At 33.9% G+C, this 72089-nt stretch overlaps 4 protein-coding genes across 8 annotated transcripts; all 4 read right to left on the reverse strand.

Moving 5' to 3' along the window:
* Positions 1-17743: 17743 nt before the first annotated feature.
* LOC105773637 (protein tesmin/TSO1-like CXC 5) lies at positions 17744-24856 on the reverse strand. Its single transcript, XM_012595679.2, has 8 exons — positions 24113-24856; positions 23672-23776; positions 22292-22469; positions 21530-21889; positions 21186-21280; positions 21015-21109; positions 19275-19691; positions 17744-18698 (listed from the first exon to the last, which is right to left on the reverse strand). Exons 1-8 carry the CDS (start codon positions 24418-24420, stop codon positions 18439-18441), a joined length of 1818 nt encoding a protein of 605 aa, XP_012451133.1. The 5' UTR covers positions 24421-24856; the 3' UTR covers positions 17744-18438.
* A 7846-nt stretch (positions 24857-32702) lies between these two features.
* Positions 32703-35079, reverse strand: LOC105774445 (rac-like GTP-binding protein ARAC7). The gene is made up of 8 exons (XM_012596943.2): positions 34733-35079; positions 34539-34626; positions 34305-34414; positions 34050-34113; positions 33877-33941; positions 33682-33747; positions 33495-33601; positions 32703-33009 (listed from the first exon to the last, which is right to left on the reverse strand). The coding sequence occupies exons 1-8, from the start codon at positions 34829-34831 to the stop codon at positions 32979-32981; spliced, it is 630 nt and encodes a 209-aa protein (XP_012452397.1). The 5' UTR covers positions 34832-35079; the 3' UTR covers positions 32703-32978.
* Positions 35080-41236: 6157 nt separating this feature from the next.
* Positions 41237-45926, reverse strand: LOC105773805 (uncharacterized). Of its 4 annotated transcripts, none has more exons than XM_012595936.2 (4): positions 45732-45926; positions 45164-45634; positions 44219-44906; positions 41237-44010 (listed from the first exon to the last, which is right to left on the reverse strand). In XM_012595936.2, the coding sequence occupies exons 1-3, from the start codon at positions 45819-45821 to the stop codon at positions 44238-44240; spliced, it is 1230 nt and encodes a 409-aa protein (XP_012451390.1). In that variant the 5' UTR covers positions 45822-45926; the 3' UTR covers positions 41237-44010; positions 44219-44237. The 4 variants fall into 4 exon arrangements, with proteins under 4 accessions (XP_012451390.1, XP_012451391.1, XP_012451394.1 ...); XM_012595937.2 differs by having other exon boundaries at positions 41242-43183; XM_012595940.2 differs by lacking the exon at positions 41237-44010 and having other exon boundaries at positions 44072-44906; positions 45164-45610.
* A 15481-nt stretch (positions 45927-61407) lies between these two features.
* Positions 61408-64679, reverse strand: LOC105773806 (transcription factor bHLH68). Of its 2 annotated transcripts, none has more exons than XM_012595943.2 (9): positions 64087-64679; positions 63618-63954; positions 63397-63471; positions 62970-63035; positions 62742-62807; positions 62528-62584; positions 62364-62408; positions 62054-62101; positions 61408-61942 (listed from the first exon to the last, which is right to left on the reverse strand). In XM_012595943.2, exons 1-9 carry the CDS (start codon positions 64329-64331, stop codon positions 61823-61825), a joined length of 1059 nt encoding a protein of 352 aa, XP_012451397.1. In that variant the 5' UTR covers positions 64332-64679; the 3' UTR covers positions 61408-61822. The 2 variants fall into 2 exon arrangements, with proteins under 2 accessions (XP_012451397.1, XP_012451395.1); XM_012595941.2 differs by having other exon boundaries at positions 61408-61945; positions 64087-64678.
* Between the last annotated feature and the right edge of the window lie 7410 nt (positions 64680-72089).

The following is a 72089-nucleotide window of genomic DNA, read 5'->3' on the forward strand; positions in this document are numbered from 1 at the left end:
CGCAAGGCTGCCGGAGTTCTAAATCACGAACGTTTCGTGGTTGTTCGATCGATAAGGGTTAGTTATTGGATGTTCCATAACTAATTTACTCAAGGAAGAGTTGGTGTCCGAGGCGTCCTTGGTAGCTATAACTAGCTTATTGGAAAAGAGGAGTTCATCTAATTTCGAGGATTGGTTCAAAGACGAGGAAAAATCCGTGCCTGAAGCTGAGCTTATTCTAATTAATTTTTCTTCATATTTATTTAACTGTTTTTATTATTTTGTTTTCAACTTTTTCTTTTCACGCATTTTATTTATTTATTTCAGGTCTTCAAATTTTATCCCCCCGAACTTCTTGGGCACGACAACTGCCCCGACATAAATCTGGTCAAAAGAGGAACAATTTGCAGTAAACCCAATCTCTGAGGGATTGACCCTACTTCCTATACTGCTTAAATTGCAAATTAGGCGTAGGTTTATATTGGTGGAATCGACACCCATCAGGAAAATTTTATTTATTATTTATATATTACAATAGTTAAACATAAAATAAAAATAGTTAATATAAATTTAAACTTGAAATTAGAAAGATAAATAATAACTCTAGTAAAAAGTAAGACCTCTTCAAAATAAGCGAATTTTTTCTTTCTCTTTGCTAAAAATAAGTCATGGGAGTGGCTAAATATTACCAATTAAATTAGTTTATTGCTAAAAGACATATTAAAACATGTGTAAAAATAATAATCCTACCAAACGTAACATAAGAGTTTTTGAAAAGTATGACCACCAACATACTTTGTTCTTTTAAGACAGACTAATGGCAAAGTATTAATCATAAGTTTGTATGTTGATCTTATTTTTACTAGAAATGATGAACTAATGTTTGCAGAGTTCAAAGATTTCATAAACCATGAGTTTAACACGAGAGATTTCGGAAAGATATATTTCCTTAGTTTGGAAGTGTTGCAAAGATTAGAAGCTTGGGACAGATAAAATCTCATTGCCTATAATCTAATTGTTTCAAGCTTTAAGCTTACGAAGGATGAGGGTGAAGTTAAAGGTGGACAAGACTTACTATAAACAAGTTGTGGGTAATCTCATGCATCCCATAGCAACTCTACCAGTTATGAGGTTCATGGTTAGTCTTATTAGTAGGTATATGGAGAATCCTATGGAGCTTCATTTACGAGCATCATAAAATAAAGTGTGTTGAGATACTTGGAATAAACTTAGTTTAGAATTTTTTATAAGGGAGGCGATGATGAGCTCGTTTCTTACACAAATCACTTGCTGGAGATTTGGAAGATAGAAAGAGTACACGAGGCTATGTGTTTTTATTGAGCTTAGTAGCAGTGTCTTAGTCTTTAAACAAAACTAGAAAATCCATCACTACGGAGGCAAAATTTACAGTTGTTGATGCTTCTTATGCATGTCAAGTAGTTTAGTTGAAACAGGTCTTACAAAAGCTAGATTCGAAATAATGCAAGACAACTATTATCCATTATGATAATAGTTCTACAATCAAACTTTACAAAGAATCCAACTATGCACTGAATTGCTCAAGAAAGCTAGTACTGTGAAATCGGTGCATTGTGCAATACAAGAGCAATTGGCTAATGTAATGACCGTGAGAACTTTTAGAGTTTGTTCAAAGTCAGATATAAACCGTACGTACTTGGTTTAAGGGGAGAATTCTTAGGTTTTTGTTTTTTAGTCAATAAAAATCCCTATTTTATTGGGATTCATAATTGTCACGGGAATTATGGGTAATTAATCCCATTATATCTGGTATGTTTGACTTAGGCTATGTATATAATTTTAACTTAGATTGTAATGTAAGGCTATGTAATTATCGGTCGTTGATCTCATCATATCTGGTATGCTTGACTTAGGTTATGTAATTTTAACTTAGATTGTATGTAAGGCGATATATATAGCCAAGGGTTGTTTCAATTTCTATGAATAAAATTTCTCCTGTACTTTACTTTATATAAGCTTTGCCGAAACCATTTTTTATTTTTGGAAAAAAAAACATTAATTGTCGACGAAAATTGGAGTCGCCACACTACACCAAATGAGGCTTTTAGAGGCACCTTTTGTGGCGTTTTGACGACAAACGCCGCTAATAATCTCGCATTAGCGGCGCAAAAAATAAAACGCCGCTAAATATCAGGCATTAGCGCTTCGCAAAACGCCAGTAAAGAACATCATTAGCGGCATTTACCATCACGCGCCGCAAGATCTGAAGATCAAAACGCATCGTTTTGGTCTTGATGTATACTAGAATTAGTGGCGTTTATGGAAAAACGTCGCTAAAGGAAGTATTAGCGGAGCATTGCAGAAAGCGCCGTAAAAATCTTAACGAAAACGCATCGTTTTATCTCGCTGTATATTAGCATTAGTGGCGCTTACGAAAACCCGCTGCTAAAGGAAGTATTAGCGGCGCTTACCAAAAGCGCCGTAACATATGTTAACCAAAACGCAAAGTTTGGTCTAGAGGTATGTTAGAATTTATGGCGCTTATGGAAAAACGCCGCAAACAATCCTAACCAAAGTGCACCGTTTTGGTCTTGGTGTATGTTACAGTTAGTGGTGTTTAAGGGAAAACGCCGCTAAAGCATAATATTAGCGGCGTTTTGAGGAAAGCGCCGCAAAATATCTTAACCAAAACGCAGAGTTTGGTCTTGAGGTATACTAGAATTAGTGGCGCAAAGGGTACACGCCGCTAAGGCATACTATTAGCGGCGTTTTCAGAGAAGCACCGCAACATTTGGTAACCAAAACGCAACGTTTTTGTCTTGATGTATACAGTTATTAGTGGCGCATATCAAAAAATGCCGCTAAATCATAGTATTAGTGGCGCTTATGGGGGAACGCCACTAAAGCATATTATTTGCGGCGCTTTCTGAAAAGCGCCGCAAAAATATTAACAAAAACGCAGCGTTTAAGTCTTGATGTATATTGGAATTAGTGGCGTCCACGAGAAATTGCCGCTAAAGCATCGTATTAGCGGCGCTTTTTGAGAAGCGCCAGAAAATATCTTAACCAAAACGCAAAGTTTTGGTCTTAACCATGCATTATATAATGTAGGTTATTATATATGTTTAGTTTATCGTATTTGGTCTATGGTTTATGGTTTAAAGGTTGGGGTTTAAGGTTTAAGGTTATGTGTTAAGGGTTTATGATTTTAGGGTTTATGGTTTACAGTTTAGATTAACTAGTGTTTTCTAATTTATATATTAATTAATTTCTTATATAATTGTAAAAGAGATAATATTAATTTGGATCTTTAAAATTGTGTGAAGAATTGGTTATTCAAAATCGATATAAGCTATATCCAGAAGGATATCCCCATCTTATCCCATCTCGGTTCAGTATTTTTAGTGCTCTGTTCAGTATAATATATTTATATGATTATTAATTTAAGATTTTAGCTAGGTCATATTTAGGGCCGGGTTACTATTTTAAGGTTATTGTAATTGATCAGGAGTATTGTATATATATATGATGTAAGAGCTGATCAGATTTAATGTTTAGGGGTTAGGAGCTGGGTTAGACGTTATGGGTTAGGAGTTAGGGATTTATGGTTTAGCCAGGGATTTAGGCGGGTCGGGTTAGGGTATTAGGTTTAGATCTTACATATGTAAATGGAATAACAAAGCTTGGTAGACACTTGTATGAATTTAGGGTTACGGTTATAGGATTAGGGGTTAGAAGTTAACAGTTAGGGACTTAGGGTTTAGATCTTATTTAGTTTTTTTAATTTATATTTTAAATTTGTTCTTACATTTTTTAACATAAATAAAAATCATTAACCAACCAAATCTGAAATAATTAATAAAACACCACATTAAAGCATGATAAAACAATAATTCTTAGAGAAATAACAAAAAAAATCAATTGGCTATAGAATAAAAATCAGATTAATTAATTGTATTTAAACTTACATATGTTAATGGGATAGCAATGCTTGGTGGACACTTGTATGGATTTAGGGTTTGGGATTTAAGGTTTAGGGATTTTGGGTTCAGATCAGGGTTTTGGGTTTAGAGTAATTAGATTTTTAAAATATATTTTAAAAATTTAATCTAAACCAATTGATGTATTTAACTAATATTAGTTTAAATAGAATTAATAAATAAGTTAAAAAAATCATTGATATATATATATGGATGGATATATATATAGGTATAATTAATTATTTTGGATATATATGAGGTATATATATATATAGGACCAAATTATAAGAAATTGAATAAAAATACAAACAAAAAAAACAAGAAAACCTAAACTTTATAATTTTATATAATTCTTATAAATATTACTTAAAAAGTTTAGAATTAATTATTTAAAACGTTACCGTTTGGTTTAAGTAAAATAATTACTTTGTGGCGTTTTTTAAAAAAGTCAGAACTCTGCATTGAAGCTTAATAAAACGGCGTAGTTTTCGATTACAACTTTAACAATTAGCGGCGATTTTACTAAAAACGCGGCTAAAAATTAAGCAATAGCGGCGTTTGTACAAGACACGCTGCAAAAGTGACTTAAAATTTTTGCTAAGCACGCGGTTTACATCACGATTTTTAAATTAGGATTTTCTCTATATTAACTAAAGCGGCGCCGTTTATGTTAATTTTTATGGCGTTGTGTTTGAAAGCGCGGAAAGGTGACTTGATATATTGGCTAAACGTCGACGTCTAACTTAAGGAAATTAATTTTTAGTGGCGCTTTAAAGGAAAGCGCCAGAAATGTGCATTAAATCCGAGCAAAACGGCGTTGTTTCGGATTAGAACCTTCATTCTTTGTGGTGCTTGTCAAGAAACGCCGCAAATACACAAGCTATAGCGGCGTTTTTTCAATAAACGCCGTGAAAGTGTCTTCAAATTTTTGCTAAACGGCGTCGTCTCTGTACACGCTTTTATACTTAGCATTTTCTCTATATTAATTCAACGGCGCCGTTTCTATTAATTTTTTGTGGCGTTTATTCAGAAAACGCCAGAAATGTGCATTACAGCTTAATAAAACGGCGCCGTTTCTGTTTTAACTTTAAATTTTAGTGGCGTTTTTGTGAAACACGCCGCAAATGTTTCTTAAACTTTCGGTGAAACGTCGTCGTTTCTGTACCATGTTTTAACTTATAATTTTCCCTATATCTTAGTAGGCAGAAATACATTTCGGAAACAAATTTGGGGGAAAAACGAAAGGGGTAAAATCGATAGAGAAAAAACGAAGGAAGAAAGGGAGAGGAGAACTCAGAAATCTTTTTGAAGGGACGAAGCCTTCAGAGGATACTATCAAAGCTGCAGAATTTGTGGTTAAAAGGTAAGCTTTTTTTCTGTAGAAACAGTGTATCTTGATTTAGGGTTTAGGTTCAGTGTAATTTAGGAATTTGGGGTTTAGGGTCCTAGTTCAGTCACGAAGCTTGTACCAATTTGGTTGGGAATTTGGGGAATTTGGGAATTTTTGCGTGTCTAGGGTTTGGGAAGAAGTTCGATCCGTCGAGCTTTTTTTTTCTAGTTTGTTCTTCTACTTTTGAAGGCGCCCAAAAATATTTATCTTGTTCTATGTTCATGTTTTGTTCCCAGGAGTAACACGCATTTGCCCAATGTTAAAGAAAGGAGAAGCGAAAATTGTGTATTTAGGTAAGTTTCTTGATTTGGTCATTTATCAACAGTTGAATGGCTTGGAATTTTGGTGCATTTCTTCTTGCTTTCGTATTTATGGTCTTGCTTTTAATTCGTTATTTTTGGAATTTTGGTGCATTCCTTTTGCTTTCGTATTTAGGTAAGTTTCTTGATTTGTTGAAATATGTTTACAATATGGTTCATTGTTTGAAAATTAGAAGCATTTTAGTAAAGAAAAACTATAATTAGAAATGTATATTCAATATTTGATGTGAAATTGTATTTTAGAACTAAATCCAAAATTATTTCTTTGTTAAAAGTACTCATACTTGAAAATAATTGTATCCAAATATATTACATGTCTTTGGTCTTTGGATGTAAAAAATTAATTGGTCTAATTTACAAAATCCATTTCTTGCTTATAAAATTTAGAGTATTAAGCCTTCACCTTTAAATTTTATTTTAAAAAGTAAAATAAAATATACATATTTGTTTAATAAATTATTTTTGTTGTCTAGGTGTAATTCCACAATAAATTGGTAATCTACCACAGTTGAGATATCTTTATTTATCTGGTTATTCTCTACATGTGTATTATATTACATTTCTTCTCTATATATGCTCAGTTTCATGATTCTTATTTTTACTTTTATTCTCTTCCTTAAATTAAATTTATGTTCAATTTATACAAATACATTAAATATTTTATACTCCTGCAAATTTGCTTTTGAATCATGTTATTGCATAATTTCCTTTTCGATGAGATCATTCATTGGAATTTTGGCTTTACAGAATTGCACAGAAAGTTTCCTATTTATTTCCCCTTTACAATCACAGAGGAGAAATGGTTTCATGTTGAATTTTGTGAATAAAGTTTTTGTTACCAAAAGTTGTAAAATTTGGTAAAATTTTATATGTTTTTAAATCAAATCAGCCCATGCCCTGAGCTCACAACTTACATATTTAGGAGGAAAATGATTTCTATCTAAATTTTTTCTTTTGGTCCAAAATGTTTAGATTTGGGTTTTCATCCTTTTGAATACTTAGAAGTACTCAAATTTCAAAATAATTGTATCCAAATATATTATATGCCTTTGGTGCTAGGCGTAAAAATTAATTGGTCTAAATTAATTGTATCCAAATGTATTATATGTCTTTGGTCCAAAATGTTATTGCATAATTTTTGTTTTGCTAAGGAAACCATGAAACAAAGGATCATCTATTTGTTGTTTGTAGGCTTGCTATATCCGTTAGATTTTAAAAGCATTAATATTTTTTCGTTAAATTTTATGGGATAGTTTTTGTTTTGGTTTTGGTAATCACGTAATTAAAAACAATAACGGCATAATAAATTTAAATTTAATAAAATAATTAAACTTGAAGTTCAAGGATTACAAGGATTTATAGCATTTATTAAATTTTATTTTGTTGGTGAAGTTAGATAAAATCTATCAAAATTAAAATATTTTAGTTGATATATAAATTTTCATGCAAAATCATGAAACTAAATGTTCGCTATAAGCATCATATATCAATTTGATTTTTATTAAGGTTTTTCTATCGATTAAATTGATTTTTGCTTAATGATATATTTTATGTCGAATCTCGGATCAAATTATTTATTAAATTTCAATTGAGTCCCTCAATCTAATTGAATTTTTGCCCTAACCATTCGATGGATGAATGTAGTTCGGTTTTTAATAACAATTCAATCTAGGTTTCATTAACAATGGCATTATAGAGCTATAAGACTACAGTTTCATTAGTTCTAACTTTTTATTGATCTAATACATATCTCTAATCTCTAACAATGATAACAAATTTAACCCTCTTAAATTTCTACAAAATTGGGACAACAATCTCTTACATTAAAAATTTTAAGGCATGCTTCAATTCTAAGCGCATAGAGTAAGACTGCAGAACTTTTAATATTTCAATATATGAAAATTCAATCTCGATTAAAAGGTACATATCTCTAATCGATATTATTGTATTCAAAATTTCGCATGTTTTCGTATATTTTGAATGATAAATTAGGTTTGAATAATGATGTAGTTTAATATTCGATATAATTAACGAAGATGTTCCTAACATAGTTATATGGTAGGAATTATATAATTATTTACCTTAAATTTTATTAATTTTTAAAATTAATATCCACATTTTAGATTGTAGATAAGATGCATTGATAGTAATAAAGATAATATGGGAAAAATAATAATGATTGATAAGATAATAAAAGACATATATATAATTTATATATAATTAAAATGTCACATTACAATATGTGATTATTAAAATAGCCAACAATTTTTTAAACCTGTTATAACATTTAGACTAAAATCATAATTGAATAATAGTTTAGGGTTCACAAATTAAATAACTTACATTAATTACATAACTTACAAAAATTAAATAACTTACATAACTTACATAAATTAAGTAACTTACATAACTTACAAAATTAAATATCTTACATAACTTACATAAATTAAGTAACTTACATAACTTACATAACTTACATAACTTACATAAATTAAATAACTTACATAAATTAAATATCTTACATAACTTACATAAATTAAGTAACTTACATAACTTACAAAAATTAAATATCTTACATAACTTACATAAATTAAGTAACTTACATAACTTACATAACTTACATAAATTAAATAACTTACATAACTTACATAAATTAAATATCTTACATAACTTACAATAATTGAATAACTTACATAACTTACATAACTTACATAAATTAAATAACTTACATAACTTACATAAATTAAATATCTTACATAACTTACATAAATTAAATATCTTACATAACTTACATAAATGTAGTAACTTACATAACTTCCATAACTTACATAAATTAAATATCTTACATAACTTACATAAATGTAGTAACTTACATAACTTACATAACTTACATAAATTAAATAACTTACATAACTTACAGTACTTACATAATACATAATACATAACTGGCGTTTTAACTTACCCGTGCAAATTATTGTCAACGTCAGACTTCAAGAATTAAGAAATGGACCGGTCTTGGATGAATTTGTCAAGGGTTAGCAACGGTTATCGAAATGGAGTACAGTATTTTCTAAATTTTGCATTTCAATATGCAAGCCAAGAGAACATGATTCTTTGCCCGTGTAAGAAGTGTGTCAACATAAACTGGCATTATCGTGAGGTTGTATACGAGCATCTAATTGTTGATGGGTTTGTTTGGGGTTATAAACAATGGTTATTTCATGGAGAATGCCCGCCTAGTACTTCCTTTTCAACGATGGATGTATCTTACTCTGGTACTGCTTACCATCAATCTGATAGAGGGGATGACATGGAAGGTATGTTGCGGGATGCATTTAATATGCATAATCATGGTGTCCAGTCGTTCCCAGCGGACTTTGTGGCTTCTGATGATTGTAATATTGGGAGAAATGATTTTACCGAACGGGGAAGTAGTGTACCTCATGAAGAGCCGAATGAAGAAGCGGCAAAGTTCTACGCGCTACTTAATGACATGAACGAAGGACTGTATGAGGGATCAAAATTTTCAAAAATGTCTTTCTGTATTCGTCTTTTTCAATTAAAATGTTTGGGAGGGTAGACGGGAAACTCTTTGACAATGCTGTTAGAGTTCTTGAAAGAAATGTTTCCTTTTGCAAAAATCCCTCAGTCATGCAAAGATATGAAGAAAATGATAAAAGATTTAGGCCTTGGGTACAACAAAATCCATAGTTGTCCAAATGATTGCATGTTGTATTGGGACGATTGGAGAAATCAACAGTGTTGTCATGTATGCGGCCACTCCCGTTAGATAAGTAAAACCGCAGAAGGTGGGAACGACGATGAAAATGATGCACAGTCAAGAAAGAAGCCAGTCAAGATTTTGCGGTATTTTCCGCTGATACCTAGGCTTCAAAGGCTTTTCATGTCGTCGAAAACAGCAGAGTCTATGACGTGGCACCATGATGGACGAACCGATGATGGATTATTAAGGCATCCGACAGATTCTTTAGCTTGGAAATCATTTGACAATAAATTTCCAGGCTTTGCAAGCGATCTTAGGAGTGTGAGGCTTGGGCTAGAATCTGATGGATTTAATCCTTTCAAGATCATGAGCACTGCGTACAGTAATTGGCCAGTAGTGTTTGTTCCTTACAATCTGCCTCCGTGGATTTGCATGAAGCAATCTTCCCTTATCTTATCTATGATTATCCCTGGTGAGAAAGGGCCCGGGAATGATATCGACATTTATTTACAGCCACTTATTGAGGAGTTAAAACAATTATGGGCCGGTGTCGAGACATACGATGTGCTGAGAAATGAGAACTTTAATTTACGTGCAGCTTTGATGTGGACCATTAATGACTTTCCCGCTTATGCCAATTTATCCGGTTGGAGTACCAAGGGTCGTTACGCGTGTCCTTGTTGTGCTGCACAAACATGTTCGCAATGGTTGTACAATGGGAAAAAGTTCTCTTACATGGGGCATCGTCGGTGGTTACTGGAAAATCATAGTTTAGATTTGAATTCAGATTTGACTAAGACCTTTGAAGAGTTCAGAGAAGCTCCTTCGCAGACCAGTGGCTCTGAAATCTTGTTCATGTTGGAAGATATGAATTTCATTTATGGGAAGATGAACCAACCGCCAAACATGCAAAGAAACAGAAGATCAAATGATGAAGTTGATGATGACTTCGACGAAGAGGACGATCCTAATGAGGCGGACTTGTGGAAAAAAAGAAGTATTTTTTTTCAGTTGTCTTATTGGAGCATCACCTTTTACGACACAATCTTGATGTTATGCACATTGAGAAAAATGTCTGCGAGAACATTGTAGGTACAATTTTGAATGTCGACGGAAAATCAAAAGACAATCTTCAGAGTCGACTTGATTTAGTCCAAATGGCAATTCGGCCTGATCTTCATCCCAATCCACTTCCGAATGGGAAATATCGGTTGTCGCCTTCTATTTTCTCAATGTCCAATATGGAGAAAGAACTGTTTTGCATGGTGCTGAAGGATATAAAGGTTCCAGATGCGTATGCATCAAATATATCTCGATGTGTTAGTGTTAAAGATCGAAGATTATATTCGCTGAAATCACATGACTATCACATCTTAATGCAAGATTTACTGTCAGTTGCTCTACGATGTTGTATGTCTAAGAAGGTGACGTCTTGTATAATTGAACTATCTAATATAATGAAAGTCATTTGTGGCAAAGTTTTGGATGTTCAAGAACTTCAGAAGGTACAGGATCGAGCCGTTTTGACTTTATGCAACATGGAGAAAATCTTCCCACCTTCCTTCTTCACCATTATGGTTCACTTGATAATCCATCTCCCGCACGAAGCAATTCTTGGCAGACCCGTTTTCTATCGATGGATGTATCCCATAGAAAGGTGTTAATTAAATTTTTTAAAATTTTCCTTCATTCACCTCTATGCCTTTAGTTACTACTTTTGATAATTTTGTATATTATGTTTAGGTTCCTATCCAAATTAAAGTCTTACTGCCACAACAAGCGATATCCAGAAGGATCGATTGCTGAAGGCTACTTGGCAGAGGAATGTATGACCTTCTGCTCAAGATATTTGGAAGATGTTGAAACAAGGTTGAACAGACCAAATAAGAATGCTGGACTCGCGGACCATAACTTAGCCGATACTTATTTGTTCCAAAGTTTTGGAGAACCAATCGGCAAAGTTGAAATTGCAAAATTAGATCATTTATCGTGGGTACAAGCACATCGATATGTTCTGTTTCACCACGAATCATTGGAACCTTTACGGAAGTAAGTTCTACAAATTTGATAAATATTCATCAAACTAATAATTATTTATCTTCTAACGAAGTGAACATTTTTTTAACACAGTGAGTACAAACAAATATTGAGATCTCGTTCGCGCTCCCGAAGAACACAACATTGAGATATCAATAAGTTGTTTACGTAATCTTTTATGAATGGTTAAGCCAAGCGGTATGCGCTTGGAGCTTCCGCACAAATAATAAAGTTTTTCATAACATTTTAATTACTCGGTTTACTTTCCATTCAATAGGTTTGGAGTGGGAAGAACGAGACTACGGTTAAATGGCTCTCCCAAGGTCCAAATTGAGTGGTTAAAAGATATAGTGCGTTCCTCATCAGCGGATTGATTTCATACAAAATATCGCGAGAGGTTGAGGAGAACGCAAAATTGTGGAATAGTTGTTAATTCGCAATTACAAGTTATGCTAGTGCTAGGGACAATAATCTGTAGAGGGAAATGTGGAATATTTCGGACATCTTCTTGACATAATTGAGTTGGATTACTACGGCAAATGGAAAGTTGTCTTATTTCGAGGTGATTGGGCGATGTTAATACGACTCGTGGAATCAAGAAAGATCAATTTGGTTTTACAATGGTGAACTTTGACCGATTGATTCACGGGACAACAAGCGATAGATGAGCCGTATGTATTCTCATCTCAAGTCAAACAAGTTTTTACTCAAAAGATCCAAGCGATGAGGGTTGGTACGTTGTACTCGTAACATCCCTAGAGACTTGTTTGACATGGGCGGTGGAAGTAGAGATAACATCGACGACGGATCGAAACTTTGCCATTTCGAACAAAACTTAAACGATAATATCCCTAGTACTAGTGCACAATTTCAATGGGTTCGTCGGGATACGGATGAAGATATTTACGAATAATGATGTAGTAAGATTTTACGATTGTTTAATTATATGTAACTTAGATTAGTATTAAATCTTGGTCTTATTATATATTTCAACTATTTTATATGTGTTGTTATTGTTGTAAGTAGTTATTAAGTTTAATTACATTTTATGTGTATTGCGGATAAAATGCCTAGAAGAAAAATTATAAGGGAAAGCATTGTTCAAAATGATCCAAACTCGTGAAACAAATAGTCTTGAACAACGACATGACAATTGGATCTTCGAATGTTCCGATTACACCTGAGGATCATACGAAAGTTCAAAGTAATTTTACATTTAATTTACATGCGTGTTGACTTATAATTGATTTATTTTTCAAATTCTTATATTATAATATACCATTTGTAGCTGAAAATGGTGGGACACGCAGAGGTCGAGGACGTACGCTACTTAGAGAGTTATACGAGTTAGATCCAGTCGAGCGTGTCAAGGTATGCAGAAACAGTTTTGGTCAGCCTGTTGGATCAGAAGCTCGACTTTTAGCAGGATACATGGGCATTTTAGAACGAAATGCGAATATGTTGCCTATCAACTACGAGTCGTGGCGTCAAATGCCCGATAGCAACAAAAACCAAGCCCTCGATAATATTAAGGTAACAAAATGTTAATGTCATCTGTAATGCTTGGGAAATAGTTTCATTTATATTTACTTTATTAACTTGTGTTTTTTGTAGGCGAGGTTTGCTTTAGAGGTCTCGGATGCTTATGTAAAGAAGGCATTGGGAAAAAGATGGAGAGACAATAAAAGTACTTTGAAGAAAAATTATTATAAGACAAAAACAACCTCGATGAGAAATTACAAAATGTCTCACGGGTATGTTGAGGTACCAATGGGAAGATGCGGTTAGATTTTGGCATTCTCGGAAAGGCGAGGTCTGACGTACTTCCAAACTATTGTAATTATTTTGGTTTATAGTATTTACTATTTACGTACTAAAAATTTTATAACGTAGGATCGTGAACGAGTTGGAAAAAGCGTTCGTGACAACAAAAATTCACTCACACAGTAGGATTAGAAGTTTTGCATGTGTAGTGAGGCGGAGGTATTTTTAATTTTTTAATATTCTCAAATATGTATAACTTTCTATTAAATAATATTTTTACTATTATATTGTAGGAACGGCCGTCCGGTCAAAAAGTTGGACGCCTTTAACTTTTTGAAATTACACATAAGAAGAAAAATGGATCTGCTATGACTCCTGAAGCTGGTGAAATTATGGTACGTTTACTTAATCTGATTTGACTTGTTTTAGTTATTTATAGTGTTTATTTTTAATGGTTTAATTCATTGCTTGTAATCGACTATTGTTATATTGCATTTGTTTTTTTTAATATATATTGCGTTCCTAACTATGTGATTTATTTATTAGGAAAAACTAAAGGAACAAAAGACGGAGTACGAAGCGATTGCTTCTAATGATAGTTCTGTTCATCTTGAAGACATTGATAACCGGATTATTACTGAAGTTTTGGGTCCTAAAAAGTATGGTGGGTTCGATTTCAAGGATCTTTATCGCCCAACCCAATATTTTGGATCCATTTCGCACCAATACATGGCTTCGGGAGTCAATCTCAAGTGAAGTTCAGAGGTTAAAAGACCAGATGGCTCAGATGCAAGCGACCACATTTGAGGTTCAAAGGAAATATGAAGAACTTCAGCAACAACTTAAAGCAGAGGCGGCAGCGAGGGAAGCAGAGGCTATAGCGAGAGAAGCAGAGGCCACAGCGAGAGAAGCAGCGATAGAAGCAGAGGTTCAAAAGAAATATGAAGAACTACAGCTACGACTTCAAAAAGATGCGACATCGAGAGAAGCAGAGCAGAGCAAAAAGTACAACGAACTTCAATAGCAGCTTCAGATTATGATGAAGATGTTTCAGCAGTCGCAACTTTCGCCGTCATAGTATATTGCACAAATATTTTTATCATTTTAACTTTTAACGTTTTTGTAAAGAAAAGTATGAATTCACTTTTATTTATATCAATTAATATTATTTTAGTCATTTAATTTGAAATATTATATAAATTTATTGTTTTTGGTTAGTTTAGATCTGGTTGCTTTTGATTTGTTGTTGCAGGAGGGTTGAAAAAAACAGAAAATTTTATTTTAAAAAAATCCCAAAATTAGTGGCGTTTTTTAAAAAAACGCCGCTAAAAGTCATATCAAATAGTGGCGTTTGTGAAATAAGCGCCGCTAAAGAATACTACTTTTAGCGGCATTTTTGACCAAGCGCCGCTATAGAACATTACTTTTAGCGGCGTTTTATTTCAAAGCGCCGCTAAAGAACATGATCTTTAGCGGCGTTTTTTCCCAAGCGCCGCTATAGAACATTACTTTTAGCGGCGTTTTTTTCTAAGCGCCGCTAAAGAACTTGATCTTTAGCGGCGTTTATTTCCTTAGCGCCGCTAAAGAAAATGATCTTTAGCGGCGTTTTTTTCTGTAAGCGCCGCAAAAGTTAGCGACGTTGTCGTTAGCGGCATTTTTTGTGGCGCTTCTTAAAGCGCCGCAAATACCTTTAGTGGCGTTAAAAAGCACCACTAAAGGCCTAAAAAAACGCCGCTAAAAACCTGTTCTGGTGTAGTGTCACCAATCTTTTATTAAGGTATGATTGGACCACCTAAAAACGACTTTGGCCTACGAGTTTTAGAAAAATGGGTTTGGGAGTCAATTACGTACGAGAAAGGATTAGCACCCCCGTACGCCCAAAAATTGGTATCAAGTTGATTAATAAATGTCTTAATGTCGAGAGTTTTAAAAAAAATATGATCCTTAATTAAATTAATTATTAAGATGCCCTCATTTTGAAACAGAAAACATCACACCCAATACGTTAGGGCACGATATTTTATTTCTTCAAGATGATTTTATCAAAAAAACTTGTGTAATAAAATTTAAGAAAATACTTAATTGTTTAAAATTTATGAAGAAAACGCAACCCAATACGTTAGGGCACGATTTTTAAAATCCCAAACATTCAATATTTCCTTTATTATTATATATATATTTTAAAAATCTTTATCTCAAGAAATCAATACATCACATCCAATGCGTTAGGATACACATTAAATTCCCAACAACAAGCTTTTCATTTTATTTTTGATCAAAGAGCAATTCTCGATTGTTAGATTTAACAAAGAAAATCGGAACCCAATACGTTAGGGCTCAATTTTCTTGAAAATCCTAAATACGAGTATTATCTCTATTTTGAAAAGTTCTATTTTTAAATTCGAGTAAAAAGATGACGTAATGTTATATTGAATGTATGTACAAATGTCATAATAACAAATACAACAATAGCATAGAAATAATATAAACAAATAAATATATAACAAAAAACAATATTCCATGATATGCAAAATATTAAATAAAAATATAAATGTAAACACAACTAAATAGCGAATGAAGAAAGTAAGCAAAATAAATAAATAAAGAAGGTATATAATATACACATAGAAATTTAAAAAAATACATATGATTTACAAATAAATTTTGGATTATAAAACTTATATATACAAAAGTCATAACGTATTTAAAAATAAATAATAATAAATATGTATATATAATTTATAAAATACGTGTTAAAGACATAAACATGTATTTAAGCATTTTCAATAAAAACATATGTATTATAAAATGTAAATATATATATATAAATTAGGAAATAAAAATAAAAGCGTATATACAGGTATTTATAAAAGTTTAAAATATATACATATACTATAAAAATGTGGAAAATATATTTACAATAATTTAAAATAGTGTATGAATATATATATATATATATATATATATATATATATATTCGTTTGTAGAAAATATGAAGAATAATATACATGTAATATATATATATAAATATACATATATACACATTATAAAAGCAAAAAAAAAGGTTTTTGAAATTAAGATATAAAAAGTATATATATGTTTTATAAATAATTTAAAAATAAAAATCTTAAACTAAACTAGTAAGGATTAAAATGAACCTAAAACGAAATTAGAGGACCAAACGTAAATAAAATAAATAAAGGACCCAATTTTAAGGCGTGGATAACTCAGAGGGACCGAATGGGAAAATATCCCTACCCTCTTAAACGCACCGCTTTATTGGGATCAAATTGGAAGCCAGCCAAAATTTTAAGGCTCAATTTAAAAAAATAAAAAAATAAATTAAAATGATTGAAAACTCGGAGGGACCATATGCGAAAATTTCCCATTCAAGCAAGAACGCGCAGACCCTGCTTGCGGGTCGGGTCAACGCGCGCAAGTCTGGCTTCAGCAAAACGACACCGTTCCGATGTCCTTATTTAAACTCCTTTTTTTTTTTTTTGCAGAAAGTGTCATTTGCGGCAAAAAATAATAAAAACAAAAACAAAATCCCTTTGTTTGTCTGCTAGGGTTTCATACCCTGTCTCAGCCGCCGCCGTCATCAAAGGCCCTCCATGGCTTCCATCGATGTTCGGTCTCCGATCGAGACGGAGGAGGGTACACCACGACAGCACCAGGTATGATTTTCTCTCTTTTTTATATTTTAAGAGAAAAATAAATAAAAACAAAAGGGAAAAAAGAAAAAAAATCGAATCTAACAATGATGAACACCCGAAAATAAAACGAAAAATTCACCTTGAGTATTCAAAAGCCTTTTTTTATTTTTCCTCCCCCTTTTACAGTATTCGTATTTGCTTTTTATAGCCGGAATTACAGAAAAAATCAAAATAAAATGCCTCCAAAATCCAATCTGTTATCCCCCTTTTCTCGTATTTTTGTTGCCTTTTTCTGTTGTTGCTGTTTGTTTGCAGATTTGGAGGCCAGCCTGGAGCAACAGACAGAGGTGCACACGCGCGTGAAGGCGCAACTCGCACGGAGGAAACTCTGGCCGCTGCGGCGCTAGGGGTCGTGTGCTGCTACTAGGGTTTCGAAGGCTTGTTTTGGGTCACATTGTATTTGGGCTAGGGTGTAATATTTGGGCTGATGTAATTTGGGTCTTTTGGACAAATGTAAATGGACTTTGGAATTGTTGGCCTTCTTTTGGTTTATGCATGTGGGCCCGGGCAAATTGGGCCTGCTACAAGCTTTATTTAATATACAATAGTTTCATGTTCAGAAAAGAAATTGGTTTAACAAACCCATTTGCATGGGAAGGGCTTTCAATTCTTCTTCGTGATTTCTTCATAATGTAGAAAATGCATGAATATATTGATCTTCCAAGTGGTATGTTGATATGTAATTAAACCAGACGAGTCCCTGTAAGGGTTTTAGATTTTTCTTCTTTTTCTTAATAAATGTTGAACAAATTGAAATAAGTCGATTCTTTAAAACAATCACATGGTTCTAGATCTAATTATTGGTAAAATGATAATGAAAACCGGGTGTATGCCATTGAGATGAAGAGCCATAGTACTAACAAAGTCGAGAATTTTCATTTCAGAAGAATAATATACATATAAACAATGAGACACATGAACTCGGGGTTTATCTTGGTTCATGCAGCATTCTTAAAAACTGGCATTCAACGGGTTTGGATTTAAATCCCACCCAACGTCTAAACCCTTTCCTTATTCTTAAACTATGACCTAAAACGTAACAAAAAAGAGAACGTTAATGGTTGAGGCAAATCCTGGCTATAAAAAGAATCCCTGTAAAAATAGGGGCAAATAGCACCCAATACAAGAAATAATTCCCACAGGTGTTTTTCGATCATGATTCACCAATTAACCATTAATCGAACTTCTCTTGGAAAGGACTCTAAGCTACATGCTCCAAAAAGAATTATAAAACCGTTCTTCGTTTTTGCTAAATATAGGGATAGATTAATGAAACTCCTAGCATCTACGAATAGAAGCTATTGACAACCACTGGCATGTAGTGTATACAATACCATGCAATTTATACTGTTACGAGTTGTGAAGTGATGGTTGTGGCAGAAAACCAATAAATTTATCAGTACCGGCATATATTGATCAGAGCACTGGTCAGTTCCAAGAATGAAGCCCAGTCACCTTGATATCGCATCAAAGCTGAAGGTGGAGTGGGTGGTATAGTGAAGATAACTATGGTATCATACCTTGTGCCAATTGTCAGCATCTAGGATCTTTACATCTGTTTTTCGTTTTTCAGTTTAGCATCCCCATTTTCAGGAAGGGATGGAGGCCGCTGAAGATCATTGTTAGAAGTGGTGATGACCACAGCAGCCGTCTGAGATGTCTTTATTGGAGGTGGACTGGCATTTTTCGGAACTCCATTGGTAAAGGATCCTTGTCGATTCCCACTCTCGGTTCTCACAACTTCAGTTCCATTGCCGAGGCTTCTTTGACTACCTATCTCTATTCTAGCCAATGATGAACATTGTGTTTCTGAAAGTGAAATAGAGCAGTTGTCAATTCCCAATAGTTCATGCATGAAAAAGATAACACACTGTAAAATAGATAACATACATACATTTAAAATATGCACTCTCTGCCACTCTACAGAAAGCAATTTACCTAAGCAGTCCAGAATGTTTGCACAAATCCTAGAGAAGTATAGCAATTAGATACATGATACCACATGGAATATGTAGCTGATTGCACCAATGAAAACTTTCTCATTGTAGAGAACCATTCAATTGTGAACCATGTTTTACATATGCCATCATATCATCATATACCTACTATTCCAAAGAAGTAAATAAACTTATTTCAAATATCTGTGAAACAAAATGATCCAAATCTCTAAATTCCAGTATATGGACTTTATTTATTTTCATATCCCCCTTCTCTAGACATCCATTCATTGAATATCGATCAGTGTCTTTGAAAATTTTGCTAAACTGGTTCTCTCCTAGTTACTGATAAAGTCAAGGACAGTTTCATCATTTGAAACTTTCTTCCCTTTTGATGTGCAAAATATAATTAGATGTGAATTTTCAGTAAATGGAGATGGGAGCTTGCCTTTTATTTCTCCAAAAGTGATAAGCCTATTGAGACAATCCCGGAACTTTGTCAAAACAATTCTTTCCTGCTCTGCATAGATCTCCGTCATGCCCTGTCCGTAAGGTAATTGAGAAGATGTGCTACAGCCATGCTCCGTGAGCCCATTAGAGGGAGCTTTCATGAACATTGTATCTTGTTCATCACACATCAATGCCAAAGTTCCCGGAGACATAGGGCTTTCCTTTGGTGTATCAGCACCATCTGAGCTGGAATCTTCAGGGACAACTTTATCAGCCTGGTTTGCACTTGAACAATCATCAGCCACTGTTTTCTCAGCATCAAAATCTTTTTGGCTTTGTAGCGTGTCTTGAGTGGATGACACAAGGGAAGTTTCTGTCTGATCTTCAGCCTGCTTTTCAGTCAAACTTCTCTGATCTGAATGCATACAGAAATTGAGGGAAGACCCATTAGCTGAAAAAATAGGCACATTGTAACTTCTATTAACTGACTAAAAGTTGGTTGTTAAAGCAATTCAAAACTAACAAATGTGAGATTCTTCTACTGGAATCAAGTGTCAAATAATATTTCTTACTTCACTAGGACAAAACTGATCTGAAGTAACAGAAAATATTTTGGGAAACAACATTAATATTCAGAACAGTTTAACACAATATTTGTTGACAATCACAAAGAGTCTTAAACTATAAATGCTAATATTATGTCTTAAATTGAAAGAAAAAGTTGTAGCATTATTTTATTCATGAAGCAGAAGATTCAAATAAACAGCATTACACAAATTTGTTTCTATTAGAAAATATTAAAAAGTACGCAGAAAATGACACATGCAAATTCACACTGTTTTCCAATATATAAGCATTGGTGAAAATAAGCATACTCATGCAAACACAAAAATTAACTAATGTGAGGGAAAGGAAACTCTTATCAGGTAAGGATTGTAAGCTCCCCCTTTCATTCAAAACTCTCATTTTTACTTGCCCCAAATTAGGGAACGGAGAGGAAAGGAAAGGCGTACTTTAATAATATTTTATTACACCTTATTATATTTTACCTCTTATTACTTGCAGCGCCCTTATTATATTTTATTTTCTATAGAATTATTTTAATAATTTAACTTAATTAACAACCAGTGCCTTTAAATTGTATACAACTAAATGAAAATTTATTTTCTCTATTAATAAATAAATTTCTATTATTTTTTAAATTTATGCTAAAAGCTTAATATTTTATTTTGTAAATTTATAAACAATTTAAAAAATAAAAGAGAAAAATGAAGAAAATGAAGAAACACATATAACTACAGGAAAATGCAAACACTTATTCCAATTTACTTTTAATTATATGCTTCAATTATAAATTAATATTTTTCGTTAAATTTTTTCTTTTAATTTTCAAAATCATTCATGAGATACATAAAAAACTAATTTTATTTTGAAAAGAGTACAATTGAAATAATATAATATAATATAATATAATATATTTTCCTTTCCTTTCCACCACTTAACCAAACAGAGGTAGCTACTATCCTTTCCTTTCCTTTCCCTTACTCATTTTAGCTAGCCAAACAAAAGAATACAATAATATCATTTCCTTTCCTTTCCTTCGAAAACCTCTACCCTTTTTTCCCTTTCCTTTACTAATTTGAATCCAATCAAAGATTAAAGTAAAAAGTATGTCAGGAATTAGACACTGCAAGTTTAAACCAATAATTTGAATTGTTTTACACGTATGCCCATTTACCTGCAAGTGTCTTTGCAGCTTCTCCAGATAGAACTACCAAAACAGAACAAAGCTCCTTCAAGTCCTGCTTCTGAATGATGTCTGCTAAGAGAGACCTTCCACCAAAATGAATAAGTTAGTTTCCTGAACAAGCAGTTCTTAGATATCTTTTCATCAAGACACTCCATTTACCTATATGTGAATTTTGACGTGCCCACTGCAGCAGTTGTAGTTGCACAGGATACTGGCATAGAAGGAGAGGGTGCAGAAGTTCTGATATGAGTTGCCTGATTCACAAATAAAATAAGCTGACAATATAAGTTCAAGAAGCATAAACTAAAAGTAATGATGAGAAAGATTCTATAGCAAACTAATCAAATGTTAAGCAGCAGCTGAAGAATGAGAATGAAGATAGAGCAAACATCTGTTCCTTGTTAGAACAAAATATGATTAGCTAGATTCAAGTGTAACTAAAATATGATTCGGGAAGTTTCTCCAAAGACAAATGTCAATAAATAAGAATGGACGGTGTTTACCTGTGGAAAGTGTCCAAGCCTGAGAACAGATGGATCCTTGGCAGTTGACCCAAAGAACAGTTCCTGTCCTTTTCTCTTCTTAGATACTGGAATGGATGCAAAACCAGAGGACCCAACAGCTCCTGTTATGGCAGCATTTGCTGCCTGCTGAATATATGCCATATTGTTGGCATGGTCGCCATGGAATAGAGCCTGTCTCTCTTCACTACCCTCAAAATTTTTGCAATCCATGCATTTGCAGTTTTCAGAGCAAAGAATATTGGCTTGGAAACACTCACAGTACTTTTTAAGGCACCCAGATTTCTTACAGTGGCATCCTTTGTTGTGCTTTCCCAGTACTAAAACTTCTCCGGCTTCTTCCTAAAAATATTTCAAAACTTGTACATATGAGAATGTCAAGGGTAGCAAGCTCTATCTATTTGCTATCAAATACCCTGCCTGGATCTTTTTCCATAAGATAATCTTTTAGCAGTCTAACCATATACTATTAAGAAAAGAGGATACAATCTATGTGCTAAAATCAAAAGTGAGGTCACACAATCAACAGAAGAATTTCATTCTAAATATTCTAGAAGGCCATCAATGAGTCAAGGCAAGAAAAATGTGGCCCTAGCTAGACATGTAAATGGAGCAATATTAACATTAGAATCCCAATGGTAAAATTTAAATAATTTTTTGGCTTTTTTCTGAATCAATACGGTGAAACAGGGGAAGTCCGCATTTCATAAATGTAAATTAAATGAAAAAATATGGCCAGCATACCCTGCTATCCCGTACACCATGTGGGCTGCTAGCAATTTTTGGCCTGAATGCATTTGGATTACGCTCCAAAGTTGCTTCAATAGCATCTCTTCTCGCAGCTTCATTCTCAACATTGTTATAACAATTAACACAGTTGCACCCATCACAATATACGCCAGATGCAAAGCACTCACAGTACCTGATCAAAGCATTACATTATTAACTTTCTATATCTTACACCATCAAACATGTGGGTTATACTTAACATTAAAAAATGGCTTAATTACTCGTATTTACAGAAAAATCATACACAAGAATGAATAATTGGAAAAAAAAAAGATGTACTATCTAAAATGCCAAGACAAGCTGCCTAAATGCTACCTATAAAAGTCATAACTCATAACCCTATTTCTATCAATTCTTTCTCATGAATGCTTCTCAACAATTAGAACATACATGAACTCTGAATCTAATCAGTGTGTTGGAAACATCTATACATTTGTCATAGAGCTAAAAAATAGATTTAGATGCATATGGTGAAGAGGATCAATGTAAGTAGGAAGAAAGGCTAGCTTAAAGGAATTTTTCACCAGAACCATCCATTACTGAAGTATGGCACAGTTGGACAGAGAATGAAGTGTATTTTTAAACAGTGAAGGCAAGCTCCTCCTATTTCTGCAATTACAACAGTTCCTCTTATTTTTGATCTGCAATTAGTTCAGATGGAAATATTGCTACACCTTGCACTATTTGCGTTTTGAGGATGCTCAAGGCAAACCAACCTAAATTGAAAGGGTTTGGAAACGGATGCAGAACAAACTTATAAGCTAGGAAGTACAATTTCTCAGCCTGGAAAAATAGATTACGTTGATTCAGCTTGGACCTTCGGGCTATGATATAAAAATAATGTTGTACAACCTGCTTCTAAGAGCTATTCATTAATTAATATTGGTAAAAGTGAAAAAAGGGTATTTACTTGATAGTTTCTGTTGCAGTATTCTTTCCATTAAAATAGATAGAAACAAAACTACACCACATAGGAAATACTAAACTTCCCTATTTATGGCAATGTTTCCGTCTATTATCCAACTCAACTTTGCAAGAATTTTTTTTCTCATAATGGCCTCCAAACTCATTTGACATTTCATTCTGTAAATGATTTGAAAGAAGAAAAAAATGATTAAAAAACTTTGAGACTAATCAGATAAGCGACATTCTTAAAGTAGCACAAAAATATAGGCACAAAAACATTCTTAAGATTATGGTCACAAGATAAGGTCCAAACCTAATCATTTCTAACCAACTAAAGCTCCTCTAGCTGCATAGAATTCCACACAAAGCATCACTAAATCATGGAAGAGATCATACACACCCAAAGAGTATATTAGTCAATGTACTTACAATTTCAGACACCGAGAATGTTTACAGTTGCACTGCTTCTGCTTCTTTGGAGTACCATCTTTTAGTTCAGTAGGTCTTGGTTTTACTTTTGGGGATTCGGGTTTTCTGAAGCAAGAAAGAAATATGATAAAGAATAAAGTTCGAGTACAGCTAACTACCTTCCACTAATTTCTTAAAACAATGACATACAAAAACCCAAGAAAATTTACCAGAGTTCGATTCAAAAGATAACTGAAACTAAAGAGCTAATTTTGAAGCATGTAAAAATAAAACGTGAGGGGAAATCGTTACGAGACGTCCTTATTATACTTATCTCCAAAAAGGAAAAGAAGTAAAAAGAGAGTTAATTTTATTAAAAGAATTAATCCACAAAGCAAACACCAAAAGAATATAACAGACTAAAAGAAAAAAAAATCACAAATTTTGATTGCAAAAACTCACATAACCCTCGACGATGCTGTAGTAAGAGGAGGAGGTTGCGCAGCGGCTACAGGGGAGGTCGCCACCATCTGCGGCTTTATCTGTTGCTGCTGCTGTTGCTGAGTAACTGCAGCCGCCACAGCCGAAGACGAAGCCACAGCCATCTCTTGTGTGGACTGCGGGTGTTCTGGCAGAACTACACCACCAGAAGAACCCCCGCCAAAACCGGCCGTGAAATCCAGCTGCCTCGCAAGCTTCTTGGCCGGAAGACCTGCCGTATCCGATTGCACCTTTTTTGGCGGGAACTCACCTCCTTCTCCTTCCCCCATCCAATTCCAGCTCCCACAAAATTCAAAAATAAAATAAAAAATTATTCAAATTCCAATCTTTTTCCAATATCCACAGCTGAAAATCCACCAAATAATCTCACAAATTGCCTTAAATAAACTCGAATTGAACCACTTTAAGATCCAAATTCCAATCTACAATCTCCAAAACCTAAAATTCCAAGAAAAAGCACTTCGATTCCACCAAGCTCGAGATTTCCACCAAGAAGTTCCAAAAAACCAAGAGGATTTTGATTCCGATCGATGCATAGAGAGAGAAAGAGAAAAGCTAGAGTTTTTTAAGCATTGATATTGTAAAACAAAGAAGGAAAAGAGAAACAAAAGTTGAAGCACCTCTTATTTTTAACTTCTGTTGGTGTTCTTCTTCCTCCTCTTCCTCCCCTTCGGTTCTCCTCCCTCTCTCTTGCTAAGTTTTGAAATTTCAATTTTCTTTTTTGGTGTTTATTGAACGGTGAGATTCGCCTTTGGGTTTTGGATCCGACAGTTCACGTTGAAAGAATTAATCTGATGGGTCAAATTCATAGGAGTGAGTGTGGTGAGTTGATGAGCGTTGGATCTTATTAAAACGCAAAGTTTTCCGCACCTGGGTTAAAAAGGGTGTGAGGGGGGGGGGGGGGATATAATGTGAGATTTGGGGGAAATTCTAAAACAAGCTCTCTAATATGAGCTTGTCATAACCTCTTACAAATATCACCCTTTGGATAAAAAATAATAATTAATTTGAGCTATTGAAACAATAATAGTAATAACAGCTAATGCCAAATATTTAATTCTAAAAAAAATATGAAATAATTACACAAAACTCTAAATAATTCGTAGTATATACAAATTTATTTAAAACATGAAATGTTTCTCAATAATTAAATGTAGAATGATTATTTAAAATATAAAAAAATTAAGTAATTTGTAATACATAAAAATATTATTTAAAATATGAAAATGCTTTTGTTATTCCTAAAACATACAAAATTCTTGAACATCTAATGATTATTTAAAACATGAGAAACCTCTAACAAATTCATAAGTAATTTGAAATACATGAAAATATTACTTCAAATATGAAAAGCTTATTGAAAATTAACTAAATATTAAAACATGAAAAAATTATTTAAAACTTTAAAGAAATACTTCGTAATATATGAAAAAATTACTTAAAATATGAAAATGCTACTTAAAACATGTAAAGATTTATGTTATATCCTTCTGTCACTCAAACAAGTGTCAACATCAAACCTATCGTTGACCTTTGTGTTGATTTCTTCTAAAATAGCATCCCAACAAACTACCCTGACCTTAGTACCTCTAAGTATGACCATCTATTCTATCTAAAGGAAGCCATCCACCCAGGTTTAAGTGAGAACACTGCCCTAGTGTGAACATACTTCCAAAACATTAAGGAGTGTATTTAGGCATAAATACTTCATATTGATAAAGTCGCATGACATACGGACATGATTATTCTTTCTACATTTTGCAGGGCTAAATGTATATCCCGCCACGTCATACCAATAGATAAGAAGACCTATCATATAAATATTGTTAAGAAAGATGGAGAAAAGATCGAACCCTAGATACAATAAAGTTACTTTGTCCAAGCATATTCTCAATCAACCTGTCATATTGTCTCTGTTTTGGCTCTAGGCCTCTTTAGGTGAATCGAATTCCTTTGCACCATCATGATCTCCTCTTTGCTCCTCATTATCCTCCTCCATTGTTGTATCTGGTATCAACAATTGGTGCGAGGAACGTAGACAAAAATAACTCAGAATCAGAATGATGCTACCAACAACTCCACCAACCCCTCCACTCTAATGAATGGCAATGATGCTGCCAACACTAAACTTCCCTCAACCCGAACCAAGATATCAACTCGCCCAACCATATCTACCAAGGAAGCCTTGACCCAACTCTTTAACATCCTCAACTCTCGCTCGGCTAATCCAATCACTGTGGCTTCCTCTTCAATTCCCAACGCCCTATTATCTCCTACTGCCCTACAAGATCCCAAAGAGGACCTCATAAAGTAACCTCTCTCTTGTATAGCTTCTGACCGACTGCACACGTACACATTAAAACACTGAATTTATGAAACTACTTTTAAAGCCCGATTTTATTACAAGCGTACAGTGTCAATTGGTAATATTTATAGTTCTAATGGAATACGAAGTATTCCAATGGATCAAACCCAAAGGAAGAGGCAATTGAACAATAACTAGCATACACGATAGAGTCTAAGTGGCTACTAATACGATTTTATAGTACGACAGTTCATAAAAAGATGAGTTTGCAAGAAAATTTAATATTCTACTCTAAGGACTAAATTGAAAGGAATGTAAAAATGGAGGGACTATCCAACAAATAACTAATGGGGGTTGGTTTGTTTCGATGTTGTTCACCAAATCTCATACTAGGGACATAAATCGCGTAAATTACCAAGTGGATCCATTTTATCTTTCGATCTCAATTTTACTGACTTAGACGAATTAGGTTCGATTTATCTTTCGATCTTGCCAGTTAATCTGGGACTAACAAACAGGTGTGTGACAAGACTACCTTCCGATTTCTCTATATCTTGATATTCACTTAGGGGTGTCACTACCTAAGTTCTTAGTTTTATTCAAATTAGTCCAATTTGTTATAATTTAGTCCTTTGTCTAAGGGATGTTAGTTTACCCACATCTCCATCAACCAACCTCCTTAAAGGTTGAGAAAAATATAAAAGTTAAGATTTTTATGCAAGAAAACTTAAATAGCATGAAACCAAAAGCATTTAACAGAGAAATATAAGGCAAGAAACATAAAAGGAATAAGCTTTAACATATTAAAAGTAAAATAAACTAAAATACATTAAACTAAAGCTTAAAGAGTCTTGAAAGCAAGGTACAGGGACTAAAAATGTAAATAAACTTTAGCTACAATGTTAACTAACTTAACTAACACTAAAAACAGCAGGAACAAGAAGTAAGTGCAGAAAAAAACTACAAAAAACTAGAGAAAACTAAACCTAAAATTAAGCTAATGTGTATGTGTCTCTTCCTTAGCAAATTTTGGCTATTTTGAAGTGTATTCTGATGACTTTTTGATACCAAAAATGCCCCTACACTGGCCTTATGTGATTGGTGGGCCTAGCAAACAAAGATTGCCCTTGACAAAGGTGATATCGTGATACCCAAAAGAGGATATCGCAATATCTCGAGCAATGTTGAAACTTGAGGTCTTTCTTGGGAGGTGGATATCGCGATACCCAAAGGAGATATTGTAATACCATTGAAGAGAATCTTTGGTCTTCTACACTATCAAAGGTATCGCGACTCCAAGTGTTGGATATCGCAATACCCTTGCCTTAGGTGTCGTTCTTGCTCATTTTCGACCTCCGACACATTCCTATAGCACTCAAACACATGTTAGGTCTCCAAATGGCACTAGCAGCCAATTTGGGTAAAAAATAGATAAAAACGAGACATTTTCATTTATTACTCGAAAAATAAAAAAATAATGAAAAACTATGCTAAAAACTCTATTTTGCTCGAGAAAAAGCTTCTTAAATACGTCGAAAAAGCTTAATTTTCCACATCGATTTGTGGCAGGTTAGCTTCCTAACCTCAACCTACTGTTATGGTCAATTTTCCAGATCAAGCCTCCCAGCAATATCAACTCATTTGTTCTCAACACCATCTTATAGAGATGCAGGAAAAATGTATCTCATGGAGAAACAATTCTTGGCTCAAAAAGGTCAATTCCAGGAACGATAAGAGCACTAATGACTGTTGGATCAACAAAATGCTCGCAATAAATAATTGATCGTGAAGTTGTGTACAACCAAAGATGTTTTCAAGGGTGGTGACTTACCCATTTCGTTGAAACTAAAAGGTATGACATAATCTACTATCCAAAAATATAAGAAGGATCGTGACAATAATAAAGTAGTACAAGATATTCAGCTTATCAATCCTCAGAGCGGAAACCCCAAAACAAGGTTGTTTTTATTGAAGAAAAAATTACAACCTCAAGTTAGAGCTCTCGCAAGAGGCTAAAGGTTCTAAGTCCAACTAAGTTTATTAGAGTTATGCTAACAAACCTTTAGCCCATTCCATGCTTACTCACAACCTTTCCACTTCTTTCAAGTTTCCTAAGTTGTCTTATACCGGCATGGGTGACTTAGAGGACCACTTAGCTCATTATAACAACCACATGAATATTATTGGAGCCTCTGATGCTGTGAAATGCAAAGCTTTCTCTATGACCCTTTCTAGCACTTTCAGGCAATAGTACCTATCGCTTCCCTCGGGGTCCATCGACCACTTTAATTAGTTAGTCAGCTTATTCATGAGCATATTTTTAGCCAACAAAACCCTCCACAATAGTCTTCAACTTATCTTATGTCCATTTGGCAGAAGAAGAATAAATCCCTCCATGATTTGATAGAGATTTAATGTTGCAACCATGATAACAAAGGGTGTTTTTGATGCTCTAGCCATTCAATCTTTTTTGCAAGAACTACTCATAAGTTTCTCCAATTCCACCTCATTGGTAACCCTCTGGAAAGGTTATCTCAATTATACAAAATGGTTCACCGTTTCACGAAATGTGATAATATGGATATAGATCAAGTCAAACCTACGACATAAGCAACCCAATGATCCTACTTTTCGAAACGATCTTCCCCTCCGTGTCACAATCAAGCTTCAGTATGCCAATACCATCCCCAATAGAGGACTCACCCACAATAGGTGACGGGCAATTCCAACAACATAACCCTACACAACAAGGGGGCAAGTGGATAGTTAATATTATAAGGCCACCTCCTCACTCAAGACCCACAAAGGACAATCGTCCTAACCACCATCAGTGATAGCAAGTTTTGTACAATCGTAATCGCACATACCATTGACTTAATTATTCCACTGTCATCATATTTGACTAAGTTGAGTAGCAAGAATTCTTACCAAATCCTCCTATTATGCCCTTCAACGCGCATTGAGATGATTCTCCCTTTCATTATTACTATCATAATGTTAGAGGCCATACTATGAATAAATATGTCCAACTTAAAGATGCCATTGAATAGGCTACCCGAAAGGGTCAACTATAGCAATATGTGGTCCAAGACACCTACCTATTAAATAGAGTAAACAATCAAGAAGTAGAAACCTTTGATAATTAATGTGAAGACAAAAGAAAGAGGTGGACACATGAAGTTATAGATGCCTTGATTGGTGGCAAGAGAGAATGGGTTACCTCGAGCTCCAAATGAAAAGCTCACCAGTAGAGCGTTCTGTCTGTATCTACGTGTAACACTCATATCCCGTTTCTGTTGCCAGAATAAGATATTGAATGTTACCAGTCAAATTGAAACAGTTAATATGATTTATATTCAATATTCAATTCAATTCCATAATAGAAAGTAATATTCAATATAACAAAGATCATCTGGAATCAGGTCTTAAATTGAGCTTCCAAAGCTCTAAGATAAGTTATGACCATTCAAGGACTAAATCAGAAAAAATCAAAACTTTTAGGAAAATTTTGGAAATTTTCAAGTTAGGGGTCATACAGCCGTGTGTCCAGGCTGTGTGATAGCGTCCAACCCTTGTGGCTCCAACATGGCCGTGTGGATAACCCACACGCTGTGGTAGCTCGAAATAGGGCCTAATCGGAATAGTGGTTTTGTAACCACAAATCCGAAGTGAAATAGTTTAATTTTATAAATTTTTATTAATTACTGATTGAATGAAATATTGTGTGAAAATATGGATAGGAAATTTTAATGATTTAGTGCCTAATTGAATTTTTAGGACTAAATTGAGAAAAATGCAAAGTGTGTCTAATTAGTGATTAAATGACTTAATTGAATTATTGCATGAAATTGGAAGTGTTTATGTGGCAATTAGACCATAAATTAGTGTTATGGACACAAAAGGGTAATTCTAAAAAAATATCTAAGTAATGGGTCAAGGGCATTTTTGTCCAAATTGAATAAAAGATAAAATAAAGAGAAAATAAGTGTCCATCTTCTTCAAAATTGAAGAGTTGCTGCTGAAACTTTCATGTTCTATAGGATAGGGTTCTTGCTTTTTCTAAGCTCAATTGTAAGTGAATTCTTGCCCCGTTTTTAATTATTTTCATATTTTTATGCTTATTGAAGCTTGAATTTCATGTTTCTACCATTTAATTTAAATGAAATTAAAGTTTAAAATTGACCCATTCATGATATAATTATAAATTGATTAGTGATGTTAGATAATGAATGTTTGAAGTGTTAATTACAAGTTTTACTAGATGAATTTTGATGAAAATGTTGAAAAATGACTAAACTGTGAAAGATGGTAAAGTGTGCATAAAGTTGTGATTTTGTGAAATTGAGGGCTGTTATGAGCATGAAATATGATTTAGTGAAGTTTGATATTTAAGAATTTAGTGAATTTTATTTTTACGAGTTTTGGGACAAAAGTGAAATTTTGAAAAGTTATGGGAAAAAAATGTAAGTTTGCCAAAATATTGTGATGAATTGTATTTGAATGAAATATTGATAAAATGCATTAAATTGTGTTAATATAGATCAAGAAAGAAGAAATAGTGGAAGTGATCGGGAAAAGAGAAGGTTATCGACTAAATTACAAAAATAGTCGTTTTGCATCCGAGGTAAGTTATGTGTAAATAATAGCAATATATTTTTATAAATTGTGAATTTTATTTGATATGTGCATCAATATTGAATGTAGAAGGAAAATTGTTCATGAATTATTCAAGTGATAAAATGTTGAAAATAAAGTCTTAAGTGTAAATTCCCGGTTGAACTTAGGAATAGAAGTGGATACAAGTGACATGTCACTAGAGATCGATGTTCTGATGAGTCCGGGTCTTTGGGTGATCTAGCATGTGTTGCAAACATCTGACAGCTTATGTGAGCAGGCCTGTGGACATTTCCAGTGTTATTGATCAGTGGTAGCTTTGGCTACATTTCAGTGGTAGCTTTGGCTACATTTCAGTGGTAGCTTCGGCTACATTTCAGTGTGACACTTATGTGCTAAATCTCTACGTATCTGTGTATATTCCAAGTGTTCAACGAGATTAATAATGAGTTAAAGTGAATATGAAATGAAGTGTGTATGTAGGTACGTTTAAAAGAATGAGCATATGTGATAAATGTTAAGTGTATAAGTGCATGTGCAAGTGAAATGGGTAAGATTATGCATGTGCAAGTGATTGAAATTGCTAAGAAATGTTTGATTCAAATACAATTCATACACAATATTTCAATTTTATTTTAATAATAAATTTTAAATAATATTCTTCCATATTATTAGAAATATTCAAAATTAATATTTTAATAATAAATATTTATTACAATTATAAATATATTATAATAAATATTTTGTAGTATAAAGGTTAAAATATGTCATAAGTCTATGTACTCTTCATAAATTTGCAATTTAGTATCTATACTTTTACTTTCAAGAATTTAGTCCCTCTACTTTTGATTTGAAAATCAAGTCCAAATGTTGACATTGTTCAATTTTTTGTCAATTTTGTTGAAATCACATTTTAAATAAAAACTCACTTGGTAGTCTTGTAACTAAAAGATGAAATCATAATGAACTTGAATTTAACAAAATATTTTTAATATATGCAAAAACAATGTAAAATATAAATTTTGATATAAAATAAACTCAATTAAATAATGAAACAATAAGAAATTTTCAAATGTATGTTTGTTTCATTAAAAACAACTTTATAAAATATGTGTAAAAAATCATCAAACAACAGAAAATATTTTACACAAATTTATCCAAACATAAAAAATATTAACTTTTTCAAGAAATAAATCATTTTCAAAAATCATTTTCTAGAAACCATTTTAGATGTTAACTCTAGTAACTCATATTTAAACTGTCCCCAAAGTAGCCAAAATTTACTCTTCTAGTACCCCTAACAAAAGGAAAAGAAAAATTGCCAGCCTTGGACATTTTTTTTCACAGACTAAGAGTCAGATTTAAGAAATAAAGAATGAGTAGCCAACCATCTTTTGGTGACAAAAGTATTATAATAAAATAAAATACAGAATGAGTTGTTTTCTCCATATTTTTTTTAAAGAAAAAGAGTTATTTTGAGATTCAATTTTATTCAACGTAGTCTCTTCAAACTCACTATATAAACTAATGTTTCAAAGTGTCAAGTGATACTATTTTGGTTGCACCATTGCATTTTTTTTGGAGTACAAAAAACAGCAACGTAGGTCAAGTAAATAATTTTCAGCATGAGAGTAAGGGCAAATGAGATCCTAAGCTGATGGATTTCCCTAAATCGCACAAAGTTAATATTCCATCACAACACACACAAAAACCAGAGTTCAAGAAAGCAATAAATACATGAGAGAATGAACAATTCCCTCTATCATTCTTCCAGTCAGTTCAGTTTGTCTCTCCATCAACATGTCATTGAGTCAACCAAAACAGAAAACATTAAAACCAGTTCTGAAATTTGCTGTCGGGAAGCAATACTATTCAACAACGAAATCCATCTTTCATCAGTTGCCAAATTTAAGCATCAAATCCTCCACAGATTATGCTCCTGAAAACAAATAACATTTGTTTGTTAAGACAAGGTAGTGAAAACATGTTGCTAGTTGGTGTTAGATTTCATCAGTTAAGGTGAATGACCATAGGAATCTTTTCCTCGATTTGTTCCTATAGAAAGAGGAGATTATAAGGTGCTCCTATAGTTTCAGTTGCATTTCTCCTCTCATATTGTTTGAAGTTCATGTCTGACATATATCCGGACATTCTCTTCTCGGACACATACCATACCCGACACATATTTAGAAATGAAGACGAAGATATAATCCCAAAATTTATGTATACACGTATTAGATACGAACCCTCAAATCCTAGTAATAACATAGCAGGTAACTGTATTATTTGTTGCAATGGTACAAAACAACTCAATAATGTGCACTATAACAGTAACACTAACAAACTAATGTTTCCAAATGACATGAATATGTCATAAGCAACCAAAAGTACCAAAAGAGAAGAAAGAAATGAACTACAACTTACGCGATGGAGCAGCCAGATCTCCGGCGCCGTTTCTTCCTCGTCACATCCTTCCTCCTTGGGGGCTGAAGAACAACCTTGATGGCAGTATCGAAAACGGCTTTGACATTCTAATCCAATATTGTATCCGTTAAAAACATGAAGGAAGCACATTATAAGCCACAATATCTATAAATGACATCAAATTCACCTGCTGAGTCTTGGAGCTGCATTCGATATAAGCTGCTGCACCAATTTGTTTCCTCAGTTCCTCTCCCTGTGTAAGCATTATATCCAAATCATCTACTTGAATTGCGATCGAATTGCAGTTATGGATCGTAACCGAAACCAGAAATTAGCTACCGAAACATTGCTGACTATAAAGTTGAAGTGAAGAGGAGCATACCTGAGCAGATGTTATAATATTAGACCCCAATTGATCAGCAAGATAAGCTCTATCTTCCCGGAGATCTGATATATATACACATACACACAGAAAGAACATAATTCAATGTTGTTAATGGAATTATTCCATTCAAGCAATAGTTGAGTGAAACATTAAATGAAATAGTTTCCAACCTAGCTTTGTTCCAACCAGGACAACGGGAACATTTGGTGCAAAACGACGTAGTTCTGGCATCCACTGTGAACAGAGAATTTTGGGATATTGGATTAGGAATGTTTTGTTCCAAGGAAGAAAGCAAAGCCAACAACCCTTTTGATTTTAATTGAAATTTATAAAAATTCCACCTTTTTTTCAAACATGATGTAAAAGACCATTAAAAAAAATCTTTTTAAAGTTAAAAAGTAGAAAATGAGAAAAAAAAAAGGTACCTTCTTGAGAACATTTTCATAGCTTGCTCTGCTAATTAATGAGAAAGCTAAGACAAATATGTCTGCACCTCGGTAACTCAATGGCCTTAATCTGCTATAATCCTCTTGACCTTTAAGATTAGATAAAAAAAATGGACAAGTCAAAATCAGAAATAAAACACCAAGAAAAACCCAGAAAAAAAAACTTTCGACATCATAGCAAGCAGCAAAAAAAAAAAAAAACCCTTAAAATACCTGCAGTGTCCCATAAACCCAAATTAACAATGCTCCCATCTACAGCCACATTGGCACTGAAATTGTCAAACACTGTTGGTATATAATCCTAACACAAAAAACCCAAAATAATGAAATAAGTTAAAAGTCTATCAATGCAATGAAAACAAGTAAAAAAAAGAGTAAAGAAAGTGTTTAGAGGTGGTGACACTTACAGTGGGGAACTTGTTGCTGGTGTAACAAATGAGCATACATGTTTTTCCAACAGCTCCATCTCCAACTGTAACACATTTAATGAACTTTGAAGCACTCATCTTCTTAAACTTCCAACTACTTCCTTCACCTAAGCAACAATATGTGTGTGTGTGTAAGCAAGCTGGGTAAGATTAATAAAGTAGGAAATGTTGAAACAGAGAAAGGAAAGTGTGCTTTAGAAGATGAAATAGCTGTAGTTGTAGTTTCCCAAAGAGAAATATATATATTAAAAATGGCAAAGGCTTATGAGAGAAGTAATCATCTCTGATACTGTAGTCGAAAGCGGGATGTGTTGCATTGCACTTTATTTATTTATCTATCATCCCTCCCAATATATTTCAAAAATGAATCCAACAGAATTTTTTTTTTTGAAATGCAGAAATGGGTCCCCCCACCCCACCTTACCTTTCTCTCTCAAACGGGCACCTCTTTCTCATTGTTGCTTTCCAGCTTATGTTCTTTCACATTATTTATTACTACCAAAGGAATAAACCCTCCTATAAATTGCACGTAAAAAGACCAACTTTTCCCAACATGTTTCAACTGCTCATTAACTGTTAAATTTGAATACAATAATATTGGATAATATTATAATTATAATTATAATTAAAGTATAACTTAATGTTTATATAAAATTTTAATGAATATATTTATTATAAACTTTTTCCAAATTCATCATCCATGGATCTAATCTACTTATTCAAGTAAACTGGTAACTTTTTTTATTCAATCTTTGACAATTATAATATGGATATTGGATTCTGTCTTTTAGGTAACAGCATCAGTGCTTGAAATAAAAAGACAGAAGAACAGTTATGGGAAATGGTTTCTTTAATACATCCGGATTTTAAACAGTTTTTTGAAATGAATGCGACCGTTGGATTCATTCAATTTTCTTACACCAACCTATGCTATGTCCTCTTGTCTTTTATCCTATTGTAAAGGACAACATATAACCATAGCCAATTTTTTTTGGGGGGGGCAATCCCCCCGTTCATCCCCACCATGCTTCTTTCTCTGCTTGGCCCAAATCTCTATTTTCTTTTTTCAGGTGACTTTTACTCGACCCTGTAATAAATAAACGTGGGTGTCAAATAATGTTTTCTTTTCAACTTTTCTTGAAAAAAAAAAATGGACCACTTTTTTGGGGCTGTGAATTTGTTCATGCATTTATGTTGGAAGGCAGAGTTTAGCTGGGCGCCATTAATTGCTTAGGAAACTGATTTGGTCGTTTGCTCTCCTCTGCTTTGAAGAGTTTTTCAGCTTCTTCACCTAATTTAGAATTATGGTCACAAATTGTATGTATAATTGAAGCTAAAAATGAAATATGATGGATTAATGAAACAAGATGTGAACCTGAAGAAAAAAGATGGGTTTTTTGACAAAGAAAGAAATCAAACTTGAGTACAGAATAATGTGATGGATCAAACTTTGTGCCCTTTGTGACAGTCCACTTTTGTTATATGTATTTGGAAACTCTGGATTTTATGCTTTCTGTTATTGCTGCAGATGCAATTGAAGCTCATTTCTAGCTATCTTTTTCTAAATTATAAATGTTCGATTATTAGAAAAAGAAGTGAAAGTCTCATTCCAATCTTTTGGTTGATTTTTTCTTTCAGAAGAGAAAATGCCTTATTGGGTTTTCTAAGAGAGGGAAATTTGGTGTGTTGGGGCCAATTTGGAGCTGTCTTAAACCAAACTTAATGTTTGATCATCATTAAAAATAGTGCCTTCCCAAGTTTTACCTGTAAAAAAACTTTCCCTTGATTTGGGGTTACTCGACAAAGTTTGCAAATTCAATGCTTCATTTTCTGTTTCTATGTTCATTCTCCAAATTCTACTGCAAAGTTGGATTTAGATTTATCCAACCCGGTTTCTTAAAAGGGTTAGTACTCATGCATATAGTAGAAACACACTATTTAGTATTTACACATAAAGTAAGAGCATATATCACAGCTGCACGCATCGAAAATTTATCACTTGTTAATTAAAAATTGAAATCCAAATAGATTCTATCAGTAAATCTATAAGAATCCTAAGATCAAGTTATCAACTATATATTTGTATGATATTCGTATAATATATCTAATGATAATTATATTTATCAATATTTTAAATAATTTTAATATAAAATAATTTATATGGTATAAATTCTATGCGACATTCATGTATTCATTATCATTTTGCGTATTATATTTATAGATCCAAATCCAATCTCAAAGCATATACATATTAACCTAAGTTGGACTTATAGAGCTCAATATTCAAGAGGATTAGATTTGTCATGGATTGCCTCGGATTGCTGATTTTTCACCTTCTTTACATTATCTTTAATGAGTAATGTTTTATGGGTGAGTATTTGGTAATTGGTATATTAATAGTCTATTCTTTTTATTTTACAATAGATTTAAAATTTTAATATGTATATTTTTATAAGAAATTTGTTAATTCTTTGATTTTGGTTATGGAATCTAAAAATTTTGTTGGTAGTGTACAAAATAATTTTTCATACTTTATTTTAGAATATTATATATTTGCTTTAGGGTTAGTATTTAGTACATTGGTAATGTATTTTTTATTCCACAAGCATTGTCACGTGTATCTCACGTGAGATTTTTATCATATCTGCTCTTTTTTTATACAATGCCTAAAACTATCCATAGTCACTCTCCAACCCTTAAATAAGAGGCTAATATGTTTCAACACGCTCGAACCCACACCCTCCTATACTGATAATAATGACTATACCAATTGAGCTAAGACTCAATCAATTACTAAAAATTTAAAAATGACAAACTTCATACAAATAATTGAAATATGATTCAATAATAAATTTGAATTATGATATGTTTAGTGACCTACTGTAATTAGTAGGTACGCTAAATTGAGTGTAATGGAGCATTTAAATTACACACTTCAATTCTTGGAAAGTAAGAAATAAAGTAATTAGGTAGATATTTAAAAATAATTATAATCAATTCAATTATTTTATAACTTTTCAAACATACAAATACATGATTTAAGTTTAAAAGTTATTTTATTGATGAAAATAATTTTCTATACATTTTAACGTACTAAATAATAACTAAATTGCATAGTATTTGTTATAAATTATTTATACTAATTTTAACTAAATTGCAATATATATTATTAATTATTTATACATGATCAATGACCAATCGATGATGAAAAGAAATATATATTTATGTTAGACAGAGAATAACCCGATATATGTAAAATGTTAGAGTAATTAGATAAAATTACATGAAATGTTTATTTTTCTTGATAATTCTATTAATAGTAATATTGTAGAATACTTTCTTGGACTAACATGTTATATATAATGATTTGATTTTAAGTTTTGTTACTTGTTTAGAGAATGTTTTCTCAAACATTATTGCTAATATTTATAATAATTAATATTTATTTTAATTTAAAATTGTTATGCCCCAAAATTAAATCATCGGATTAAATCTATAACTGATGAATTAATTTTAATTTTCTGTCTAAACGTGTAATTGAGCTTCTATTTGAGGCCGATGTGCTTAAATGCCGAAAACTGTATCGATATTTAAACGAAAATCGGTACCTTTTTAATAAGTATTAATACCTTCGTATTTTTATTCTTATACCAATAATCCCTTGGAAAAAAAAAAGAAACATACAAGCTCAAACTCACGTATTAATTATTACAATAAGATTAATTGTTAAAACTCAATTAGCGTAGAAGTTCTTGATCACTTTTTTTTTTTGTTTTTGTTTCTGATCATGTTTTAAACGACAATGATATAGTAAATTAAACCTTGAAATGGGATGGAACCCAACATCCAACAAATTATGGCAAGTTCAATCTGTCATCAGGCTAGTTGCATTTTCACGTTTCAGGTGAACAGTTTTTGGATAAGAATAATACTACCGTATCAAGTAAATGGTCACTCCTCGACATAGTGTTACGGGCCAAAGTGCAAAGCCCGTGACCATGGCACAAGAAGCACCCCATGGAGGTCTATCAATTAGATGGGAAACATTTAGCCCACGTGAACTGGCCCGATTCAGAGAACTATTGAAGAAGCCTGTCAGATTGAAGTCTGGTTGGCCCGATGATGAAGACATGGCAACTTAGGCTAATTTTAGTAACTAATCTTAGAAGATATAGAGAATCATATCTTGTAAAGATTATATTAGATTTGATATGACAAATCTTGTAAATCCCTAAAATCAAGGGATATGGTGAATCTCGTCCGTCGATGTAAATGTATCTTGACCGTTAGTTTTGGTGGAGCTCAACTATAAATAAAGAGCCTCCCCCTCATTTGTACTCATCCATTGTTAGCTGAATTCTTTAAAATAATAGAATTCTTTGAGCATTTACTCTAACACTTTGTGTGCATTCTTTCTTTGGCTTTCTATTGTTCACTTGTAGCTTCTTTTGGCACAACCGCTTTCGCTATACAAATTGGTGCATTGGAGGAGTTCTTAAAAGAATCCTCACTTTTGGGTGTAAAAGCTGACTTAGGCGAGTTTGGGACGAACGGATCGCCTAAGGCCGCACGGATTGCGAGACGAAAGGTCTAGCCCCGTGACAAGTGGTATCCGAGCAATGTTTGAACCAAGTAATATCTGAGTTGTTGGTTCAAAGGCACCGTTGGGATGTCGAGAGAAGAGTTCGAACAAAGGTGGGCGAGGAAGTCTTTGAGGGAGATGTTGTCAGCTGTTGAGGAACGCGTGGGTAAACTTGAGGAGTCCATGGAGGACGCAAAAGAGTCAGACAATACGTTTGAGGAAAACATTGATGACTTGAGGGAGCAGTCTAGGGACTTTGTGACCATGTGTCTCATTTCCCAAAGGGATAGCGTGCAAGAGTTGCTAGATTCCCAAAAGAAGAAATTGACGGAGAGGAGCGATGCTCTCGAGGCCATGATGATGGCTTTGAAGGAGGAAACAATGGCCACGACGAGGGCTTTGAGCACAAGAATAGACGAACTCGTAAGAGAGCTGGCATTGTGTCGTGCAGCCGTGGGAAAAGGAGTGGCAAATGCAGTACTCAATAACGAGGATGTCCCAAAGCTGAAATAGTTTGTAGAAACAAGGTCTGCATGCGATGTGGACAATTTCTTATGGAGGATGGAAAACTACTTCCGTGCCAAAGGTATCGTGGACGATGCGATTAAGGTAAACATTGCTTCAATGTTTCTTACTGACATTGCGCTTTTATGGTGGCGAGGCAGAACCACAGATAAAAGGCAAGGTGAGATTGAGACGTGGCACGAGTTTCAATGCGGATTGAAGGGACAGTTTTACCCAAAATTTGTCGAGGAAGAAGCTCGGGCAAAGTTGTAAGGGATAACGCAATGGGGCACAGTGGGGGAGTATGTTCGAGAGTTCAAGGAACTCATGCTCCAAGTTTCAGAGGTGACCGAAAGAGAGGCATTGCTTGCTTTTCAGAATGGATTGAAGCCGTGGGTCAGACATGAGGTGGAACAAAGAGGTATCCAAAAGCTGTCGGAAGCCATGACGGTAGTTGAGTCCATGGTCAAGCTTGGTCTAGGGAAAGATAAGCTTAGGTCTTCCAAGTCCGAGGAAAGGGATGTATGTGAAATGGATCACAATGAATATATTGTTAATGACAATGGCAACGGCAACAATGGTGGTGGAAATCACGAGTTGGGAAGAAGAAACCCGAGAGGAAAAGGGACAAGCTGAAATGCTTTCTCTGCGATGGTCCACACATGTTGAAGAAATGTCTGAGGAAATCCGCGCTTAAGGAGAAGCCGGTGGATAAGGCTTTGGTACTTGGTTCGAGCACAAGGGGTGTCGAAGCCAAGGAGGCTGGAAACGAGAAAAAGCCAGTGGAGTGCTTTTTGTGTCATGGTCCGCATAGGTTGCGGAAGTGTATGAGTAAGTTTGTCATCAAAGGGAACGATGGAGCAGACAAAGAGCCCAAAAAGCTTGGTTCGAGCAAGGAAAAAGATGAAGTCAAGAGGACAAAGAGGAGCAAAAAGAAACGAGTAAAGTGCTTATTGTGCCGTGATCCGCATGAGTTGCAGAACTGTCCAAAGCAAGCCGGAGTTAAAGGAAAGGCAACGTCTGAGCTTGGTGAGTAATCGGAGAGGCTTCCACCCAAGGAAGATGTGAGTTAGTCATCGAACTTAGATGAAAAAGTTGCGATGAAAACAGTGAAGCTGAGACCAATGAGGCTCGAATTAAGTGAAGCGTCGGAGTTAGCCAAGTCATCGACAAGGCTTCCACCTATAGGAGAGGTGGGTGGTGCATCGGACCTCAAAGTAAAAGAAGTGATGCATGAGAGACAGTTGACCAAAGTAAATGCAAATGTACATTCCGAACACTGTAATAGTGTTTTGCATTCTAACATGTTGACTTGACAAGAACGTAGGGGCCCTTTCGAAGTTCTTGAGCAAAGAGGCCGAGAGACTGTGGGCAAAGCGAAGCCAAGTGTGATGAACCACGGGGATTCTGTTTGAGTAAAGTTAGAATGTGGACAAAAGAGTGACAAATTCTTGCCAACAAAATGTACCAACGAGTGCAACGATTTAAGATAAGAGGCGACGGAAGCCGATGCATAGGTTTCGAAGGAAAAGACAACCCGATTGCAAGGCAAGTCGAGAAGAAGCCAAGGCAACGAGAAAGTTTCAAGGTGAATCAAGTCAGTGTCATCTAGAAGTCGCAACGAGGGCGTTGCGAGAATGAGTGGGGGAGAATGTCACGAGCCAAAGTGCAAAGCCCATAACCATGGCACAAGAAGTGCCCCATGGAGGTCTATCGATTAGATGGGGAACATTTAGCCCACGAGAACTGGCCTGATTCAGAGAACTATTGAAGAAGCCTGTCAGATTGAAGCCTGATTGGCCCGATGATGAAGACATGGCAACTTAGGCTAATTTTAGTAACTAATCTTAGAAGATATAGAGAATCATATCTTGTAAAGATTAGATTAGATTTAATATGACAAATCTTGTAAATCCCTAAAATCAAGAGGTATGGTGAATCTCGTCCGTCGATGTAAATGTATCTTAACCGTTGGTTTTGGGGGAGCTCAACTATAAATAGAGAGCCTCCCCTCATTTGTACTCATCCATTGTAAGCTGAATTCTTAAGAGTAATAGAATTCTTTGAGCATTTACTCTAACACTTTGTGTGCATTCTTTCTTTGGCTTTCTGTTGTTCACTTGTAGCTTCTTTTGGCACAACCGCTTTTGCTATACAAATTGGTGCATTAGAGGAATTCTTAAAAGAATCCTCACTTTTGGGCGTAAAGGCTGACTTAGGCGAGTTTGGGACGAACGGATCGCCTAAGGCCGTACGGATTGCAAGACGAAAGGTCTAGCCCCGTGACAATAGCACCTCCTTTTTACACATTGGTCCAACTTGCTCCTACTCTTTACACTACTTCCCATCCAGGAGAACCATCAAACAATTTGAATCATATACGGCAGCTGCCAAATTGATCATAGTTTTTGCATCATCATTTCCTCTCACCATGTCAATCATAGGATCACATACCATCCATTCTCATCATGCCACACAATGAAAGAAACTGACTTAATTGTGCCATATTTTGTCACGAAAACATTTAGATGTTGTGATTGGACTCAAAAGGTTCAAATCAAGGTATAAACAGTCAATATGATATTATAGTGATACGGCGTATGTGGTATCATACTAACAAATTGAATCAGTAAAGGCATAAAAGTTCAGATTTGTCTGAAACCATATAAAGGTTGGTTACTTTATATAAATGCACAACAATGAAATCTAAGCTAAAACTAAAGGACAAAAAAGGCACAAAAACATATACAGGAGAACTAAAAAACCTTTTTCGAAGCCTATACTGAACAATTGTACAAGTATCACAAATGACATTATTATTATTATTATTATTATTATTATTACAAGTTCATCAATCAAGAGTATATTTATACCTTGGTTTCTCCATTGCTGCATTGATCTTTTAACCTTTAGGGCTGTCTCACCCATCAGAATCCTATATGGCAACAAGGTTAGGCAATTGATTTTCTATGGCGCCACTGTGACTAGGGGAAAGCTGGAAAATCAGCACTGAGAACATTAAATTATGAAAAATCATAAATCCTGCTGGCAATCTGAGGACCATGTTTCATCAGGCCTAGTCTTGAAGATAAAACTACAATGTAAACCATAGAAGCTGTTCCAACCAAAGGATAATACCAGTCGAAGCAGTTCCAGCAGAACCCCTTAGCTTGCGGGTCGTTAAGATTGGGAATATAATTGGGGCACAGTCAATCAACAAGGCTCAGTGCCAGCAGCTCTTCTACAGAATAAATAACTATAACAGGCCCAGCTAGTTTGGTTCTGAAGACATGCAACTTTTTTATATTTTGTTAGGTGTTAAGCATCAGCTGTTAAAATAGACCCTAAAAAGGTACAAAATGTCAAAAACACGTTGCAACATGTATAACATAGATGATTAAGAGCATGACAGTGCTTGGAAGAATTATCAGTTAATAAACACAAGCAAGGTAATCAAATCATTATCAAGGTATTAAAGCTAATACAGAAAATGGAAATCAAGTAATTAACATTTCAAATTCAGTGGGACCAATACCGTTACTGATATCTGAAGTAACATGGTAAAGTGAAAACTTAGTCTGGAAATATAGCTCCATAATTATAGTTGGTAATTTTCAACCAGGGCTTTTCGCTTTCCCGATAATGTATGTCAGATCGCATGTAATAATTATCTCCAACAAATTAATGCTAGAGAAAGCTGCATTACCTTAAAGTAGCTCCTAAGCACATTATTAAGACTTTTGAGGCGGATTGATTCCTTCGGAGTATTGTCAATAAAGGTAAAATTCTAAACATAAACCTGTGTATCTTCTTCCACCAAATAGTAACAAGTGAGGCAAATTAGCAAATTAACTTCTGGAAAAAATAACTGATTGAACCTAGTGAAATTAGATAAACCTGATCCAAGTATGAAGGAACATGGAAAGGGCCAATGAACAGGTAAGAAATGAAAATGGCTGATCAAATGAACAACATGTTTGTCGCTAAGGAATTCAACATATTGATATAAATCAGGTGCAAGATCATAAATGCCTGAATGGTCACAATAGCAACTTTCTCAATTGTCTCATTCTTCTTCTCTGGCCATTTTCTTAGATGTCTCATAATCGTAATACATAAACTTGAAAAGGTCATGGGATTATCCTTTTGCAAGTGAGATTAAATAGACATCCTGAAATTAATATGGAGTATATCAAGAAAAGAATGTTCTTCTCTAAGACTAGAAAAGGCAATGGCTCCAACAAAATTGCAACATTAAACTTATGAAGAACTTAATCAAAGAATAAAAAATGGTTAAAATAGATACTGCAAACTATACACCTGAATCAAAATTGAACTTCCCCAAAAGAAGACTTCCTATAAAATTCAGAAGCTCCTACCTTTCAGAGAAAGTGGTAATCAGAAGGAACAATTAGATCGAAGTGCAAGGGCCAGGGTTCTGGAATTTCCATCTACTACATAAGCAATACCGGGCTTCAAGCTACATCTCTTACCCAGGTTAAGTTTCACGTAGGATTCAACCTGAAAGTGGTCCCAATTTCTAGGACCTTCAACAACCCCCCCAACACTCACACCCCAACCAAATACATCTTCAGAAGTATCAGACAAATTAACAGCCCATTGTAAAATTTTCGGATTTGTTTGTTTCATCTCAATCCAACCTCCAAGTCTTTGGTATTCATCAAGTTCAGACTCCAGCATTATGGCAACAGATCCAGATTCTGGGGCGTTTGTGTCTGAAGGCATAAAAGCTTCCTCATTTACTGTATCAACATCTTCAAGATATCTAGACAATCCAACCGGAAGCGCAAGGGCTCCAAGGCGGAAATTACGACTAGCCAATTTAGGCCCTCGGCAAAGGCCTAAAAATGAGAGTTTCAATCTTATTGGAAGTTGACAAACAACTTGTCCAAACGTACTGAAGCAATGTTCATTTCCCATTCCTCGGAAGGATTGAGCCAGCGAAGCAATGATATTCGATCTTCTCACTGTCACCCCAATTGCACCTCCATTATGCTGATGCAACATAGGTGGTCGAAATGATAAATCAGTGAGGCCCTTTTCCTCCTAGACAACAAATAAAAACCATTTCAGGACAAGAACAAAAGTTCATATCAATTATGGAAACTAACCAGGAATAAGAAGTTCATATCAATTATGGAAACTAACCAGGAATAAGAAGTGCAATTCATACAAACCAATGGAATGTATTCAACACTTCATCAAGAATACATGGTTTGTACAATTCAAACAAAACACTTCTCAACATTACAAGTATAAAAAAAGTAACAGTGAGTTGGAAACCGGGAATAATGAGGGAATACCTGAAGGGAAGAGGCCGAGGTAACATTCAAATCTCTAAACTGAGCTCCAAATGGAATTGCGATAGCAGAAAACCAATCACCAGCACTTCCTTTATAGAACAACTTAGATAGCGTGAGTGGGGTTCCATAGACATCGCCATTACTATTTTCAATCCTTTTCTGATTAGCCATGAATTCAACCCCAAAGGTATCTTTGCCCCCAACAGTGGTTGCAAATCTAAACCTGGAATCAACCATAGTTCTGATTCCTGCCTGATCAACCCCGTCCCAATGTTCGTCGTCGACCTTGGACATTAACAATAAAGCTGCGAGAAAATCAACTTCCCCTCTCAAAAGGGTATTCGATCCTTCGAATGGATTCTCTTTGGATGTTTTGTAGAAGGAAAGTAAACGTTCGACTTTGTCTTGTCGCTCTCGGAGTTTCATGAGGTCTGAAAATGATTCTCGCTGCAACCGCTTCAAGATTTCAATCTTAAGAATATAGATATATATATTAGAACCAATGCAAGAAAAATAGGGAGGAAGAAAGAAATATACAAAAAATAATAATAAAAAATATTATAAATACCGGATTGCGGCGAGATGAGTAATCACGGCCTTTAACTAAGTCGTGAACGAACCCTTTTATTTTGTCCACTCCAGAAGCTATGGGATTCATTTTCTCCAACCTTTTCTTACTCTTTTTTCCCTTTTGTCTTTGAGCGTGGTTTTGGATGAAGGAATCGGTGGAAATGGGATTTTGATTCCGTATTTCAAAAGCGGGACGGCCACTTTTGTTTGTGGGCTTTATTGCTGCGGTGGATTATTATTATTACTACAAATCCAATCACATGCAACTACACGTTTAGAATATGGATGTATGTTTGGATGTATGCTTAAAATAATATATAATAAACAATAAAACTTGTATAGTTTAAAAATAATTAATCTTAATAATATACAAAATATTTACAATATTAAAATTAAAAAATTAAATTAAATTATTTATTATTATGTTATCATTAATTTTGAGTTAGTGTCGAGTTAATCTATGACACTATCTCAATTAACAATATTATTAACATTAGAAATCCTATCACACACTTATGCATGTGAAAACCACGAATTTAAAAATAACATATAATAAATAATTACGCGTATGGTTTGAAACTAATTAATTATAATAACATATGAAATGTGTGCATTATTAAAATAAAAATAGATTAAATTGTGAGTACAACGAAATTTACACACATAAGTACATAAGATAAACAATGCAAAATGTATTACAATTATTTACCAATATTTGTCTCACGATTGTGAGTTAGTATTGAGTTGATTTATGACACCGACTCAATTAACAACATTATTAATATATACAATTAATAGAGATAATAACTTGTGCATATTAAAACAAAAATATATCAAAATGAAGTTTTGGTGAGTGGTAAATTTAAGGTTTTATTAATCCAATTGGAGTAGGTTGAAATCCTACCATATGCATATTTTAATTGGTTTTTGTAAAAATAAAAAGACTAAAATACCCTCAAATAGTTTAACTTATTTTAATTATGAAAGGACATTTTGTAATTTTCTAACAGAGTTGATGACCCGATTGAAGGTGGCACCAACTCAGTAAAATGCTTAATAGTATAACTATACAACTAATAGAAATGATAACATGTGCATATTAAAATAAAAATGTATTAAAATGAAATCTTAGTTTAGTGGTAAATTTAAGGTTTTACTAATTCAATTGGTGTGGGTTCAAATCTTACCATATGTATATTTTAATTGGTTTTTGTTAAAATAAAAAAACTAGGGTACGTACCCTTAAATTGTATAACTTATTTTAATTACAGAAGGGCATTCCTATAATTTCCTAACCAAGTTGGTGACTCGGTTAAGGGTAACACCAACTCAGTAAAACACTTAATAGATAGTATAGATATACAAATAATGGAGATAATAACTTAATCATATTTAAATGAAATTGTACAAATTACATCAAAACAAAGCTTTGCTTGAGTGGTAAATTTAAAGTTTTACTAATACAATTGTTGTGGGTTTAAATTTCACTATATACATATTTTAATTGGTTTTTCTTAAAATGAAAAGACTAAAATACCCTCAAATAGTATAAGTTTTTTTAATTATAGAAGAATATTTTCGTAATTTCCTAATTAAGTTGGTGTGTTACACCCCAAAATAAGGCCCAGAAGTTACGAGGGTATTTTAGGGATTTTAGCTTTAATGAGTTTGAGAATTTCGTTTGCATGGTATTTGTAAATGTTTATGTCTATGACATTTTGGAAATTAAATCAAATTTTGAAAAGATACTAAAAAGGCTTTCAATTCTTAAATAAGGATTGATTTGTAAAAGGGTCAAAATTTTGTGCGTTTATGAAGCATTTTTACCAAATTTTAAAAATCAACCTAATAGCTCCCCACTTGCAGCTTATTTTCACTAAAGTTTTCTCTTCACCTTGCTGTGTTGTTTCTTGCTCTCCTAAGCCTCTTCCAATCGATTTTTTATTTCCAAACTCTAATATTTTGATTTCTATCAACATCCAAGCCTTAAACCTCCATAAAATACCAAGAAAAACACCCAAAAACCATAGATTTCTCCATTTTCAAGTTTGTGGGTTTTCTGAATTTTCGACAAAAGTTTTGTTTTTCTTCCATTGAAGGTAATCATTTGTCTTTTTATTAGTATTTAATGTTATTTAGTCTTTAAAACAGAGTTTTTAGCCATTAAATTGCATGTTTTAAATAAAAGCCAAAAATTGGGTCGTTAATGGTGGATTTCAGGTAAAAACGTGTTTCAAAGTGTTTTTCAATTAGTTGTGACATGATTAGAAGGTTTCTAAATTTACATTGAAGTTTCGTTAAAGGTTTTTAAGGATTTAGTGAATTTTTGTGAAATTGTCAAAAATATGTAAAAAATTTTGATACCATGAATTGAGTAGTTTTGCGTAGTTTAAATGTTGAAAATTAGTCGTAGGTGAATAAATAGATGAATGGAAGTGGTTTTAGGCAAAATGATTGAGTATAGACCGAGATATTTTAATATCAAGTTTGTTATGTTGAAGACTTCAGTTACTTGAGAACTTGACTTATGTTTATGTTTTTAATTGCTTGAGTTGAGTCCTTAGCTAATTTTTGAATGTGTTGTTGTGTTATTTTTTGTGTTAAAGCTTCAGATTCATTAAGACCATCTATGAGTTAAGGAAAGGCTAGTTTGGGCTTCAACATTTCGGCGAAAGTGTAATTGGTGAGTGTTTAGAATAGCTGCTTGTGGACACGATTCATTGCGTTAATGGGGAATTTAGAAATAGCTTAAACCCCTACTCTAAATTCCGAGTGTAAGCTTTCTCATACTCATGATTTTATATGTGAAAATGTGTTGTGAATTTTTGGATTATAATGTGACATTGTGATATGTGTAATAAGCTTATGATGGCTATTGTGAAAGAGTTAATTATGGGAATGATATACGTGCTATATGACAGTGAAAACATTGTGCTTATAGTATGGTTATGCAGAGATAAATTACAGTGAACAGTAAGTAAATGTGTGTGTTAATAACAGATATCTTGGCCTTGTGAACCTTGAGACCATTGGATATAGTTGGCATGCCATAAGATTGTGAGTACTCACCTATACGTGTTATGTGATTTGGGCGTTGAGGTTGTAGAACATGTTTGGTGTGATGAAGAGTGTTAGCTATATGCTTCACTTTTTGGGATATGTTCGACTCTATAAGTCATTTGGTGTGTTAGAGATCTGTGTATCCGATTAGTGATGATAGACCCCACTTTTACGTTTCATAGCTCAAGTGCCAAACTATCTTTAAATGTGATGGTATGAAATATGTTATATGTTGACAAGTGAATCTGATTACTATGTAGATGAATTAATGAATAATGCATGAATAACTCTAATATGATATTAAAGACGAGACGTTGTAATTGTGCTAAATGGATATTTCGATAATGCATGATGACTTGTTTGTATAATAGTTGTTCTAGGCATTCACTAAGCTCGTTAAGCTCACCCATTTCTTTTAAATCCATCGCAGATTAGTAGCGTTTCGGTGTGAGTGGTGTGGTTCCAAGGGGTGATCCAAGCAAGTCTTTTACATTAATTCATAGGTGTTTATTTATCCGTTTATGTTTGGGGAAAATAAAGGCAATATGGTAGAGCTATTGCATAAATGTTGCCATGATGTTTTGGTTATTTGCATAAATTAATTATTCTTAAGATTTATGGATATTGTTCTTGTTATATCACTTGGTTACTCGGACATTGTAACACCCCTATCCTTTATCCGTCATCAAAATAGGGTTATAGGAATGCTACAACAAGTTAACAGAAATGACAGGTAAAAATCATGATCATTACAATATAATTTCTCAAATACCACAAAGTAATTGAATTGCAATAATAACTTAAATTTACGAGGCTTAAATCGAGCTTACGGGACTAAAGAAATAATCTTAAAACTCTCAAGAACTAATTTGAAATAAGTTAGGAAAATTTGGAAAAATATGAAAATTTTCAAAAATAGGGGACACACGACCATGTGGTCATAATGTGTGGAACAACCCAAATCGTGTGACTTTTGAAGTTGGGACACACGACCATGTCCCAACCCGTGTCTCTGCTAGTGTAACTCATTGACTTGATACATACGACTGTGTCATCGGTCGTGTGTCAAGCCGAGTAACACACTGACTTAATACACATTGCCGTGTCTCAGACTGTGTGTAGCACACAGTCGTGTGGCAGTCCGTGTCCCAAGCTGTGTGCACCTAAATGAGCCTTAAACATCAAGTTTATCATTTCAAGATTTTTTAGACACTAAATAATCCATTTACCAGCCATTAGACCTATTCAAAATGCCATTAAACATGCTCAAATCATGTTAATTCAACCATCTTAAGTGCCTAACCAATGTACCCCGAATGGTACCACAAGTATTCACACTTATACAACAATATAAATCATCAATCAAAACATGCCAATTCACACAACTTAAATTTCTAACCAATATTACTATCATAGGCACCTCAATTCACAATAATTCAATATAACCTATTAGTCATACATATGCTAAAAGTTTGTATCAAAGACATCTTCCATCATTCATATATCACAATAAGTTATCAACTTGCACTTAGGCACACTATATATATTTACATGCCAAAACAAAAGTAATGACATAGTAAGCCTATTAGATGCCATATAATCCAAAATAAACGTTCAAAAAACTACCAAAATCGAATGGATAGTGTAACTTGAGTGTTGATTCGATCGTCCGACCTTCAAAAGTATCTACAAGAAACAAAAATTAACACAAGTAAGCTTATTGAAGCTTAGTAAGTTCGACGGACAGAAGCAATAAATCTTACTGAAGTAAATATAACAATCAAATCAAATATGATTCAACAACACATGTTTCCTACCATCCACAATTGCAAATTGGTGAATTGCATATTTCAATTCAAAACTTAAATAATAATCTCCGGGAGAACATACATGCCCACAACGGAGTCAATTCAAGATGTCAAGTACATGTCATGTCATTCAAAGTCATTAAACAAATTATAATACAATAATTTACAACCTGATGAACAACTTACAAATACGAGTATATAAGTAATCCAACTGAAACATGTGCAAATGCTCATGAAAGCTAATCCAACTGATAGCATGCCTCGGCATTAAGTGCCTAGCCCATAGGCTATATATCCGCCCCATAAAATACCAGAACAGGATAATATAACATAAGGGTTCGCAACAGATGTTGAACCTCAATATACTCGGGAAAAATATATAGAGCACACCATATCAATCTCCACTCCAATCCCCGTATAACACGCCGTCATTTAGTTGTATTCTATCTCGCGTTCATCCGACCCAAGTATCGAAATTCAAGAACATTTTCCCAAACAACTTTACATCATCAATAGAACAATTAATATCCACTATTTCATATCATATCATCATACAATTCATATAGATATTAAATTACAAACCAAACGAACTTACCTGGACTGAATTGTAATAGTTGCAAAAGTTTAGGGACTTTTTTGCAATTTTCCCTTTTCTACATAAATCAACAGGGTCTTGATCTAAAATGTAAAATTTCCCAATTATTAGCTTACATTTCATATTCTAATTTATTCTACAATTTATACCCTTTTATTTTCAAAATTTACATAATTGCCCCTAACTTTTACAATTTATGCAATTTAGTCCCTTAGCCCCGAAAATAATCAAATTAAACATTTCTAAAAACTCAGCATACCAGCTGAATGTTCAAGGTTCCTAAATAGTCCACAAAACACCTTTTATTCACCAATTAACCATGTGATTTTAACATTTTAACAATTTAATCCTTTAATTAAAAATTAACTAAAGTCACTTTACAAAACAACCAAAAATCACAATCAAAGCTTCAAGCACATAATTATATAAAAGCTTCAAACAAATAATTATATCAAAGCTTCAAACACATAATTTTTACAAAAAACAATCAAGATTCAACAATGACAACTTCTAACATTTTTGACAAATTCAAAAACGAAGGTACGGGCTAGCTGGACGTAGTTGCATTAGTTATATTTTAACTTTTATGATTTTTGAAGCTGCATTAGTTATATTTTTCCCTAGTCTTTAGGAAAATAAAATATCAGTCATTAATTCTTGGGAAATAAAGTAGTCAAAAATTAAAAAAATCAATTTAGATTATCTTGATTTATAGCATATTTTTCTGCATTTTAATTTCAAAATTTTGCTGTATAAGTAGATGGCTTGGTTATTCAATAAAATGTATGATTTCTGCAAGTTCTTTAAATGCTTTTAATACTTTGTTAACCAACAGATTGGTATCAAGAGCTATATCTTAAAGGACTTATGAAATCAAACAACCAAAAAAAACCCATAAACACTCTTCAACCATTTATATAAACACAAAACCATAACAATTAAAACATGAATACAGAAGCTTTGTTCACTGCAGTTGCTCCTCCAATTTTTGAAGACACAAATTATCAAGGATGGGTTGTTAGAATGGAAGCCTATCTTGATGCTATTGATGTGTGGGAAGCTGTAGAACAAGAATATGGAATTCCTCCCTTGCCAAACAATCTAACGGTGGCTTAAATGAAAAATCACAAAGATCGGAAGCAACAAAAATCAAAAGCCAAAGCTAGTTTGTTTACAACAGTCTCAACTTCTATTTTTTTATAGAATAATGACTATGAGAACTGCCAAAGAGACTTGAGATTTCTTAAAGCAAGAGTATAAAGGAGACGAAAGGGTCAAGGGTATGAAAACATTGAATTTTTGTAGAGAATTTGAGTTCGAAAAGATGAAAGAATCAGAGACAATCAAGGAATACTCCGATAAACTGCTTGGCATTGTCAACAATGTAAGACTCATTGGCACAAATTTCTATGATTCTAGGATTGTGCAAAAACTCCTCGTTACACTCCTGAAAGATTTAAGACTATAATTTCATCTTTGGAAAACATGAAAAACCTATCAACCATCACCTTGGCAGAATTGTTGAATGCTTTGCAGACGCATGAACAAAGGAGACACATAAGACAAGGAGGAACAATAAAGGGCGCTCTTCAAGTCAAATCACTAAGCTGCAATGGTGGAAAAAACAAGAAAAAGATGCAGAATAAAAACAAGCAAACCAAAGGCTCCACAGATGACAACAAAAAAGGCAACAACGCCCAAGTGTTTCCATGTTGTCCTTACTGTAAAAAGACAAATCACTCACAAAAAAGGTGCTGGTGGAGGTCGGATGTGAAACGCAGTAAGTGTGGATAGTTAGTACATGTGGAAAAAAAAATATAAAGGTCTCCACAACAATAAGGAGAAACTATTGTTGCTCAAAATCCATAAGATGGCGAGCAAATGTTTGTGGCATCCTGCTTCACCACTAGCAACTCAACCGAGAGTTGGCTTATATACATATAGCAGTTGTACAAAACATATGTCTTGTGGTCATGAACTCTACAAAGAGCTTCATCAGATTGTTGTCTTTAAAGTTAGAATTGGAAATGGCGCATATATCGCTATGGAATGCAAAAGAACGGTGGGGATTGAAAGTCACACATGTTTGAAATTTATTTCTGATGTCTTATATGTACTTGAAAGTAATCAGAACCTTTTGAGTGTTGCTCAGCTGTTGGAAAAAAGATATAAGTTGTTGTTTGTTTGAAAAAAAAAAACTGCATAATCAAAGATATAAAAATCAGAGACATGCTCATAGCAATATGAAAGACAAAAGCTTTGCCTTAGACGTGATGCAAGAAGAGCGGGTTGTTGTACACAAAGAAGAAAACAATAATTTGCTTTGGTACAAAAGGTTGGGGCATTTTCACCATGCCGCTGTACTTTTTATAAAGAAAAACAATTTTGCAAAAGGCTTGCCTCAATTGGAGAAAGAGCTACCTGCACGTGAAATTCGTCCATACGGGAAACAAATAAGGCTTCCTTTTCCACAAAATACAACTTGGAGGCTATTCAAAAATCAGATTTTATACACACTGACGTAGGAGGGCCCATGAGAACACTATTATTGAACGACAATAAGTACTACTTGCTTTCATTGATGATCACATAAGAATTTTTTGGACTTATTTCATGAAGTTGAAATATGAACTTGCTAACATTTTTTGGAAGTTTAAAACTTTCGTGGAAACTCAAAGTGGTTGCAAGATGCAGGTAATTAGATCTGATAGTAAAGCTGAATATACTTAAAAAAAATTAACAAATTTTATCAAGATGCAAACATCGAGCATTAGTTGACTACACCCTACACTCCATAACAAGATGGCGTGATGGAGAAAAAAAATAGAACAATTATGAAGATGGTAAAGTGCTTACTTCATGAAAAAAGGTTGTCGAAGGAATTTTGGTTTAAGGTAGCAAACACATCAGTTTATCTGCTCAATAGACTTCTAACTAAAGCTTTTTATAAAAGAATTCCATTTGAAGCATGGTATGGCTGCAAACTAAAATTTTTTAAGTTGAAAACATTTGGTTGCTTGTGTTTCTCTTACATTATTTACCAATGGACATTATATGATTTTATTGCTAAGCCAATTTGTTAAGCTAAAAACCTGACTGGGACGTACCAGCTTGAATTCGAAGAGTTACATTAGCCACCTAAGTGGCTCTCCGGCTAACGACCACCCAATATATACCCGAACCTTAATATTAGTTATTTATTAATGCAGAAGCAAATTATTAGCCAATTTTAAACTTTTCCTAGGTAATTTAACATAAGAGCATTTTTGTCATTTTATCACCTACGATAAAACTAACCCGATTTTAGATCTAAACATTTACCGACCTTTTTTTAGTCAAAATTATGCAAGCCTAAAAGTTTCAGCTTAAATTGAGTTCATTTGCTATGTCTAATTCAAGTTTTACTATTATGGACTAAATTGTAACAAATACAAACAATCAAGACCTATTATGAGTTACAAATTAAGTGTGTTTCTATCGAATTTTACCTATTACGAGACTAATCCTAAAATTTTACCAAGTTTCCTTATCATCTAGGGATCTAATTAGACTAATAAATTTTCAGGACTAAATTGTAACTTAAACAAATTAAAATTTCAATTTAAAAAGAAAAAAAATTCAAACCCCCAAAAACCCACACGGTCATGTCCCTTAGATCATGTGTCATTAAATGACCGTGTTCGTGTCGTGAAAAACTTTTAGGCAGATCACACACGCTTGTATGGAAATCCCACATGCCCATGTGTGATAGTTCCAGTTTCCACATGCCCGTGTCACTTGCCCACACGCTTGTGTGCAATTCCTCACACGCCCGTGTGAAAACACTGCACCTATTTTTGCTAAAAACTCGATTTAAAACCCGATTTTACATATTTAAACGGCCAATTTAACTCGATTTAACTACGGTTAACTAACATATATACACACAACTTCAATTGAATTTATTGACATCAATTAAGCCCCAGTTAAATAGAATTAGGCAATTAATTTCATGCACATCAAATACCGAATAAATGAATCAAGTGGCGTACCTTAGTCGCTAGTAAACCACTCTATGGAAGCTTCATTTAAACAATCATTAATATAAATTTCATATTTCACACACCGCGTTATCAATCACCGTGTTATCAAGAAACAATACACCGTAAATCATTGAATAATTAAACTCAAACATGCCGCAAAGCTATTATAAAACCATCCAAAATAAATGTCTAATGTCCAAAGTCCAATTACAACCAAAATCAAACTAATTCCCGAGAGTTCCACAATGCTCGATTACAGTCTCTAAAATGTGTAATAAAGTCTCTACCAAGCCTAAATCTCTTGGAACTCTCTTGCTTGACTCCTCAACTCCTCAACCCCAACGATTATCTGCACGAATTTTGAGTGTGTAAGCTTTAAAAAGCTCAGTGAATGTTAACAAAAACGACTAGTAAATTAACATCCAATTCATGCTTAATTCACAACCAATCATTCACCAATTGTCAGCCAAATGATTAAACATGTCAATTTAATTTCCATAAGCATTTTCAATACCAAAAATCAATTATTCATGGCTTTCAATCATCAATTAATATAGCAACAATCACATATAAATAGATTGACATACACTTCTCATGACTTAATCAGGTGATCATACATCGGATAAATAGATCTCCGAACTCCCACAAATATCAAATACAGTCCACCGAGTTGAGCGAGCCGAAGCACACGCTCCATTATAGCTCCTCAGATAACCCATTGAGTGGAAACTCATGCTCAACACTCCCTTATCTACTCTAAACAAATGAGTCCACCTAGAGCCATATGCTCATAATGTCACAAATAAAGGTGAGTATCCACAAACCCTATGACATGCCAACTATATCCAATGGATCCATGATGCATGTTTCCAATATATTCAGTCAAACATAGCATATTAATCAGTCACTATTGTGCTTAATTTAATGTGACAAGATGCTTATGTGTAACTTGTAACATAACCATTTAACATCTAATTAAATCAAACAATTCATTTGCCAATTTCTCATATTCAATTACCAATTGTAACACCAACATATCATGATAAAAATATTCAAGTACACATGCTTTAAATCATCTTTAAGATTAATCTAATTAAATAACACAACACCACCCAAAAGCTTACTTACCATTTTTTTCCAATACAAATTCAATTTTTGCACATTTAATACAAATCTTGCAAAATTAGTCATTCAACCATAATTAATTAATTGAAACCATTAATTAAGATACTAATTAAACATAGTTGAGGGTCAATTTACCAAATCGCCCTTAGAAACACCTACCACACAATTTTATTCTATCATAACAAGTGATCAACTTAGCAATTCCAAGCTTCAATTTCGGTTATCTCGATCCTCTTCAAGATTTGGGGCTTCAACAGAGTAAAGTAGACATTACCACCTTTCCAATGCTATAATAAACACAAATTTTAATTAACTATACTAATTGAAATTCCTCACAAAGATACCTTACCGGATTTGTAACATCAAGTCAAAACTCGATTCCTCACAAAATTAATCTCTCCAGCCCTCCTAATCACTTCCAAACATCAATACTAGTCCAAATACATATACTAAGCATCAATTTCACATTTAAATCAATTTCACAAAAATCTGAAAAATCGATTTATGAAGATGATGAAATTTGGATTTCTTCAAATTACCTCACAAATCATGTTTAATCTTGATAAATAAGACCAAAACCTTTTAATAGATCCATTTTGAGTTGGAACATCCATTGATTTGTGGATTTCCTCTCAAAATTCAAGATCCATCATTAAAGAACCATGTGTTCTTGGAAGAAGATGACATTGATAAAAATCCTTTAATTGACTCTCTGATCATGTAAAAATATTTTAATCTTCATAAAAACAAGTTTAGGATTGAAGATTACCTTTGATTCGCTCTAAATTCGTTTATTGAAAATCTTGATTTAAGAAGCTTGAGAAATTTCAGAACATTTTTGGCTACTTTTGAAAATAATTTCGGGTGAATTGAGAGTGTATTTTTAGAAGAAAATTGGTTGGATCTATCATCTGATGATAGATCTTTAAGCCATGCAAAGAAAATGAATTTTATAGCTCTCTAATCTGATGTAAACGGTGTGAAAAGTAGGCTAGATGCATTGTGTTTAAAACTGAAACAACCCACCAAAATTTTAAAAATTGAGAAATTTGTCTATTGGCCACTCCCACTCCCACATTTCCCTTACTTTAGCAATTGATCCTTTCCCTCCAAAATTTTGAATTTTAAGGTTTATTTTCCAAATAAAGACTCTAAATTTTCTCTTGTTTTACAATTAAATCCTATTTAATTAATATTTAAATTTAACTCAAATTAACCCCAATAAAATTATTTTAAAATTCTTTTTTGACCAAAATTAATTATTCTCACTAATAATTATTTAATTGCTTTAAAATTAATTTTCTAAAAATATTTTTATTTTTCTAGATTATTTTTAATCGATTTTAGATGAAATTAACCTTCTAAATTAAATTAAAAATTACTAGAAACCCCATAACTTCCTAGTTTCACACTCGGAACCCGAAAAATATACCCAAAACTACTAGTCCCAGTTTAGGAATATTAAAAAATTCAATCTGACACATGGACCAATTAGATTAGTGGGCCATGAATAGGAGCAAGCAAAAGGGACAGAGGATTTCAGTTCACCTTATACACCATTGACTTCCTTGGCATCTCAAATCTAAAAGCTATTGCTTATCAATGGGTGAAACTATAATGATAAGCCATGAGAATAAGAATTTTCACATTGACAAGGTAAAAACCCAACCACTTGATGCTATTAGCATCATTGGTAATGTGGATTTTGCTTTTTTGAAAAGCCGTTTGTAGCTAAAGCAGTTTTAAGGGGTGACATACAAAATTCAGATCATGGCTGAGGAATAGGTTCACATGACACGAACATTGTGTAAATAATCCAAAACTACTGAATATATCATCTATCTGTGTTCCACAGTGGAACACAGCAAAATAATGAATAGAAACATATGTCATCCCTGTCAAGGAAATAAAATATTGGTTGCATTTAAATATTATTAATTTCCTACTACCTAAAAATAAAATTGTAAAAGGTTCTTTCCAGATTGCTAGTCATACTTTGAATTTCAAAATTATAGTACTTACTTATCTCTATTCTATGCAGAAATTGAAATTGAAAAGGAAAATGAAAATGGATAGATATTACAAGTAGGTTAATGGTCCCTTATAGTAGAAAATTATGAAAGTAAAACTTCCTTGTTCACTTGCATTGAGCCTTCACAGTTTGCATTGTGAGCCAAATTTGCAACAAATACAAAAAAAAAAAAAAAGGCTTTGCATCAAAAACCAGATAAAAACCATATCTTAGCGCCACAATAAAGTCCCTAAAGGTATAACACAAGAATTGGTTAAGTTAATATAAAAGAGATAAAAATCAAACATATAGCATGAATTGCTCATCAATTAACAAATAGAGAAATATGGTACAAATATACAACCTTTGGACATATCAATTGTAAGAGCTGTAAGAAAACACCAATAACCTTGGAATATCAGATCCAAAACTTGTACACTACTACATAAACACCATAAACAAAATCATAAGAATACCTTCAAATCAACTGCAACATTCCAAACAAGCTATCTAAAATATAATATACAATGTCAGATGCCTGTAAAAATATAGAACAAAAATAATAGAAGATTACAAGTTTTCTTACCTAAAAACGAAGAGATCTTGTACAAAGAGATGTCTTAAATATGAGCAACAACTCCTTAAACCCATACGTATTGATAGCTTTACAATTGAGTGGAGATACTTCTCATGTGCTGCAAGTATATCATCAAGATCCTTGGCTACTTTCATTTCATTGGAAAAATCGGGCCATGACACCTCCAAGACTTCAAACATGATATAGTATTGGAAGTTGGTATCAAAATGATTCATCTCATCCCAAAGAACTTGGCATCGCCTCAATGTTGAAAGTAATTGCAATTTTACAACATGTTGCAGCTGTGCGTATACACGTGAAGTAGGGGTGAGCATTCGATCGAATCGAATTGAAAATTTTCGAGTTAATCGAGTTTTCGAATCTCGTTTTATCATCCTAACTTTATTTGAAGTTTTCTCGAATCGAGTCGAGTGAGATGGAATTCGAATCGAATCAAATCGAATATATTTGTTCGAGTTAAATTTTAAAAAATAATTTTGGGTCCTTGTAACCATTGTCACCCATCGTAATAAAATTTGACCACCTTAATCAAAATTTTTATTAACTTTCATCACCTCATAATTTATTTATTAATTTTTTATATACTGGTTAGCTTCTTTGCTTGCTTAGTTGTTTCAATTATCTTCAGATTCTTGTCACTATGTATTTTGAAATTAAAAATATATTAAATGTAAAAATATGATTTTTAATAAAATTTATTTTAAAAATAAAATGTGAAATTGATACCAATATAAAATTTTAACATGAATATTTTATGGCATAATTAATAATTCAATTTTAATATAAATATTCAATATGACTAAACAATTCAATAATATAAATAATATAGAATGTGAAATTTAATTTAATAATATAAATAGTAGATATAAATAAAATTATTACTATTTATGCTTAGTGATTTTTGGATAATTTTAATTTTTTCTTTGAGAGTAAAGGGTGAGAAGTAAAAGTTTAGGGGAAAATAAAAGTTTTGGGGAATAAAAGTTTGAGGAAAGTAAATAGGGGAGTAAAATTTTGGAGGAAAATATTAAAAAAATTGGAGGGAGGGTTTGGGATAGATGGGAGGTGTGATGGGAAGGGAATAAAGGTTTTAGGGGAAAAGTGGGAGGGAGTAAAAATTTTGGGGGAAAATAAAAGGTTTTGAGGGTTTTTGGGAGTAAAATTTTGAGAAAAAGTAAATGGGAGAGTAAAATTTTGGTGGGAAATGGATTTTGGGTAGATTGGGGGGTTGGGAGGGGAGGGGAGTAAAAGTTTTGGGGGGAAGTGGGAAGAAGTAAAAGTTTTGAGGGAAAAATAAAAAGGTTTGGGAGTTGAGGGTAAAAATGTAAAATATTATAGTTTGATATTCGAATTATTCGAGTTATTCGAATTCGAAAACTCAACTCGATTCGAACTCGAAATTCGAAAAAAAAGTTCGAGTTGATTCGAATAACTCAATTAACTCGAATAACTCGATTCGTTTAACTCGAAATTCAAATTTTTTTTCGATTTTTTCGAGTCGAATCGAGTTTTGCTCACCCCTAATGTGAAGTAAGACAATTAGATTTATGGAAAAAATACTTCCAATACCAAAATCTACAATTTCTGAACTTGGATTTAACCATTTGGTTAATTAAAAAGGTTCCAATACCAAAATTTACAATTTCCAACCCTATCCCCATACTGCAGTCTTTGCAACTAAAAAAAAAATTCTATTTTTCTTCAAAATTCAAGAAAATTATGGAAAAATAATTACTTATGTGAACTAGATTTCTCAATATTCTTTTGGGTCAAATGATAATTGAAAATTTTTTTGAAAGGAAAGAGGAAAAACAGAACCAATAATACAAACATAGTTGAAATTACAAAACAAGAAGGGGAAGAAAAAAGGGGAACTTACAGAGGTTCTCACAAACGAAAGGAGGCAGCTTTGGGGAGGCTTATTCCGTGAAATGAATCGAGTGAACGAGTCGAAGATGAATCGACGGTTCTCAACGAAAAAATCGAGGGAGGCACCAATTGATGGAATCGATGGGTGAACAAATACAAGGTAAAATTTTCTGTGGAATTTTTCTTGCTATTACCTCCGTTGTTGAATAGGCTATTCTTAGTCCCGTTCACTAAATGATATTCTGTAAATTAGACGAATATAAAAGGAATAGCTATTCGCCGAATGAAGAAAATGATAAACCAAACTATAGCTTCACTGCTCATCAAGAATAAGGAGGGAATGACTATTCCATTCCCCCAACCAAACATATTGACGTATTGTAGGATCCATGAATATATAGAATTGGACAAAATTCTTGTAGGTGAGAGAGATGAACCTAGTCACATTTTTTACTACAATTTTTAACCTAAAGAAGTATATATACGTGCATCATTGTTACTTACTATCTATATATCTACATAAATTTTCAATAAATTCAGGGTTTGTAAAGAAAACAATCTTTAAAATAAAATCAAAGAAGAAAAATATGTAAGACCTTGTTTCATACATTAAATTATGAAATTTATACAAATGTATATTTAGTTGTATGAATTATAAACTGGTTAATTCATACAACAGGATACACATAAACAAAGCGAAAAGTGTAGAAACAGCTAATAATGCAAGTAACGAAAGAAAAATATAGATAATTATAAGCTTAAATTATTCAAAATCATCAGGCCAGTTAGAGCTTAATTTAACACACAAACCATCTACAAATTGTTGAAAAGAAAGAACATTTATATAGCATCGTGAGCAATCAGCCTTTCAACTTTGCAGAGTAACTGCTCATGATGTTATATCGTTCTTTCCCATGGAAAGCTCTCATCACTGATTCTACATTTCTTTAGTTTTGTTTAAAGTCTGCTAGCCTTTCCGAGGGTTCTTCTATCGGAATCCCTCACAGCGCAGGAGCCCAGTAATCAGCACCGTTGTCACTGCCGACTTGAAGTGTGCATGACACAGGAACCAAACACAACCCTCTACTCCTAAGGTCCTTCTTTGGTTCTTCATCACACTCCTTCTATAATATATTATTTGCGAAAAATGAATATTTATCATTTACGTAAAATTAAAAAAATGGAAATATTAAGAAATTATAGTATTAATTTTAGTTGTCAAGAAGAATTACCTGCCGATCGGGACCACCTTTCCTCTTCATGGAGTTTTCATTCAACAGCTACACAAATTCAAAAAAGTATATATTAGCATTTTAATTCATTTGTCAAACTAAAGCACATTTCATTGATTTTCCATTTGTTTTAGCTTAATTATTTAATTAAATGTAAACAAAAAATGATTTTAATGAAGAGTAAAGCCAAGCACATTGTTCTTTTGAAACTTTCTTTATTGTCTTTTTATTAAACAAAAATACAGTAAAGGGATAGCTTTTTTCGAAATTCAAGTATTGCCCCACTAATGGATCCAATAAAGCTTATTACCTGACCAGGGTCTTCAGGAAATATACAATTTCTCTCCCCTTGAACCTAAATAACATCATACCAATCATTAATCAATTAATTGCTCATATACATATTCTCATGCATAGATAATTAATAGAAGAATATGAGAACCTAAACAAAAGATAATATATATTTGTTCTTACAGGCTGTTGCTGCCTTATGTTTCCTGAACCATTGCCCAAGTACGGTAAGCTGAGAGCCTATAGTCGAAGTGGGGGTGTAAGAGAAGGAATAATATTTAGGACTTCGATAACAAAATGTTTTAAAATTTTTGTCTGAAGCCGAGACTTTAAACAGTGTGGCGTTAGTGTTATTGATGGTTACTGATTGCAGGAAGAAAAAGAAAAAAGAAAATACCTCAATTTGACTCTGAAGGAATCTGATGTACCCAATAGCTTCTAACAAGACGGAGGCTGTGTCAGTCTGCAAAAAGATGTAAAACCATCACAAACCTCCAAAGTCATTTTTAATGTCTTTTTTAAAAAATAAAAATAAAAACCTTCTTTTATAGGTCTTCTCCATAAAGTCATAAAGATGTAAATCTTTGAGCCTTCTTAAACTTCATTGATTATTGCTTAATTATACCTTCCCAAATGGAGACACAAGCTGGTGAAGTGCTGTAATTCTGTCCCCTAGTTTTTCCTTCCTCACCTGTTATGAATATAAATTAATTTATAAAATCAGAAGAAAAAAGTTGATGATTAGTTAATTACTTTTCACATTCATACATACATATATATACATATGCTAGGGGAGAGAGAGAGAGAGCAAGGTCAAAAGCATCATCAGCTGTGAAGAAATGGACAATCAGAGAAGGACAAACTTCTACCAGTCCACAGATGAGAGTGCGTTTGTTTTCTGGTTTAAGGGTATCTTATATGAGTGTGCGTGCAATTTGTGTTTATGTGGTGAATATGACAGAGATAGAAAGAGATCAGAAATGGAGGCTGAAAGCTTAGGTCAATATTTTACTGGGTTTTCTTTTCTTCTTCTTTTTTTTTTTATACATTACCTTGAAGGTGGATTGGGTTGCAGACGGTTGAACCCTAGCTTTCTTCCATGCCCCACCACTTGCACTGCTGTTACACTACCAAAACAAGAGAAAAAAAATAGGAACGAGAAAGAAGAAACACCATATATTTGATATCAGTTGAAATAGATCAGAAAACCCTAAATTAAAGTGTGTGTAATTATAACTTTCTGTTTGAAATTTTCTTTCTTTGTTCCACTCACCTCAGAAGACCGATCTGGGTGTGGCTGCCTTGCATCAGCTTTGTTGCCAGAAAATTCCAACATCTTACTACTGAAACTAGTTACACCTGACTTGGGGGATAAAGCTGAAGAAGTAGCCATTATTTGATGAGACCAAGCTGGCTTACTTGCCTGATGATGAAAATCTTCATTTGCATGACCATACACATAATTATTTGGGTTTTCTTGCTTCACATCCACAGCAGAAATAGCATTTGAAGTTTGTTGTAATGCTTGTTCTTCCCAGTTTTCCAACTTCTTGGGTTGAACTTGAAACTGGCCTATGCCACCCTTTTCTTCTTCACCCATCAGTCCACAACTACAAATAACAACATATAACACAAATTATTTTAATCAAGTGTGAATCTGTATGGTATAATATATACTTATGGACTGAATCAAAGTGATAAAGGGATAAGAGAGAGAGAGAGAGAGAGAGAGAGAGAGTTACAAGAGTAGTTGGCTCCATGACTGAGGAAGCTCCTGGTTATTATCATTCCAAGAGGAGGAAGAAGAAGAAGTGGGAGTGGGAGTGAATTGAGGGAATAAAGTAGGGGGAGAAGGAGGTAAGAAATGAGAAGGTGGTTGTAGATGAGTTGTCGGCGGTGGACGCATGGTACTGTTGATGTTCCACCAGTTAAGGTTTCCAGCCGTCATTTGCTGCAGTGGTGAGCTCTGCAACACTCCTCGGTTCATGGCCGTTCTCCCTCACCAACAAACTATCAAAAGAACTAATAATGATGTTGGTGGTGGAGTGATGGCTTCAAAAACTTTATATTTAATTTCCTCGTTTTCGTTTTTCTCTTTCCTTTATCGAATCAAAAACAAGTGATTGTAGAGAAAGTTTGAGATGTGTTCCGACACTAGCTTAAGTAGAGGGGGAAGAAAGGAGAAACCATCAACTCCTATTGATTCCGTTTGAGAGAATTTGAATCAAAACCTTTGTGGTTTTCCCTTTAATTCTTCATTGATTTGCCTTTTTCATTCTCTCTTTCTTTTACGTTTTCCTTTTCTGTTTCTTCCTATTTTTCCCTGCTTTTGCTTTATCTCAAAGTGGGACAGAAAAAGTAGTAGCAATTAATTAATTTCTAATTATTCATAACAAAGGATAATTTAGAAGAATATAATTTTTTAATTGGTCAAATAAGTCACTTTTTCGAAATTTTAAAAAATATGCGGTTTTTTGAGAGGGTGTATGAAAGCGCGCTCAACTTGTCCTGCGTCCGAAACGATCATTTTTCAACGGCCAAAATTTAAACGTTGCCAACGGAAAATTCTTTTAAGGAGCAACGGTTATTTGTTTTTCCTATAAGTATCAGGTCATTTTTCATTCTTTTCACTAAAATATAACTCTCTCCATTCTCTATAAACTCTCAATTCTCTCAACTCTCTCAATTTTATCAATTTTCTCTGTTTTTGTTTGAAATTTTCTAATACCTTTATTTAAAAATATTATAGTTTTATTTCATTATTTCGTATATTATTCATTTCAATTAAATTTTCACGAATGGCAAGCTCTCTGATTCATTTCAACGACAATCACATTTCTGTCGCTCAATCAATAATGGTAAGGGGAAAAATTAATTTCCTTATTTTCAATTAAGTTAACTTTAAAGTTTTTAATTTTTAAAATATTTTATTTTGTCAATATAAATAGGCGGATGGTCGTGTTTTGGAGGGACTCATACATAATTTGTCAAAGTGTACATACACTAAAATTCATGGTTATTTGCAATATGCGACATTCTTACATGCGTATTGCATGCTCATGGGCTGCAAATTGGATCCTACACTTATCAGTGTGTTGGTGGAAAAATGGAGACTCGAGACGCACACATTCCATCTTCTATGTGATGAGTGTACATTCACACTTGATGATGTAGCTTTACAATTCGATTTACCAGTGGATGGGCCAGCCGTTATAGGGTCAATGGTGGTTCTTGATAAAGAGTACCTTTGCAAGGTATTTGGGGGGAAGGTGTCGAAAAGTCTCAAGGTGGCCAGATAGATATGAAATGGTTGGAAAATAATTTCAAAGACCTTCCTCCAAACGCGACTAACATCGCCGAAGAACAATACGCCTGAGCATTCATCCTAAGGTTAATCGAGGGCATTCTAATGCCCGATAAATCTCAAATTTTGGTACACATAAGGTGGCTACTACACCTAGTCGACTTTAAATAAAACAGACGACTGAGTTAGGGATCAACCATGTTGGCCATGTTGTACAGGGAGTTGTGTCAGGCGACAGAACTAAATAAGATGTTAATCGGTAATTGTCTGCTCCTACTATACTCATGGGCATGGTGATAGCTACCATTTCTATATCCCTGAGTGAACGACCCTTATACATTTCCATTGGTGATAAGGTAAAATTCATTCGATAATAATATAAAATTAATATAGTAAATGTTGTTTATTTATTATAAGTTTGAATTAACATATTATTTGAGTGGAACCATAGGCTGAGTTATGTGGGACTACCAAAGTAGCTAGAAGATACCCGGTTGTTGTTAGATCAACGCTCGGAAGCCAATGTTAGTTATTGATTTTTTTGAACCTATAATAATTACAAAATGATTTGGAATTTAAAATTTTGTATATAACAAAATTTATAGTTATGCACTACAGTTTGAATGGATGTCATACGCCAATCCGGATATCATAGAATGCGTCCTGCCTGAATTTTTTGCCATTCAAATATGTGGGATGCGAATGTCCATTGATAGTTTACGTGATAGTAGAGAGGCACGAATCAGATCAAGTGATGCGACAATTCGAGTAAAGACAAGAAATTTCAGTGCCACAGTAAGACATGGAAGCATTGCACAAGTTTGATTTGCGGGGGAAACCCAATGAAAATTGACAAGATTTCTACAATAAGTATATTGACAATTGGGATCGTAGGATGGGTTTCTTACCAATTCACAAACCTTTTTTCTCATTAGACATGGCGACCTGTTTGGAGTACATGCCTTGGTTTAGAGTAGTCCGTAAGCCATATCTATTGTCGGCGGAGGCGAGAAGTAGGCAACTTCGTTCGAAAAGGCAACGACGATTGCACTAGCATCATAAGTTCGAAGCAAATGCCGTGACGGGTTCGTCATCGGCTCCAACCCAACAAATGCCACTGATGTCTGCACCACATCCTGGTTGGTTCCCTCTGTATATTCTTGTTTCTTTCACTAACATCATGTTTTTTTTCACAAGCACAATATTATGCACCACACTATACACCACTGCAACATCTTGCATCTACACCTTCGTCCCCAGCATATTACGCCCCGATGTTGACATTGATGTCAACACTAATGTTATCATCAATGCCAATATCAATGCTCGCATCAATGCCAATGTATTCGGGATTTGCGACATCATACGATTATTTATCGATAGTGTCACAAACACTCACCGCGTTGTTGTTTTATCGAGGTGGCTCATCGTCGCAACCACCTTCTCGTAGAATGAAGGATACACGATGGGAGGCTAGGATGACATTGTACTCAAGCACAGAAGATGAAGACGAAGACAAAAACGAAGACGAAGACGAAGACGAAGACGAAGACGGAGGTGGAGATGAAGGTAAAGATGAGGGTTGAGATAAAGATGTGTACGGGGGTCAAGGTGAAGACGAAGAAGATGAAGACGATGAACACAACCAAGAGGAGGAGTCGACACCCTAACTTGTATACAGAAATCCTACCCGCAAATGATCATTTTTTTTATATTTCTGTTGCAACTCATAATTGTGTTTGTTAAGTTTTAATTTAAATTGGGCTTAATTTTCCATATATAATATTTTATATGAAATACGTAACGGTTTGAAAATTAATGGTGTTGAAAAACGTTATTTTGAGACCCCATTTCCGTAAACCAGAGCTATAAGCATTTTTATTCAATATTTACAGAGTTATATAGTAGGTGAATTGAGCTTCGGATAGGTAGTTTTTTGAATTAGCGATTAATTAAAGTACAGAGACTAAATAGTAAAAATGATAAAAATTCAATCGCTAGATAAATTTTAATTTGTACTTAAAGTAGCGTTTAAAGTAGAAATTTTCATTACATGAATGTTAGTTGACAGTGGAAAATACAAATTAAATACAACAAAATTGAATGAATAGATTTTGTACAAAAAAAACATTGTAATAAATTTTTGCACAAAAAATATGTTAACGACGTTGAAGCCTCAATGTATCTTCAATACGGAACATGTTGTATTCGTATGCCCTAGGTTTCTACAATAGTCACATAACCTCTATTGATTGTCCCTCTCCCAAACATTCATATTGGTGCATAACTGAGTAGAAGTTGGACGACCTTTTGGGACATGACGCAAGTTCATATTTGGGGCCAACTCAAATGGGGAATTAGACACTGGCGGCCACATACTCTCATCCAAGATGGATGGGAATTCAGATCTCCATACATTGTGTATGCATTCCAGTCTTTACACATCGTTAACATAATCCATGTGCTCTATTCGTATGTTTGCACATGTAACAATTACATGTGCGCATGAGAATCAAAGTACCTTGAATCTCCCACAATTGCAATTTATTTTTGGTATGTTAACACAGTATGATGCCCCTAACATGTCTTGGTTGGGTCTAGCATACTATGTGACCCAAAATCTCAGGTTTCGACGAGAATGACACACTACATACATAGTGTTTGCTCTTTTTGCATTTTGTCTAATTTCTTTCATGACATTCTAGTATCAAATGTGATAGTCCATTAGCCGCCTGTTTTGGAAATAAGGTTGCCAAGCGGAAGTATGTTTTTTTGAAAATTGAGGTTATCAGTAAATAATGCGTCCCTTTTAATACAGAATTGATGCATTCCGCTAGGTTTGTTATCATGCACCCGTGCCATAAACCCCCGTCATACAATTGTGCTCACTGTTCAAACGGTATGTTAGCGAGGTAGGCTGTACCGGTACTATTGATGGCACACAAGTTATCTAACATTTCATGGAAACGATATTGGACGAGCTCGTTTCCTATCGAGAAAAGTATACCTATGAATACAAATAATGAACGAAATATTGTTTAACATGATTATGGAAATAGTGGCAACTATATACCCATGTCAATGCATTGATCTCACTCACTTTTCGAAGGTAATTTTGAGTGGTAGTTAGAGCCAACATATCTTATATAGTACCTATGGTGTGTGTGATCCCAAAGCCTACCATGCCGTTCAATAACGTCCAAGATTCTGGATCCCCTGTAGGATATGACACATATGTCAGACTGCGAGTAAATATTTTTTTCCTTTTCAGAAGTAGTTATTGCAAAAGCTATCGGTAGAATCCTCCGATTACTATCTTGGCAACGACTATCAACAACCGATGCTCATACCTTCTATACAACCAGGTTTCGTCAATTTGTACCAAAGGCTTGCAGTGCTAGATATCTTCCCTGCATTGATCAAAGGTCTAAAAGAATCGATGGGATACTCTTTTCCCAAGGACCAGACAATCGCTGAAGTATGTTGGATGCATTTCCAGATTGGTTATAGAACCTAGTATGTATCGATTTAATACCTGACACTATTGCCACAAATCATTATATAACTTGTACCAGTCGTGATACAACTTATCAATAGCCTTTTGTTTTGTGACCCGTGCCTTGTAGAACGATGGCGTGTAATCGTACTAGCTACAGATTTGTCAATCAACATCTGGATGGGAATCTTGGGACTCACTTTCACCATAAGTAGAATTATGTCAGATATCATGCTCGCGGATGATCCTGACTTACACCTGCAAAGAACGAGTTAAAGTTATGTTATTAACAAAAACGAAAACCTTGATCAGGTCATATAATGTTAGATATTGGGTGATCTTATCATGCAAATGTTGCAACACAAGTATGTGGATCAATATACTTCTTTATTGTTCGCAATTCTATCTTTTTCCGAAAAGATATCATGATTTTTTATTTGCATCTCCCATGGCGCATTGTGCACTTTCCCTCGAATTTCTCCGAAAGAAATTTTGTGACATGATAGTTCATGCCGTTCTTAAAGCTGTATCACTTTAGTGCAACAAGAAAAACATCTTTGTTGGGATACTCTAAGCCAACTTCCAATATCCAGACATTTGTCAATAAACTCGCATGGCTAGGTGTTTTGTACGGGAGCTACTGGAACTTTAAACCACCATCAGTGGAGATGTCGATGTTGGTTATTTGGAGCATTGTTTGAATTTTCACAGTCAAAATCACAAGGTTCTGGCTTAGTTGGAATTTGCTTTGGTTCAGAAAAAAAGTGCTATTTCTGAATCATCCGAAACGGACTGCCGAATTAGACCGAGGTCTGAATCTAATCCATCAACAACATCCGCTACCCCTTCTTCCTCATTTGCATCTTCTTCCTCAATTTATCTTCCTTGTTATCTTCAACTAAATGGTTTAATGTACCCTTGTCAGATTTGACCGCATATTGACTGAATGTCGTGCCAAGGTGTTGAGGTTCGGGTTACGCTCATACCCCGACTGATAATGGCTGCTAAAGTTAAAATTGGTGCTTGAGACCAAATAATGTCTACACATTAATACTTTGAGGATATCATAATAGGAGCTTTGTAGCAAACCAATGAACCCACCACACAACCGTGTAGTAGGACTTTTTGTTTCTGCTTCGGTTCCCGCATTAACTGCAACAGTGGCTGAAGATGGACCAGCTCCATCAACCTCGACAAACTAAACATAAAACTCCATTAGAGCATTTTCGCTTGAGTAGTGCAATGATATAACTACCTCCAGCTCGAGCTTGCCTTTCACATCAAATAGTTCATACTTAAAGGGGTCAGCCAATGTCAAATATCTACATTGTAAGCTCGAAATTCTTCCCCAGATCGAACCCTCAACTTTCCTCTTGATTTTAGTTTGTAGCTTATGCAATTGAATGGTATGGTTCAATCATCTTTTCACTTCAATTTAAAATGAATTAGATATTTAGTATAAAGAAATCTTCAGATGGTTATCTAAAGAAATACAGTCGACACTCACAGTGCAACTCTTCAAAAAAGAATGAATTTGTTGCATGTCTAAGTATTGAATAATTCGATAGTTTAATAAAAAAAATAACGAGGAGGGAGGGAAGATGTACTTCAAAATGCGTTTCAAAAAATGCATTTTCATCAAATAATAATAATTAAAGAATTTTATGTGCTTGAAAACGTGTTTCAAAGATAAATTAATTTCATCAGACTTGTGCTTCAAAAAGTCTTCAATATGCTTTAAAACGTGCTTGAAATCTTACCTGGGTTTCTCGAGACTAGGGAACTTTTTTGAGGGTTTGAGTGATGGTGGTAAGAAAGCTCGTCTAGCTAGGCAAGCTTTCCTGCTGACATGGTAGGAAAGCGCGCCTAGCTGGATGCACATTCCACTAAATACAAGAAAAACGCTTCTAGTTGAGCGCATTTTCCTACCATGTAAATAGGAAAGCTTGCCTAGTTGGATGAGCTTTCTTACCACCACCACTAAAATCTTGAAAAAAGTGTCATGATCCTAGAAATCCCGGGTAAGATTTGAGGCACCTCTTTTAGATATTCGATGAAAACGCCTCTCCTGCAATGAGTTTTCAACTATGGGGTTTTTTTCTCTCCAATCTCACCCTTCCCCCACGCCTATAAAAGATGGCTCTCCCTCCATACTCTATTATCCCTAAACCCATCATCTCTCCTAGCCACCATCCTTCCACTTTATAATATTTCTCTCTCAGGTTTCTTCCTCGCTTTAATGTTAAAAAATTTCGTCGCTAATAAATTTTTTTGTTTGAGGTACTCTTAAGTCGTTGGTGATGCGGTATTGTTCTGAGACACATACATTTCATATATCCTGTCGAGATTGAACCATTACCTTGGAAACCTATCCTTTGGAAGTCGGGTTTCGAAATGATTTTGCTTTATACGGTCACGAGTGAAATTCTACGTAGAGGTCTCGGTCGACGACCATTATGATTGCACCGGAAAGCCATTCATTTTTTCCTATGATTATGGTCTCAATCTTATGTATGATATATATAATGTATCATTTGCGGGTATCCAAAAAACTTGAACTCATGATTGCATAACGACAGTCAATTAGCCCAAGTTATACTCGAACTCGTGACCGTATCACAACCGCCAACTGGGTCCTCCACTTAGACTTCAACCTGTGGCCGTATCAAACACTGCCACCCCGAAACTTGACTTCTATAAGATGGGTTTCTGAGGTAATGGTTTTATCCCGATATGACATATGAAATGTATGTGTTCTGAGACATATTATCGCATCCCCGGTCCCTCAAATCTACCTATAAACTTTCACGGTTTCACTTCCAAAACCCTAAACACTAAACCTTAATTCCTAAACAAAAAAACCCTAACACTAACCCTAAAAACCACATACAAAATCAGAAGCCAAAGAGAAAGAGTGTGAAAGCGCGTCCAACTGGGCACGTTTT

The sequence above is a fragment of the Gossypium raimondii genome, chromosome 6, assembly GCF_025698545.1.
Source record: "Gossypium raimondii isolate GPD5lz chromosome 6, ASM2569854v1, whole genome shotgun sequence".
In the NCBI taxonomy this organism is placed as follows: domain Eukaryota; kingdom Viridiplantae; phylum Streptophyta; class Magnoliopsida; order Malvales; family Malvaceae; genus Gossypium; species Gossypium raimondii.

Bases quoted from the DNA above. Each gene is read 5' to 3' on its own strand.
- LOC105773637 (XM_012595679.2), bottom strand. From the start codon at position 24,420: ATGGGGGAAGGAGAAGGAGGTGAGTTCCCGCCAAAAAAGGTGCAATCG. The intron at 22,470-23,671 runs GTAAGTACATTG...TGCTTTGATCAG, and splicing joins CATTCTCGGTGTCTGAAATT to GTACTGTGAGTGCTTTGCAT. The intron at 21,890-22,291 runs GTATGCTGGCCA...AAATATTTTTAG, and splicing joins ATGGTGTACGGGATAGCAGG to GAAGAAGCCGGAGAAGTTTT.
- LOC105774445 (XM_012596943.2), bottom strand. From the start codon at position 34,831: ATGAGTGCTTCAAAGTTCATTAAATGTGTTACAGTTGGAGATGGAGCT. The intron at 34,627-34,732 runs GTAAGTGTCACC...TTTTTGTGTTAG, and splicing joins CCAGCAACAAGTTCCCCACT to GATTATATACCAACAGTGTT. The intron at 33,602-33,681 runs GTGAATTTGATG...ATATTGGATTAG, and splicing joins GCAGCTCCAAGACTCAGCAG to AATGTCAAAGCCGTTTTCGA.
- LOC105773805 (XM_012595936.2), bottom strand. From the start codon at position 45,821: ATGAATCCCATAGCTTCTGGAGTGGACAAAATAAAAGGGTTCGTTCAC. The intron at 45,635-45,731 runs GTATTTATAATA...TATATTCTTAAG, and splicing joins ACTCATCTCGCCGCAATCCG to ATTGAAATCTTGAAGCGGTT. The intron at 44,907-45,163 runs GTATTCCCTCAT...TTTGTTGTCTAG, and splicing joins CCTCGGCCTCTTCCCTTCAG to GAGGAAAAGGGCCTCACTGA.
- LOC105773806 (XM_012595941.2), bottom strand. From the start codon at position 64,331: ATGAACCGAGGAGTGTTGCAGAGCTCACCACTGCAGCAAATGACGGCT. The intron at 63,955-64,086 runs GTAACTCTCTCT...TGTTATTTGTAG, and splicing joins TCATGGAGCCAACTACTCTT to TTGTGGACTGATGGGTGAAG. The intron at 63,036-63,396 runs GTAATGTATAAA...TATTCATAACAG, and splicing joins CAACCCAATCCACCTTCAAG to GTGAGGAAGGAAAAACTAGG.